This window comes from Chelon labrosus, assembly GCF_963514085.1.
Source record: "Chelon labrosus genome assembly, chromosome: 7".
Lineage (NCBI taxonomy): Eukaryota > Metazoa > Chordata > Actinopteri > Mugiliformes > Mugilidae > Chelon > Chelon labrosus.
The window spans coordinates 30,511,101-30,583,189 of record NC_140343.1 but is presented as its reverse complement, the minus strand read 5'-3'; the positions used below and the strand labels follow the sequence as shown (position 1 = coordinate 30,583,189).

Here is a 72,089-nt window from a genome sequence, read left to right as displayed (position 1 = left end):
TAAGGAATTTTCTGCTTTAGAGGCAGAAAGTGCATTATATATGGCCCTGAGAGTAGTTAATTCCTGTGTATGAGGATTTGTCTTGTCTACCTCCCTCTCAAGTTGTTTAATTGACTTGTCTAAGCTTAGCATTTCTAAATTAGTTTTATTAGTTATTGGACTGGTGTACTCGCAAACTTCAAAAAGTTGGGATCATTTAGCAATTTAGTACGGTGGCCGGGAGGTACAAACCAACATTACAAAATGTGAAACACTTTTACAAATGGCGAAACAAATTTACAAATATCAACCGGAAAGGGAATATACCAATGTACAGGAAGTGATAGCGGGAGCGGCCAGTACGAGTTGTTGTTGTCGTTGATGGAGTTCGTGGTGAACCAAGATGGACAGCGATCAAGTGATGTTTTGCCCGTTTTGTGGCACATGAGCCGCTTAACATGGTTTTGTTCTTCGTGATCGCTCACAATTTTCTGTCATGTGTGCTCATTCCATGAGACTGAGGACTGACTGCGGCTTGGAGAACAGGACCATGGCCGCAATTCAGTGCACCCTACGCTGAATTTGTCACCCACAGCTTCATTATTTCAAAGTGGAAAATATGTGAATAACAAATAAAGCAAAGTAATGAGTATTTATTACATTTTTGCATTATAGAGAACAAAACCTCTTGAAATACTTGTTTGTTTTTTCATGATTCATAAACAGACCACAGTTTGAGAATCGTGGATCTAAAACAACTGAGAAAACACATGTTCACATACTTTAAGATTATAACAACCTTTTTAACAAAAGCAGCGTCCCTTAGCAAAAAGTAGTTTATTCAAGTGTACTACAAGTATACTTATTTTATACTAAAGTTGAGGTAGTATACTTGAAGTTTACTTTTTATATACTATATTTCATATACTTAATAATAGTATAGTGAAGTATACTTGGCTTATACTGAAAAGTACAAAGAAAAGTCTATATATACTAAGACTTTCACTTATACTTTAAGACTAAGATAAGATAAGATAAGACATGTTTATTAATCCCAAGTATGGTAAATTTCCTTGTCACAGTAGCACGGAATTTGGCAAATATATATACAGAAGACAATGACGACTTTGACATGGTTAAAAAAAGAGTTACCAAAATGACAAAATACAAATTTGAAACATATATACAAAATAACAATGCTCTGAAAAATATATAGAGAACAAAAACTAGAAATATAAAGACATTCTGTAAATACAGTTTGCCAACGGTGAAATAAACTCTACAAATAAATAACTGCTTAAACTATGAGATGGTGAGGTAGTGGTTTTGTGCAAAAAGGCAGTGCAAAAGAGCAGATTTATTTGTGCAAAAAGTTACTATTAACTCAGGCTGGTGTTGTACAGCCTGGTGGCAGCTGGGATGAATGATCTGTGGTAGCATTCCTTCTTGCAGCGTGGATGCAGCAGTCTGCTGCTGAAGGAGCTGCTGAGGTCTGAAACAGTCTGATGCAGTGGGTGAGAGGGGTTGTAATAATAATAATAATAATACATTTTATTTCTAAGCGCCTTTCAGAACACCGAAGGTCACCGTACAGGTAAAACAGGGTTTAAAATACATTACAGACATCAAAAGCATTTAACAAACTATAATACACTAAAAGATACGATAAAAAGATAAAAGATTTGGTTTAAAAATTAAAAATCTGGAGAGAGTGACAGTCAAGGAGGGTATGATTGGAGAAAAAGGTGGGTTTTGAGATGAGATTTGAAAATTGCCAAAGTGTCAATGTTGCGGATGATGGGTGGAAGGGAATTCCAGAGGCGGGGGGCGGAACGGCTGAAGGCTCTGGACCCCATGGTGGTCATGCGGGCAGGAAGGATGGTGAGGCTGATGGATGAAGATGATCTAAGAGTCCGGCTGGGTGTGTTGACGTGGAGAAGTTCTGTCAGATAAGGAGGGGCGAAGTTGTGGAGGGCTTTGAATGTTAAGAGCAGAATTTTATAGGTGATGCGGTGGGTGATGGGAAGCCAGTGAAGCTGCTGGAGAATAGGGGTGATGTGATGAGAAGAAGGGGTCCTGGTGATAATCCGGGCAGCAGCATTTTGCACAAGCTGTAGTTTACGGAGGGACTTGAGGGGGAGACCAGTGAGAAGTGAGTTGCAAGTGTAGTTGTCCATGATTGATGTCAGCTTGGCTAACATCCTCCTCTCACCCACCTCCTCGATGGAGTCCACAGAGCAGTCCAGGACATAGCCGGCCCGTCTGAGCAGTTTGTTGAGTCTCTTCCTGTCCCTCTCTGAGCTCCCACTGCTCCAGCAGACCACTGCATACAGGATGGCAGAAGCCACCACAGAGTCATAGAAAGTCCTGAGCAGTGACCTGCACACTCCAAAGGACCTCAGTCGTCTAAGCAGGTGGAGACGACTTTGGCCCTTCTTGTACAGGGCGTTTGTGTTGTGTGTCCAGTCCAGTTTATTGTTTGGGTGAACACCCAGGTACTTATATTCCTCCACGACCTCAATGTCCAAGCCCTGGATGTTCACCGGTGCAGTCAGATGTGGTTTCCTGCTTAAGTCAGTCACCACCTCCTTTGTCTTGCTGGCGTTGATGTGCAGGTGGTTTAGAGCACACCAGTGCACAAAGTTGGCGATGACCTCCAGGTACTCCAGATCGTTTCCCTGAGATACACGCCCGACAATGGCTGTATCGTCAGAGAATTTCTGGAGGTGGCAGCTGTCCGTGTTGTGTGTAAAGTCCGATGTGTACAGGGTGAAGAGGAAGGGAGAGAGCACAGTACCCTGCGGCGCCCCCGTGCTGCAGACTACCACATCAGACACACAGTCGCAAAGCCTCACATACTGCGGCCTGTTGGAGAGGTAGTCGGTGGTCCATGCAGCCAGGCTACTGTTAACTCCAGCTCCCTCCAGCTTCCCCCTGAGCACTGACGGTTGGATGGTGTTGAAAGCACTGGAGAAGTCGAAGAACATGACTCTCACAGTGCTACCGGTGTCGTCTAGGTGGGAAAAGCATCTGTGCAGCAGGTAGATGACAGCGTCTTCCACACCTATGGCTGGACGATAGGCAAACAGCAGCGGGTCCATGTTGTCGTTCACCAGATGACGGAGGTGGCCCAGGATGATCCTCTACCTGGTCTTCATCAGATGAGTCCAGACCTCTCTGGTGTTGTTCCCCTGAAGGCGCTCCTCCACCTTCCTCCTGTAGCTGTCCTTGCCCCTCCTTATCTCTCTCTTTAGCTCCTTCTGCACCCTCTTCAGCTCCTCTTTGTTCCCAGTTTTAAAAACCCTCTTTTTCTCCTTCAGCAGGGTTTTTAATTCCGGGGTCACCCAGGGTTTGTTGTTGGAGAAGCATCGTACCTTCTTCATAGGTACAGTGTTCTCCACGCAGAAATTTATGTAGTCTGTGATGCAGGTTGTCAGACTGTTGATGTCCTCCCCGTGTGGCCTGCAGAGCACATCCCAGTCTGTGGTGTCAAAACAATCCCTCAGTGCCATACTGGCCTCCTCAGTCCATCTCCTCACATACCTTTTGGTGGGTGGTTGTTTGTTTACGTCGTTATCGCGATGACGTGATACCTCCCTCGGGAGGTAGTATGGCCGCATGCTAACAGCTAGCAGTTCAATGTCCCTGTTACAGAGCTGTTCCTTTACCCTGATGTGTCCTGGGTTACACCATCGGTTGTTTACAAACATCGCAATGCCCCCTCCTTTCTTCTTACCGCTCTCCTTTGCCTTCCTGTCCGCTCTCACGGTATGAAATCCGTCCAATGAGACGTGCGAATCCGGTGTTAGTTCGTTCAGCCACGTCTCCGTGAAGCACATGATGCTACACTGCCGGTACTCCCTTAGCAGCCTGGTTAGCGCAGTCAGCTCCTCCATCTTATTGGGGAGAGATCTCACGTTCCCCATAATAACAGACGGTACGCATGGTTCATATCGTCTGTTCTTCTCCCGACGCTTCACACCAGCTCTGCAGCCCCGTCTCCTTCTCCTTAATTCCACGGGGATCTCCGGTCGTTGTCCTGGGAGCACCCTCGTGTTGCACAGTGCTGGTTCAGACCTCAGCAGCTCCTTCAGCAGCAGACTGCTGCATCCACGCTGCAAGAAGGAACGCTACCGCAGGTCCTTCATTCCAACTGCCATCAGGCTGTACAACACCAGCCTGAGTCAATAAGAACTGTCATTTTGCACAAACAAATCTGCCTTTTTGCACTGCCTTTTTGCACAAACCACTACCTCACCAACTTATAGTTTTTCCTAAAGTTTTTAGCAATCTATTTATTTGTAAATGTATTATTCCACCACCACAGTGTATATACAGAATGTCTTTATATTTGTTGTTATTTTTTTGTATATATTTTTACAATCAGTACTTGTGTTTTTTTTATTCGTCACTGTTTTGTTTATTTTGACAAATTCTGTGCTACTGTGACAAGTTAATTTCCAAAACGTGGGATCAATAAACATGTCTTATCTTATCTTATCTAACAGCTGATCCTGTGTGTAAACAATGGAGCCCTGGCTGAAGGGGTCTCCGGATGTATACTTTTTACTTCTTTCTGCCACAAAGTACTAATACTTAGTATATCTTAGTCCAAGTACAGAATAAGATCAAGTCATTGACTTGTGTATATATTTAATTTAGCAGAATAAAAATGTTTTTCCACTACACAATTTGTTTGTGGTATTACCCCTGTTCGAAACATGTTCAAGATCATACAGTGCTGGACTTTAAAAGTTTACAGTAAATGGTATGTGTGCTCACTAGCATTATCTTTATGTACCTTAAAAACATATACAACAACAGAAACATTTGACTTGACTTTATTAATCAAGTTCGAGTCCCTTTCATAAGAGTTTGGCAATGGTGTTATGTACAGAGCGTCATCTGTTTCAACAAGAACACATTTAGTTTTAATCATGTCAGGCCAGACAGTATTAACAGTTTTTTTTTTTTTTTATCCTCATATATAAAGTACTTTGTACTGTGAATCTTTACATACAGGCCTGTCTGATTTAGGTAGTACCTCAACTAAAACACAACATAGTTTGGCACATGCACAAAAGGCAGAAATTTGATGTCAACACATTTGTTTAAAAATAACCAAGTCATTAATTAAACTAAATGTATCATCTTTCAAGCATACAGCACTGTTGTATCTCTTCTTTAGTCTGAAATGTCCACATCCAGTTTGCTTGTGGTAGGGTTCTCAGTGTTGAGTTCATCATCATCTTCTTCACTGTTGGAAGTGTTACTCCAGTGTTCTTCTGTGTTGATTTGGTTGTCTTTATTATCATTCTACATTGGAACCAAGGAAAGAGAATGAAAAATGTAGTTAATAAAACGATGACTGAAATTGTGCATGTGGTTTGCTGTAGCTTTTGCCTTGTACTGACAATGTTGTCATTAGTCTACACTTGGGTTAGGCTAGAGGATAGGTCAAAATGTACCACAATTAAGCTAAATTGTCCGTTAGATGGTATAAATGCACTCAACTATTACAGCAAACCTCTAACTACATGTGTGCACTGTTGACACTTTTTCAGGGTGTCACTGGAAGCCCTCTGATGAATATTATATAAATCAGTGACGTGGCATATGACATGTGGTAATGATTATACCTACTTGGGGAGCTGACAGCACAGTTTAGGGAAGATTCTTAAAATTCAATCAAGCAGGATAAGAAAGTTACCCAGATACATGGCGGGATGTATCCTGGCAACAGAAGATGTCCTGACATATTTCAAGATTGGAAGTCTGTAATAATTGGACAAACTGTGTCATTGTGTATTTACCTGTTGAAAGGCAGTATCCAAAAGCCTAGGTGTGGAGGAGCTCCTACTGTTGAATCATCTCTAACTTCTCTGTGGGAAACAATAGGCCGACTCATGTCATCTTGTGTGTTGTCCTGTAGTTCTGTCCTGTCCTGGAAAGATGGGGTGTTCAAATATGAATGTCAATAATTACTCAAGTCATTTCATTCCCCATGGGTATACTGAGTGCATTTTTAACATAGAATCATCCCAACATTTTTTGGGAAGATGCCTCCAAATGAGACTGTACATAGTGCATGGGTAGCAATTACCTTTGAAAACAAAACCAGATTCAACATTTCGCCTTAAATTACTATAAATATTTGTACTATATATATATATATATATATATATATATATTCAACACTAGGCTACAAATTGATGAGTTCAATCAAAGTTGCTCAACTAAATGTATTATAAATTAATGCAACTAGGAATTTATATAGTCCCCAAATAAACTAAAAATAAAACATTGCATTTTAGTCTGACATTTTCAAGTGATGATGATTTTTCTTACATATCAAACCAGTTCAACATGAATATGCAACTGGAAACGGTCATTTAATATAAAGCTAGACACATGATAATCTTGGAGCTAACTTCACATCACCAGCAGCCTGTGGAAAGTAATGGAATGGAATATTCTACCAACTGTGTTGAACATAAAGCTCTGCTGCACAGTAATTACCTGTTACTTACTTTTACTTTTCATCTGTACTTGGTAGTCCTTGGAATCTCTGCTGTGTAATCCTCCAAATATCTTTAATAAGGTCTACGACGTTTCTCCATGTTAGCTCTAATGAGCTAATTCAAAAGACTTCTCCAGCTCTCGCTGTCACAGTGTCGCGCACATAAACTGTACAGTCGCGCTTTGCACTTCCGGTCCATGTTCCCGCCTCCCTACCTGGCAGCCAAAACTGGCGTCCACCATCGTTGCAGGTAACGATCTTGTTCTCCAAAGAAGATCCAACGATTATGTTCTCCACAAGGAAAGAAGGAGAAAACAACATGGAGGTGAAGTGGAACATTAAAGGCAGAGAAAAGTCAGACAGTCCAGCCTTTTTCCCAGCAAAGGTTTTAATGTTTGGTGGTAAGTTGTTGCATTTTATTTCTTCCCAGTTACCTTGATAGCATTGATTTAATCTGTCACTTTGTCATAGCCCAGTTGTTTACACGTGACGTCACCGCCGGCATGCTGCCCATTGTTGTTAAATCAAAAGTACGCAAACAACAGCAATTTTTTACCAGTGCCCACTGCTGGTAGTGGTGAGGTAGAGTGGGTATACAGGGAAAATGTTGAACTCTTGCTTAGTGTAAAAATGCACAAATTAGTTCTTGCAATTAATGTTTGTCTGCTGTTCTGCAGCTTTCTGTCATCCTTGAAGAGGATGGTGATTTGTATGTTTTATTTTCATGAGCCCTTTGTACTTAAAAAAAAAATAAATAACTATGTGGTTATTTTTTGTTTGCTTCAATAAACATACACACACACACACACAAACATATATAAAATGGCAGTTTTATCATACACACAATAAGTCAGGGATATTGTTATTTACTAGAGTGCTTTTCCTATTTGGTCTAAATTTTAATGAAATAAGTAAAAGTTCCCTTTGATATTACTATCGGGTGGGCGACGGGGGCTCCTCTGGCCCTGGCGGGCCCCGTGCCCCGATCCTCCTCCCGGTTTGGGTCTCTCGGCCGATGTGCTGCTGCTGTGGTTGGGCTGGGTTGCTTTGGGGGGTGTTGAGGTATGGGGCTGACGGGGGCAGAGGCCCACTGGGGCGGTTCACGGCCCTCTAGCTGCAGTCGGTGTGGGCTCTGGTCGTGGGGGTGGCCGCTCCTGTCCCGTGCCGGCCTCCGGGAACGGGGGAACCTTAATGCCGGTAGCGGCTCGTCTTCTGGGGGAGGTTCATCTGACCCCAGACACACATTCCTGGGACCCCTCCCCTCCTCCAGCTTAACTCATTCACACATGTAGGGCTTTGGGGGCATGCACACCATGGGGGGCGCAGCAAGGGGGGGCATCTAAGTGCCCTCGTTTGCTGCGCCTTGGGATGACATGCTTCTCAGTTTTTATCACACTTAGTCATTAAACATATGAAACACTGACAGCACACAATCACTCATGGGGGGTGGGCTATGCAGTGTCTGGTGGGCGGGGCCCTTCAGGAGGATGGGACCGCTTGTGTGGCCTCACCTCCAGCGCAGTGTGGCCAATTTTAATCGCAAACAACACACATCTTACAAATACTCATAGGTGGGGGTGGGGGGGGGGATTGGGTCGTCTCGTTCACCTGTTCCCTGGGTGCGCCAGGGTGGGGGTGGGGGGGCTGGCGGCTTTCCCATGGGCCTGCGGTACCTGCCGGCTGTATCGCTGGGGATCTGCTGGGACCTCGTTCTGGTAGGGTGGAAGGGGGTGGTGGCGGGGCTCCCTGGGCGTGTCGCTTGGGTGCTGGTCCATCCTGGGCGGCCGTCTGGGGCGGCCTGGTCCTTGTGGGCGTCGGCTGGGCCTCGTGTCTGGTGGGGGTGGGGGGTGCTGCCCTCGGGCTCGTGGGGCCGTGGACCCTGCTCCGTGCCTGTCCCGGGTGGCCAGTTGCCTGGCGAGGTCGACGGCTGCCTTTCTTGGGCCGCCGGGGCCTGCTCGCCGCAGCTCTGGGGGGGGGTTCTGGCGGGGGGCCTCCTATGCCACCATCTGGATGGAGGCATGTCCCTCTGTGGTGTGGTGGTGCGGACACGCACCCTGGGGTTGCTGCTGGTGGTCGGGGTCCTGGGGCTTCCTGTCCATCCTCTGCTCTCCTTGGGGGAACGGTTGCACCATCACAGCCATCTTTAAACACTCTTCACCCTCATTCTGCATGGTGACACAGTCACTGCATCCTCTGGTGAACATTTAAACCGTGTATAGGCCTACAAACCGTGAACATTAAGGACTACTGTGGTTTAGTTATCTGCTGTGTTATACAAACATGTATGTGTAGACTTAAACACGAGTGTATGAAACTTTTGTGCCATGGTTGCTGTCTACTCCAATGTAATCTTTCTCTTTTGTGTGCCTTTCAGTATTGTCAGCTTGCTCTCCGGCCGAGGCCGGGTGATGTTCTTTGTTGTGTTTCTCAACAGGTGTAGCAGTTGCTGCTTGGCGTATCCCTCTTTTTCTCTCCACCCCCCCCCCCTTTCTCTCAACTCCTGTCCACTCTATCTTCTCTTCACTTTCTCTCTCCTTGTCAGGTTCAGCAATATTATGTAAAGGTCCATCCACCAACATGTATAAACAATAAAATAAAATTAAATAAGTTTAACTTAGATTATCAAGAGGAGCCTTATCATCCATAAAGCTCCCCTTGGCAAATCAAAATCTGCTCAGCACAACACAATGAACAGATCATTATTCTGCTTGCTTCGATGCTGGGCAGGACAAAAAAAAAAAAAAAAAAAACTAATAATGAATGAGAAGAAACACCATTTTCATTAGTTTAATATTTATTACCCCAAAAATTTAGACAATAACAAGGATAGCCCCAAATAACAAAAATTGACAGTTTCAGTGGCGGGTGTTTCCACCATTTGCCGCAATGACAGCTTGACAGTGACGTCTCATGCTCCTCACTAGCCTCATGATGTTGTTCTGAGGCAATGCGTTCCACTCTTCCACAAGTGCTACAACGCAGTTCTGCCAGGTCACGCGGGGGTGGGGTATGATCATCCAGTCTCTGCTTCAGCTGGTCCCAGACATGCTCTATGGATGGATGTGGTGGAGCATTATCATCCATGAACAGAAAGTTGGGGGTGTGCTGGCGAAATTGGGGGATGATGATGGGTTCTATAATGTCTCTGAGGTAAGAATGTGCAGTGACTGAGCCATCTACAATAACCAAATCTGTTTTGCGCTGACTGGTGATGCCTGCCCAGACTGTTGCACCTCCTCCACCAAAGCGAACCCTGGGGACCATGTTGACCTCGGCGTATCACTCACCTCGCCTTCTCCAGCAACGCTGACGACCATCATTTCTGTGCAAGGTGACCCGACACGCATCAGTGAACAGGACGGTAGACCACTGCTGCATTGTCCAGGTCACATGATCTTGTGCCCACTGCAAACGTTCACGGCGGTGTCTTGGTGTCAGTGGAATCACCTGCAACGGTCGTCTGGCATTCAAGCCAAAGCGGTGGAGTCGGTTGCGAATGGTTTGTCTGGAAACCCTAGTACCCCTCACATCTCGTAAACGGGCCTGCAGCTGTGTGGCAGTTGCATAATGATGTCTGAGTGCATAGGTCCTTAGGTACTGGTCATCGTTGCGGTCTGTCACTCGTGGGGCTCCACTCCTGGGTCTGTCACAAACTCTGCCAGTAGTTCTGTGTCTTGATGCAAGTCTGCTGATGACACTTTGAGACGCACCAAGTACATGAGCAACATCTGACTGCCTGCCACCAACCCGAAGGCGCGCTATGGCCAGGTGGCGCTGCTCGTCCGTTAAGTGACGTTGTGTGTTCATGGCTGTTTGAATGATGAACTTGGAATGACTTACTGACAATACCAGCTTTTTATACCCACAGAATGTTGAAATTGATGCCACATTGAAAAGGGTTATCTTTTAGTATTTTTTGGTATTGGCCACACTGTACACAGTAAGACCATTACGTGGAACACACAAAATGAGGTGTGTCTATCACCCCAATACAATTGCATCCCTATCCCAAAACTCTCTGAAGTGAAACAAACACCGTATCTATGACATCCACTGAGTCTCTCACAATATCTCTAACTTATTGTGAATAGTGTATATGGTTAAGTGTGTGGTCCTATGTTGCCCTCTGGTAGTGTCGATGAAAATTGTGGCCCCCTCCATCATTTAAGTTGCCCATCCCTGGTCTAGCAGATTGGGGTGTGATGTATGTGCATTGCCTCTATAGCAGTTTTTGCTGATTGCATTTAAGTTCAGAAATGTACCTGATAAACCATCCTACACGCCTCTTTAACAACTGTGTTAATTGTGGATGGTGAATAAAAATAACACTGAAGTAATGTTTAGTGTTTTTTCACTCACAGTCCATGCCCAGGCCAAGTTCCCTGACACCACCATGCAAGATGTGAGACCAATCAGAAGAAAGAAATGCAACAATATAAGCTATGCCAAGCAAGTAGCTGAAAAGAAGTCGTAAAAGTAACCTTTTTGTTTCTGTCAAGGTATTTATTATTTTTGGTTCCAAAGATGTGCACTTTTCTTTTATCTTTTTTTTTTTTTTTTGACAAGGGCTTCAGTTCTCAGTTGGAGACACTGATTTGTTTAAATTTTTACACGTAAATGTGAACTTTTTCATTTTTCAGCAAAGAAGGACTTGATTTCATAGAAGCTCTGTTGCGGCTGGAATGCAGGGTGGACCCAAAATGCAGAGATATCAGTTGGCAAGGTTTAACAAGTGTTTATTTTCCAGTTCTTCAACACAAGGCAAAAAACTACAAACTCAAAATAGTCGCTCAAAGTAACAAAGCAAGGCAGGCGGCGACCGGAGGCTAGCAGACATCAGGGAACTGAAGCAGTAGAGAATGGAATCATCCGACAGTGGCGTCGAGGGTGAACTGGCTTTTATGGGGTGGTGATTGTGAGATGGAACTCAGGTGAGCTCTGCAGATCCTAAGGAGAAAGTGGGTCAGCCACGCCTCCGAGCCACCACCTGCACTGCTGGAGAAAAAGTAAAGGGAAAAACTGAACATGGCCACAAAGCAAGAACACAAGACAAAAAACCTCAAACCATAACAGTACCCCCCCACTAAGGGACGCCACCTGGCGTCCTACCAGGCTTGTCAGGGAACCTAGCATAAAAGTCAGATAACAAGACAGGGTCCAAAAGCATGGAACGTGAAACCCAAGAGCGCTCCTCGGGGCCGTACCCCTCCCAATCCACTAGAAACTGGTAACCGCGGCCTCGCCTGCGAACATCCAGAACGCGGTTGACTGTGAAGGCTGGGTGGCCATCGATGAGGCGGGGAGGAGGAGGCGGGTCCGGTGGGGGATTCAGGGGACTGTCAACCACTGGTTTCAACAGAGACACATGAAAAACTGGATGAACCTTGAGTGCTGCAGGGAGTTTCAGTCGTACTGCACTCGGATTAATAATGCGTTCAATGATATAGGGGCCGATGTATCTTGGAGACATCTTGCGGGACTCGGTCTGGAGAGGGAGGTCCCGAGCGGACAGCCAGACCTGCTGACCCACTTTGTATTCTGGGGCAGGAGTGCGGTGTCGATTGGCGACCTGCTGGTTCCGGGCAGCTGTCCGTACTAAAGCCGCACGGGCCTCCTGCCAGACCCGACGAGCTCGGCGGTAGTGGAACTGGACTGAAGGAACAGCAACCTCCATCTCCTGACTGGGGAATAGGGGGGGTTGAAAACCGTTAGAAACCATGAAAGGAGACATACCCGTAGCAGAGCTGACCAGGGAGTTGTGGGAGTACTCCACCCAGGGCAAGTATGTAGACCAGGAGGTTGGGAGACGTGCTGCCACACACCGCAGTGATGATTCCAGGCTCTGATTTGCCCGTTCCGTCTGGCCATTAGATTGGGGATGATATCCGGAGGTTAAGCTGGTCGTCACCCCTAAGGCTCGGCAGAAACCCCTCCACACCTGAGAAGTGAACTGTGGACCCCTGTCTGAAACAATGTCCTGGGGGATACCATGTAGGCGAAAAACATGTTGAACCAGGAGATCAGAGGTTTCCAAGGCCGAGGGGAGCTTGGAGAGTGCGACAAAGTGAACAGATTTCGAAAAACGGTCAGTGATAGTCAGAATAGTGGTGTTACCTTCAGAGGGAGGAAGGCCGGTGACAAAATCCACAGCAATGTGGGACCAGGGGCGATGTGGAATGGGTAAGGGTTGAAGGAGACCTGCTGGGGCGCGGTGGGAGGGCTTATTCCTGGCACAGACGGAACAGGCAGTAACAAACTCCCTCGTGTCTGAGGTAATGGTTGGCCACCAGAAGCGCTGCTGCAACAAGAAAAGAGTCCGGTGTATTCCAGGGTGACAGGCCACCTTAGATGCATGCCCCCACTGGAGCACAGGAGTTCTCATAGACTGGGGAACATACAGTCGTCCAGGGGGACACCCGTCTGGTGCCGTTTCCTCCTGCTGGGCCTCTTGGACCCTCTGTTCAATTTCCCACCTGGCTGCCCCGACCACACAGGATGACGGTAGGATGGTTTCTTCTGTGGCCTCCTCTTCTCCTGATGTGAACTGCCTAGAGAGGGCATCTGGCTTGACGTTTCGTGATCCTGGGCGGTAGGTGAGGGTGAAGTTGAACCTTCCTAAGTAGAGGGCCCACCTGGCTTGGCGTGAGTTGAGTCGGCGAGCTGAACGGAGGTAGGCCAGGTTTTTGTGATCTGTCCAGACAATGAATGGCTGGACCGCCCCCTCCAACCAGTGCCGCCATTCCTGAAGGGCCAGGACCACCGCAAGTAACTCTCGGTTCCCCACGTCATAGTTCCTCTCAGCTGGAGTCAGGCGTCGGGAGAAGAAGGCACAAGGGTGAAGTTTGTGGTCAGCAGGCGAGCGCTGGGAGAGGACGGCCCCGACCCCTGAGTCGGAGGCATCAACCTCCACAATAAACTGGAGGCCTGGATCAGGATGAATAAGAACAGGAGCTGCAGTGAACTTAGTTTTTAGCTTATCAAAAGCAGCCTGAGCATCGGGTGATCATACAAAAGGTCTCTTTAATGAAGTTAACTGGGTGAGAGGGGCAGCAAGGCGACTATAGTTACGGATAAACCTTCTATAAAAGTTGGCAAATCCCAGAAATCTTTGTAATTGTTTCCGAGTGGTGGGAGCAGGCCACTGTTCCACTGCTCTGATCTTTTCAGGGTCTGGTTTGAGCTGCCCCTTCTCGACCACATAACCCAAAAAACTAATGGAGGCGGTATGGAAATCACATTTTTCTGCCTTTACAAACAACTTATTCTCCAGCAGTCTCTTCAACACCTGCCTGACATGGTCAACATGTTCTGCATAGCCACGAGAAAAAATTAAAATGTCATCAAGGAAAACAAAAACAAACCTGTTCAGCATGTCTCTGAGCACATCATTGACTAGAGCCTGAAAAACAGCAGGAGCATTTGTTAAACCAAAAGGCATAACTAAATATTCAAAGTGTCCCAAGTGCGTGTTGAAAGCAGTTTTCCATTCATCTCCCTCTTTAATCCTGATTAAGTGGTAAGCGTTTCTCAAGTCCAGTTTAGAGAAAATGACTGCATCGTGGAGTGGTGTGAAGGCCGAGTCTATCAGCGGGAGAGGGTACTTGTTTTTGACGGTGATGGCGTTTAGTTTGGTGTAGTCTATACAAGGTCGCAGAGTTTTGTCTTTTTTATCAACAAAAAAAGAACCCCGCACCAACTGGGGAAGAAGAGGGACGAATGAGGCCCGCTGTAAGTGAATCATTGATGTATTTTTCCATAGACTCCTTTTCTGGTTTGGATAGGTTGTACAGTCTTTGTGTGGGCAGAGATGCACCAGGGAGCAGATCAATAGCGCAGTCATATGGCCGGTGTGGTGGAAGAGTGAGAGCTCGGTCTTTACTGAAAGCCTCTTTTAGATCATGATATTCACTGGGAATGTTTGTTAAATCTATGTTCTCAGGTGGAGTAGGCACAATGGTGGAGTGTTTGGAGATGGCTGAGAGAAGACAGTGTTGGTGGCAGTGATCACTCCAACTATATATGGAAGCTGTTGACCAGTCTATGTGTGGGTTGTGAGTTTGAAGCCAGGGCAGACCAAGAACAACAGGGGTTAAGGGGGATGATATGACATATAGTTCTGCAAGTTCATGGTGGTTTCCTGATAAGGTTAGTTTGATTGGCTGGGTTTTGTGTGTGACGCTATCAATGGGTCTGCCATCAATAGCCAGAACTCTTTTGGGTTGGTCTAGCCGGTAAATTGGGAGATCATGTTCTTGTACCAAACCAATGTCTATGAAGTTGTCATCTGCTCCCGAGTCAATTAATACGTGTACGGGAAGAGTCTGCTGTGTCCAGTGTATCATACCTGATAATCGGATGCGGTTAGTGGAGGAAGCTGTGGAGATTTGGCTCACCAGGGTCCTCCTAGCTGCTGGTGAGCCTGTCCTTTTGGTGCCTCAGGACACTGTACCCGATAATGTCCCTCCCGGCCGCAGTAGATGCAGAGTTTGTTCGTGAAGCGACGCCGTCTCTCCTCTAGGGACAACTTAGCCCTCCCCAACTGCATGGGTTCCTCCACCATCGGGGAACCAGGGGAGCTGGTGTCTGCTCTGGTGTTGCAGAATGGGGGGCCAGTGGTGGAGGGGAATGACAATATTTGTTTGGCTGGAGCGGGGGCGTGGGAACGAAACCTCTGTCCCTGAAATCTTTCCCTACGTCTCTCCCTTATCCTGTTGTCCAATCTGATGGTTAAGTTTATCAACGATTCCAAGCTATCAGACTCATCTTTGCGGGCCAACTCATCCTTTAATTCCTCTGATAACCCTTTAACAAATATCCCCTGTAGTGCTGTATCATTCCATCCACTTTCTGCGGCTAAAATGCGAAACTCGAGTGCAAATTGAGAAGCTGACTGGGATCCCTGCCTCAAGTCAAGCATACGGCTAACAGCCTCTTTCCCTTTAACAGGATGGTCAAAAAGCTTTCTCATTTCCTGGGTGAATGCTTGATAAGATTGAGTAAGTTCTGGAGAGTGAGTAGATAAAGCTAGCGCCCAAGCAGAGGCTTGGTCGGACAGGAGGCTCATGATAAAAGCTATTTTAGCCTGATCAGTGGCATAGGAACCTGGTTGTTGATGGAAAACTAATGAACACTGATGCAAGAACTGTGAGCATGTCCCTGGGTGACCGGAATACCTGTTGGGTGTGGGGATGTAAGGTTCACGGGCCATGGGCATGGGTGCCACAGCTGATCCTGGTTCAGGTGACGGTGTGAGCGGAGGGGGAGGGGCTGCACGAGGGAGAGCACTGAGTTGATCCGCAATGGCGTCCATCCTCCCTCTTAGCTCAGTAATTCCCGTGGCTAACTGTTGCAAGTGGTCCACCACTTGTCGTAGAGTGGAGTCATGCTCACTCACCAGAACGCTCTGTGTTGTGAGCGCTTGCATGAGGCGATCTTTCTCCGCTGGGTCCATTTTGGTCGGATGATTCTGTTGCGGCTGGAATGCAGGGTGGACCCAAAATGCAGAGATATCAGTTGGCAAGGTTTAACAAGTGTTTATTTTCCAGTTCTTCAACACAAGGCAAAAAACTACAAACTCAAAATAGTCGCTCAAAGTAACAAAGCAAGGCAGGCGGCGACCGGAGGCTAGCAGACATCAGGGAACTGAAGCAGTAGAGAATGGAATCATCCGACAGTGGCGTCGAGGGTGAACTGGCTTTTATGGGGTGGTGATTGTGAGATGGAACTCAGGTGAGCTCTGCAGATCCTAAGGAGAAAGTGGGTCAGCCACGCCTCCGAGCCACCACCTGCACTGCTGGAGAAAAAGTAAAGGGAAAAACTGAACATGGCCACACAAGACAAAAAACCTCAAACCATAACAAGCTCTTTGTTTTTGCACATCTTTAATGATTTAAGCAGGTATTTTTAAATACACTGTATGGTATGTTTTAAAGTGTTCTATAAATATATCAAACTTGTTCTCAACATTCTGTCTTGTGATTTTGTAAATACAATGCAGTCTAGTGTACACACAGTATGGGTTAATTTTAAGAATACTTTAAGAAGTATATTTCAAGTATATAAATAGTATGCTACAAGTGATATGCTAAGCAAACTTACAACTATACTTGTAGTATAACGACAAGTAAACCAGTAAAATAGCAAAAAATTGTGTTTTTCAGTTTTAATAATTTTAAGTTCATACTTACCCTTAGCAAAAAGTAGTATACTTGAAGTTCATTGTATTAAGTATGCTTGAGTATAAGTATAAGTATAGCAAGTATACTACAGACCATATACTTGTAGTGTACTAGAAAGTATACTAATTTAATGAGAGATGCAAACGCTATTATATTCTTTGCGTGTCGATTGTAATGAGTGTCTTGTGTAATTACTCCGAATATCGCAGTAACGGCAGAGGATTCTATAAATATCTGTAAAACATCTGATAAAGTTTTAAATATTGCACGCCAGAAGTTTTTTAGTTTTGAGCAAAACCAGAACATATTCAATTCAATTCAATTCAATTTTATTTATATAGCGTCAATAACAATACAAATCGTCTCAAGACGCTTTACAAAAACCCGGCCTGAAACCCCCAGAGCAAGCCTGAAGGCAACGGTGGCAAGGAAAAACTCCCTTTTAACAGGAAGAAACCTTGAGCAGAACCCAGCTCATATGGGGGGACCCATCTGCCTATGGACACACACAGCAGTAAACATTCTACATAGTAATAGCACAGAATTGCATGACTAGTAGTAGATAGGAAATTAGAGGGCAAGAGCAAGAGAGAAGAAAGAAGGAGGACATGTGTTTTGTGCATCGTCCCCCAGCAGCCTAGGCCTATAGCAGCATAACTAAGGGATGGTTTAGTCCAGCCCTAACTATAAGCTTGATCAAAAAGGAAAGTCTTAAGCCTGACCTTAAAAATAGAGAGAGTGTCTGCCTCCCGAACCCAAACTGGGAGCTGGTTCCACAGGAGAGGAGCCTGATAGCTGAAAGCTCTGCCTCCCATTCTACTTTTTGAAATTCTAGGAACCACAAGTAGGCCTGCACTTTCAGACCGAAGTGATCTGTTGGGATGATATGGTACAATAAGGTCTTTAAGATACGATGGAGCTAGGCCTTTAAGGGCCTTGTATGTAAGGAGGAGGATTTTAAATTCTATTCTAGACTTTAAAGGGAGCCAGTGAAGAGAAGCTAAAACTGGACACAACATATGTGAGAGGGTAGCTGGAGGGAGCTAGTCTCACTTTAGACCAGTGGAGGCGATGCAGAATCTTGAATTGAATAACTGTGTGCCGCAGACAAATTGAAGAGGTATGTATTCTATCTAAAGCCTTTCCCCAAGTTTCTTCAGGAAGTTCTAATCCCAAATCATCCTCCCATTGCTTTTTTAATGATGTCAAGGGTTCCAGATTATATGTACTTAGTAGGGAATAGACTTTCCCAATAGTCCCCTTGGAACCTTGATTAAGTCTCAGAATGGTATGAGGGAATGGGGTGGCTGCGATGGGAAATGAGTAAATGATGCTGTTATAAAGCTGCGAAGTTGTAAGAATCTAAAGAACTGAGACCTGGGAATGTCAAATTTTAACCTTAACTGATCAAAAGATGCAAATTTAGTATCAACAAACAAGTTTTCTATTGTGGTAATTCCTCTATTGGTCCATTCATTGAAAGCTGTATCTACGGTTGATGGCATAAATTGATGGTTTTTAGCTATAGGAGCACAGATGGGTAGATCTCTAAGAAAAAAAGCTCGTCTGAACTGTACCCAAATTTTTAAGGAGTGCTTTACAATCAGATTTGAGGTGAATTTAGATATAGGCTCCAAAAGAGGAAGTTTTGAGCAAAGTAGTGAATGTAAGGAAGTTTGAGGACAACATAATTTTTCCATTTGCAACCATTCTGGTGAAGTGTTATTAGATGGAAACTCCTTCCAGTACAACATTGATCTGATATTAGAAGCCCAATAATAATACTGAAAATTCGGGAGTGATAAACCCCCATACTGACGGTGTTGTTGTAAGATTCCTTTTCTTATTCGAGGGTTTTTCTTATTCCATATAAACCTAGATATTAATGTGTCCACGGACAAGAAAAAGGACTTGGATAAATATAGGAGAATACACTGAAAGATATACAAAAATTTGGGTAATACATTCATTTTAATTGTGTTAATGCGTCCTCCTAATGACAAGGGCAGTAAACTCCATCGTTCCAGATCTTGTTTAAGGCGAGTTAATAAAGGTGAGAAATTAGCTGTGAACATGTCTTTAAAGGTGTGTGTTATCCAGACTCCTAAGTATTTAATTTTTTGTGGGCTGACTTTAAATGGAAATAGGTCAAAGTTAAGTTTCTTAGCTGTCGCATTTACTGGCAGAATTTCGCTCTTTTGTAAATTAATTTTATACCCAGATATTTTGCTGAATTCCTCAAGTAAGTTCAGGGTGGTGGGCAGACTGCTTAAAGGGTCAGACAGATACAAATGCGTATCGTCAGCATATAGGGACACTTTATTTTCTGAGCCATACCTCTGAATTCCCTTTATACTGGTTTCACCACGTATCGCCAAGGCCAATGGTTCTATTTAAATAGCAAATAGGAGAGGAGATAATGGACAGCCCTGTCGGATTCCGCGATGAAGGGAAAAGTAAGGGGAAAGATTGTTGTTTGTTCGGACAGCTGCTAATGGGGAGGAATAAAGAACTCAGATCAAAGAGACAAAACGTTCACCAAAACCAAATTGTTTGAGAGTGTAAACGAGATAATCCCACTCCACCCGATCAAAAGCCTTCTCTGCATCAAGCGATAATAATATTTCTGGAATGTCGGGTGGAGTGGGACCATGAAGGATGTTTAACAGGCGTCTTACATTAAAAAAAGAATGGCGGCCTTTAATAAAACCCGTTTGGTCATCTGCCACAATCGAGGGCAGAACCGTCTCTAAACGACGGGCTAGCATTTTAGCGAGAATTTTACTATCCACATTCAAAAGTGAGATAGGGCGAAATGAGCTGCATTCGAGGGGATTTTTATCTTTTTTAGGGATAAGAGAAATCACTGCTTGTTGCATGGTTGAAGGTAAAGAACCAGTACTAAGTGAATCTTCAAATACAGAAAGCAAGATGGGAGAGATCTGGTCTGCAAATTTTTTGAAAAATTCACTTGGAAAGCCATCTGGCCCTGGAGATTTTCCATTTTGCAAAGACTTTATTGCATTAATGAGCTCCTCTATAGAGAACGACTTGTCTAGATCTACTGCGATTGTGTCATCAATTTTTGGAATTTGTATTTTCCTAAAAAAAGAGTCAAATAAAGTATGGTTACTAAGGGATTCACTATCATACAACTTTGAGTAGAATCTATGAAAGCATGTGTTAATTTTAGAATGGTCTATTTGTCTTGTGCCCGATTCATCATTTATTTCTGCTATTGTCCTATTTACGGATTTCTGATGGAGCTGTTGAGCCAAAATCTTTCCCGTCTTCTCACCATGTTCATATGTTTTACTTGGCAATTTGTTTATTAAATTTTCTGTATGTCTGATTGACAGCAGATTAAATTCAGTTTGCAGGGTTAATCGCAATTTAAATAAATCACTGGAAGGAGTAACAGCAAGTGTTGCATCTAAACTGAGAATATCATTTGTTAACTGTTCAATTCTCTTATTGCGCTGTTTTCTTTGTTGCACACTATACGATATTATTTGTCCCCTAAGGTATGCCTTCATTGACTCCCACACAGTTGAAGGGGACATACCTGGGGTCTGGTTGTCTTGAAGAAAGAGAGTTATTTCAGATGAAATATATTTAATGAAGTCTTCATCTGAAAGTAATAAGGTATTAAGACGCCAGGGGTGATAATTCGCCTTTGGCTAAGCCCCGCCCCCCTTAGTTACTGTTGCTACGTCCGACATTCTCTTCTGGGCTTTGGTTTTCTGGTTATCTATAAGGCTCTGGTATCAACATGGCTTATGCTGTGACAGCTCTTCCTGCTGAACTTTTGTCAAACTTTTATAAAGCAGCAAATAAAGTGTCTGATAGAAGTAGGCAAAAGGGGCTGCAATATGTGTTCGAAGGCTATATTCAGGACATACAAGTGAAACGCAATGAACAACAAGGCATCCAAATAGAGGCAAAAGCATACCGGTCACAGTCAAAAAATGAACCACCGCATATCCTATTAATCGAGACGGAGGCTGGGACTGACAATATCAAGGAGCAACACTGTTCATGCAAAGCTGGGTACGTCTCTATTCACTTCTATAATCGTTATTACGAAGCAAACGGACTAACGTTACGCACGTATAACGTTGTATTTCTTCAGCGTGTGCTAGCGTATCAACAACTATGCAACTTAAGCTGTAACGGTGATGTTTTGGTTAGCTCCACAGGGTTTTGCGCGCACATCATTGGGGGTTTTGAGGGGTTGAGCTGACTGTGAGGACGTCCACACAGTTTAATCCAAAGACGACACTTGTCAGGATTTGACTTCGGTTTTGGGAAGGGGAAAAAATGGACACCCCCTTCCAACCTTTCTGGGAAACGTGTATCTGTGTTACAAATGCCCCAGGCACAACGTTTAACCATATTTTTGATAAACTACGACAGTATAGCCTGCCGAGACCGAAAATATGAGACGCCTGCGTTAAAGTCAATGGAGCGCTGTGAAAAAGTGTCGGACCCCTATGGGAGCTCTCTTGGCTGCGCTGTGATTGGTCAATCTACATTCTAGGGTGTGGCTTAGCCAAAGGCGAATTGGTGTGGGAGATTGGTAAACAAAGTGTCATCAACAGGGGGGCGTGGTCAGAAATAACTGTAGCTTGGTATTCACATCTGCTCATCAATGAAATAAGCTTTTTATCCAGAAAAAAATAATCTATGTGGGAGTATGTTCCATGGACTGGTGAAAAGAAAGAGTAGCCTCGAGCTGTAGGGTTTTTAAAGCGCCATGCATCAGCTAAACCATTTGCATTAAGAAAAAGTTGTATTTGAGAAGCTGCGCTGGATATGGACACAGTCCTAGACGAGCTGCGGTCCAAAATGGGTGATAATGCACAGTTCATATCTCCTCCGAGGATGAGACAATGTGTGTCCAAATTGGGGATATGAGTGAAAAAGTTTACAAAGAAAGAGCTGTCATCCCAGTGTGGTGCATAGACATTCGCTAGAACGACCGGTGTGTTGTACACCCTCCCCACTATAATTAGGTAACGCCCTGAGGAGTCTGTTTCAACTTTTGACATAACAAATGGGATTTTCTTGTTTACAAGGATAGCCACGCCTCTAGATTTGGAATGAAAATTGGAATGGTAAGATTGCCCGATCCATCCCCCCCTTAATCGAAAGTGATCAAATGTTCGAAGATGCGTCTCCTGAAGAAAAGCGATTCCCACTTGTAGTTTACTCAAATGATCTAGTACTTTTTTCCGTTTGACCGGGTGATTTAAAGATTTTACATTCCAGCTTACAAAGGTCAAATCGCAGTTAACTGATCTATTTGGAGAGTCTTTACCAACCATAGATGTATTTAAGATAGAGAGTGGTTAATGATGCATTTGTTTTACCTGTATATTCTAAAGTGTTGGAAGGACACTTAGGTATTAGAAAATAGAGAATAGTAATAAGCCAATGAAAAAAAAAAGACTGCTGTCAAACTCTGGTACAGTAAATTTGCCACCCTCACCTATCAGAACAAGGTGAATCCCAAACCCCTCGCAAAAACATCTACACATTCAAGTGCTTGGGTAACTAGCTATTGCTCTCAAAAGAACCAGCTCTGCCCAACAAACATAACATTATATTAGGCACTCTTAAAAACAACAAAATCAATTATTTCAAAATCCAGAGTTAAAGTTTCAAAAACATTTTCTTCTTTTTTTTCCTCCTCTATGTTTAAATGGTAATGTGAACACCAACCTTATTAACATTTAAAACTAAGCTATTCTCACTCACTTCAGATCGTGCTCAGTCACTTGATGACTCCTGTGGGATTTTCGTTTTCACATAGGTCATGGCTTCCTCTGGGTTTTGAAACCGTTTGTCAGATCCGTTGTGCGTAATCCGGAGCTGTGCCGGGTAGAGAAGACCGTATTTAACACCGGCTCGTCCACGGAGTAGTCCTCTCACCTGGTTGAAGGCGGACCTAGCCTGTACGACGCTGGGGGGATAGTCCGGGAATATGGAGACGTCTGTCCCTTGGAAACGGAACGGTCCGGTCTCCCTGGCCGTAGAACTTCGACGCAGTCCTGGTAGTAGTGGATTTTCGCCACGATAATGCGGGGCTTTCCGTCCTGGCCCCTCGCTCGTAGACCCCTGTGCGACCTGTCGATTAGCACGTCCTTGTTCAACACCCCTCTCAGTAGTTTGGAGATGGCCAGTGGTGTACTTGAGCCCGGAGTTTCAGGGATGTTTAGTATTCTGATGTTCGAGCGCCTCATTCTCCCTTCCATATCGGTGCATTTCTCCCGCAGATTGTTGACTTCGGTCTCGAGTTTTCCCACCTTCGTCAGCAGCGCAGTCACGTCGTCGGAGCACGATGAGAGCCCCTGCTCCATCTGTGACACAGTGGTCTTCATCGCCTCCATGTCGGAGCGGATAGCCGAGGTGTGGTTTGCTAGCTCCGTTTTTACCGCCAGAAGCTCGGATTTAATGGCGTCAAAATCCTCAGCCAGAGCGGTCTTTATTTCCGACCTGAGCAGCATGGCAATGTCAGTCTTCAAGGATGTTAGGATTTCTGCCTTCATGTCTGCGATATCCATCTGGTCGTCGGGCCGACGAGTGTCGGGCGCGTGTGGCGCCGCAGTTGAGCTTGAGGCTTTAGGCCCAGTCGTGGTGGCTCCGCCGGTGAACTTGTATTTCCTCAAATTGCTGGCCATTGCCTCAATGATGTCCCTGATAAAGTCGTATAATGAAAAGTGGTTAACTGGTACAGCGTTACTGCGTTTCTGTGTCAGGATCTCCGTTAACATATTTTAGTATTTAGTGCTCTAATGCTTGCAGCACCGCGTTGCCGTACCGATACGCTGAGCGGTTGCCAAGGCAACCATGAGACTGACGAGTTTGTCAATAAAGTTGGGAGGAGGAGCTGAATGACGTACCTACCTGACGCACGCAAAATACCTGCGGGTCAGTTCTGATAGATATAAAATATTATCTTGCCTGATACAGTTATGGTCCTTGAATTTGACATGTGTGGTTTAGGATGTTGAGTCGAATGAATGATCATTTATTTAATGCACAGTAGTATGTGGTGGCACAGGCCAGACGGTAATATATATATACATATTAGCATGATTTAAAGAGCTACTTCTATGCACTAGGCCCTCTGCTTGTTTGTATTTGTGTTTTGTTTGTTGAATTTCTCATGTGGTCATTTTGTGGCAACAACTTAAATAAAATATTGGTTGTCTCTATGTTTGTGTATGCCAGTTCACCTTAGTGAACTGGCATACACAAACATAGAGACATATTAGTGTATGTGGGCCATTTATGGCAATAAATACATTTTCTGGTAAAGCATGATGAGTAAGGGGGGGCCCCACACAAAGAGTAGCCTAGGGGCCCATGACCACCTTAATCCTCCTCTGCCTGAGGCGCATAAATGTAGCAGGACTATTGCAACGTCCTTGTGGCATGCGATTGTACTCATACAATCCAACTGGTTATGCGAATGCAGTGTACTCCATGTATTCAATAGGCACTTATACATTATAGTACCCGGAAGTGAGATCCATGGTGGAGAAAAAGGCGTTACCACCCAAAGCAGCCATATCATCAGCTGGATGAGGAAGTGGGTGGCCTTTGATGGTTCAAACATTGAGCCAGCGAAAATCATCAGATTCTCATATCACCTGACTTCTCCCAAACAGGCACCAATGGCAATGCAAAATCTCTACTGGATAACATTCATCTCATGAGGCACCGGTCTGAGTTTCTCGTACTGATAGGCTGTATGGGAATCCAAAAAGTTTCTCATCTACCACCCAAATAGATACATCTGAATATTTCCAAAAAGGGTTTTGAAAAAAAAAAAAAAAAAAAGGCAACAGGACAGTTTTTTGAGAAGACGTTTCACCATTTTTAATATTCAGACATATCTGAATATTAAAAATGAAATTGCAATGAAATGAAATATGTCCAGGCGGCACAGTGGCGAGGTGATTAGCACTGATGCCTCACAGTGAGAAGGTCACCAGTTTGAATCCGTGGGCCGGCTGGCCTTTCTGTGTGGAGTTTGCATGTTCTCCCTGCGTCTGCGTGGGTTCTCTCCGGGTACTCCGGCTTCCTCCCACCATCCAAAGACATGCTTGTTAGGTTAATTGGTGATTCTAAATTGGCCGTAGGCGTGCGTGTGAGTGTGAATGGTTGTCTGTCTCTGTGTTAGCCCTGCGATGGACTGGCGACTTGCATCGTAGATGGGTATCTCATATAGCGAGATGAATGACATTACTAAAGCAAGAAACTCACTAACAATTCAAAAAGTCTCCTTTCAACCACTGCTGCACTGTAGCTGCACACCAGCACCACATACGTCAAATCCAGCAGAAACATGAATGTAGACACAATAAAATGGCCAAAATATACATAAAAGATGTAAATATAATTCATTTTACTCGCCACAACTTAAGAAACAAATTGTCAGCCAAGGGTAGCGCTCATAGTGGCTGACCTGAATGTGACAGACACAGCCTTTCCCCAGCAGGGTCAGGCTCGCTAGCTAGATGGCCTTTCTGCCCCTGACAGTCCACCACTGCTGTCTATGGAGAAGATGCTCTGTCATCTGTCTATCAGTGGCGGGCCGTGTATTTTCCACCTAGGCATTCAACCACCTCCAACCTTCTTCAAAATATCTCTTAATACGGTCGTTATGACTTCTATAGAAACAATCAACATCATACGTGTAGATTATAATTTGGGTGCTGGCGTACACAGTCTGGCCTTAGTCTTTGGTCAGAAAAACTGCAGCTATTTCAGAGGTTTCTTTTACCCTTCTTTATTGGTTTCACACAGGAACAGTGTACAGGATGTGTTCATTGTGGTTTCCTGAAGTATATAAATAAACAATAAATATAATAATATGTTTTAGAAATAAATTCTTACGATTGTGAACTAAACAGACACATGACACTACAAAAGCGATACAAAGAAAGAACATCTAAGATCAGAATAATACTCTGAAATGGCCGCACGGGGGCGCCTCAGACCTCATCATTATATATATGTTTAGAACACATATATAAACTATGGTGAACATATTAACCAGTCTGTGGTGACATATCTAATGTAAACAACTCTGTGTGCGAAAATACGTATCAGAACATAGCGGCCGGTCCAGATCCACGCTACGTACATCGGAAAACAGCATAAACAATAAACACTAAATGTGCACTTACTTGGCACTCACACACAACAGACACGAGGTGGCGATATGGATAATTATGACTTTGCTCCGCTTATCACTGTCATAACCGTAGGCAAGGTGTGCAACGTTCTGCAGGTGTGCTATTAGCTTAGCTTCCTTTGGGGCCGTTCCGTAGTGTTGTCCTTGTGATCCCTCGGGACTACTCGGGTCCTTCCGGTGACGTTCGGCTCAGTTCGGCAAAGTTTACACAGCCTCCCCCAAATTCACCTGGTGAATTTGTAGTACCACAAAAGGTCCTTGCTGTGCTGTAAGACCAGTCTCAGTCCTCTGGCATTGCTGGCAGGGGGATGAGTTTAGTCACTGGCCGTGTGTATGTAGACCCTTTAATGTTTACCTCAGCTGTGCGTATCCGGCCGTCATCGCTGGGGATTACTTTGGTGGCTCATCCAACTGGCCACAGTGCTCTTGGCAGCTGTGGGTCAATGATCATGACCACCTGATGTGGAGTGAGGTCTACAGTAGAACTATGCCACTTCCAACGATGTTGAAGGTTGGGGAGATAGTTCTTGGTGAACTGGAGCCAGAATTGATCTGCCAGCACCTGGCTGTGTTTCCAGCGGCGACGTCCGAGCAGGTCACTGTTGTGATACACAGCTTGTGGTACTGATGCATCCTGCTGCCCCATGAGGAGGAGATTTGGTGTTATGGGATCGAGACCAAGGGGCTTTGAGTTGAGAATTCCCTCAGCTTCTACCAGGACCGTCATGAGGACTTCCTCAGGGAGTACTTGGTCTTTTAGGTGGGGCTGAACGATTAATTGCATTTGCATTAATATCGCGATGTGATAAAACGTGATTTTCTAATCGCGATTTGCGCGATTACAAAGTGGTCACGTGACGTGAGCGACGCGGATGTTAATCCTCTGACCTGGACGATGTCTCAGAGCAGCGCGCGCACCCGTGGCGGTCGGCTTGTTTACCTGTAATTTGCTACTGCTCGTTTTTTGCAACATGGCTGAATATTTGTCCGACTTTGAGGTTGTGGACGAACCATAGCAGTAGCAAATTACTGGTAAACAAGCCGACAGTAGCGGGTGCGGGCGGCGCTCAGAGGTCAGAAGACATTATCCGGGATGATGTTAACACGTAACCCTGGACTCAACGGGGAATAGCACTAGCGTATCATAACAAAGTATTGGCAAAATGAACGAGTTTCGCTGCAGATAATGTTATTTAGAGGCTGCGTTTCGATGCCCTGACCACTCCCGCTATATGGATATATGCTGATCTAATTATCTCCTGAACAAGTGCAAATGAAACAAAAGTGATATTGGTGAGTAAACGATGATATTTTATGCTAGAAATAAGGTCCAGGTTGTAAAAAACGGTAGTTTCCCTTTAAATGCACAGTGGCAAAGCCACAGATGTTTCTGTAATGAGCAGTTAAATAAAAATGTAATTTATTTCAAGTGATACATCTTTTTATTTAATTTTAACAAATCTAAAATAACATTTTACACTAAATGTATCTAATATTGTATTGTTCATATTTAAATCATTCATTATGTTTTGTTGGGAAAAAAAGAGGATAAAATAAAAAATAAATAAAAAATCGCATATTAAATCGCAATCGCAATATTGGGGGAAAAAAATCGCAATTAGATTATTTTCCCAAATCGTTCAGCCCTACTTTTAGGACTACTTGCAGAGAAGCTTTAACAGATTTGATCTCTCTCTCCCAAACACCGCCGGAATGAGGTGCAAGTGTACACTGTAAACCCTTGATGTAAATTTACAGTGAAATCTGAACAGTATTTTACTGTATTATTGTTATAAAGTATCATACTGTAAACTGCAATGCAATCTGGGAGAAAAAAATGTGATTACAGCAAATTACAGCACTTTCAGAGAATGACATTTTTTACAGGATTATACTGTAAACTGTAAACAGCTGAGCATCATGGGAAGGTGAAAGGAAAGTGCGGGAACTAAAATTTGAAAATCTACCGACATAGCAAGACCTTTTTATTATCTGGCTAAAGGTTGTTTTTGCAGCTTGCATTTTATTTTTGTTGATTTTAACTTTGGTGCAAGTCTGCCAGCCAGTCTCTATCACCACAAAGGCAGACACAGGACAACCTGCTCAGCGTTTTGTCACAGATGTCCGGAGCTGTCTGACGTCCTCCACTGAGTAAGTTAACATTAATTCACCATTTTTTTCTGATTTAGGAGGAGGATTTAAGGATTTCTCCAGCTGAATTTTCTGCCATTTGGAACAGTGTTAGAACAAAGCTGTTGAAAAGTTTCGTTTTTGCAAGCTAGCTAAAATTAGAACATGTCAGCATTTTGTCTCAATTTATATCAACATTAAAACAAGACTGTTGCTTTTGCTGGAAGTTAACGTGTAACGTAGCAAGTTTAACCTATAGTGCTTTGTGTGCCTGTTTCCACATGGATTAAATGAGCCACGAAAAGTTTCTATTTGCAATGTTCTAGTTAGCTAAAATTAGCGAATCTCAGCATTGTGTATCGTTTTACATTAACGAACACTGATGATTTTGCTGGTAGATATTTTAACTACTAATTTGGAAAGGTAGTAAGTCTAACTTAGTCCTTATTGTTTTATTTACAGTTCTGACTGTTACCTATCTTATAGTACAACTGTTGTATTATCCTGGTCAAACATTAGAAGAGATTGATTCCATTATTTTTGTGATTTCTGTTAACTGTTTCTAACTTGTAATCTTTTTCTTAGGTCCAATGACGCAGACAAACCAACGTTGGATGTTGAGCATAGGAGGAACGTCCTTTGTGCTTGGGCTTGCTGTAGTCTTCTCTTCCTATGACAACTTCAACCGTCGGCACCAACATGATGCAGCGTGAATGCTGGAATTTATTCAGAGGTAGCTTCTTTTTCACATACACTGTACCACAGAGCTTTACTTGATTGACTTTTCTTCACACAACATTATTGTCCAATAACCAGTAGTGATAGCCAGTGGTGCCTCTGACACAAGAACAGCAACTACAAACATAACTAACGCCTCTAGTAATATTGTTAAGGCCGATACTCCTTCTTTTTAACGTGGTTCAACGTTCTGCATCACTACATTGTACTAAACATGCTCTTATTTGATATGTCGCATTCATAGACCGATATCACCTGAAAGAAAAATATTTTTGTCTTTCTATATTGTTTTTCAGAAGCTGCATTGACATCAATCCCGAGAGAGGCACAAAAGCAAGCTGTGAGAAGGTATAAGACAGGAGCGGCAAGATGGTCCAAAAGAAGCCAACCTCAGTGAATCAGTTATATATTTGAAAAGGAACTGCATAATGAATATTGTCCTACTGTCATTCTTTATCGTTATTATTATTATTATTATTAGTAGTAGTAGTAGTTGTAGTGGTAGTAGTATTATATAATTATCATTAAATACAGGATACATACTGTAGATTCAAATACAGTTTAAATACTCTAAATATACAGTAATTCACTGAAAAAATATGTTTATATAAGTTTAACAGTATATATTTTTTTATTACAGTATATATTTTCATCTGTCTTTTTCGACTGTATTTTTGTTTTTTTGCACTGTTATTGGTGACGGCTTTAACTCATTGTACATGTGTATCGTGACAATAAAGGCATTCTATTCTAAGTGGTGGATTAAATCTGAAGCTGATGCTCTGCTCAGCAAGCTGATCCTTTAGTGCGGTGAAGGCTTCTTGCAGCTCTCTGTCTCCTCCCCGGAAATTAGTGCCTTGGTCACAGAGAATCTCAAACGGCTTTCCTCTTCTTGCCACAAAGCGCCATAAGTCAAGCAAAAAGGAGTCAGTGTCCATGCTGCACAGAAGATCCAAATGCACACACCTAGTGGTGAGGCATTTAAAGATAATACCCCACCTCTTCTCATGTCTGCGGCCTATTTGCGGCACTCTGTGCAATTATGCTGATGTTTCTTGACAGCTTTTTTTTTTTTTTAATACTTTATTGTGTTCATTTCAGTTCATCATTTGAAAATAATTAAATCAATCATTTCCTTAACATAAACACATTTTTTTTGTATGTGCATACATGTACAGCCCCCAGATAAATAAATAAATACATAAATCAGAAATAAAAACAAATCCATACATATACAAATCATAATATAATCATATATATATACACATATACACACACTCCCACACACACACACACACACATGTACGCAAACATAGCCTACACACATGTTCCCACATACATGCGTAGATACGTTACTTATACACACACGCATACCTTCACACCAAAGCATACACATAAACCAAAAAGAGAAGAAAAAAAACAAAAACAAAAAAAAACCTTTAATACTATTATCTTAGTGTTGGCTTATCTTACAGAGGTATTCTTTCCTTTCTTTCAATCACTTTTATCCATTATTAAACAGTCATTATTAAACAGTCAGGATTCCATCCAACTTACTTAAATGGAAGAGAGCCCATTTTTTCTCAAATCATTTTTCATTTTTGGCGATCTTATGGGTTACCTTTTCCATCCTATACACATCCTCTACCGTTGCTAACCATTTATTTACATTGGGGGGTTCAACCTTTTTCCAGCTTCTTGTAATTTGTTTAAGTGCTGTGATTCTCAAAATCCAGAAAAGATAACACTGTCCTTTTTCCAAAGATGGGGGTTGTATACCCAGCAGTATGTTATGACTCTCTATCGACACCTCTTTCCTTAAAATTTGTTTCATCATGTTCAATACTTCTATCCAATAATTTTGTATTTTTTTTACATGTATAAAATATATGGATTAAGTCAGCGTTGGTTGTCCCACATTCCCTCCAGCAACTGGAGCTAGTTTGGGTGTACTTATGTGTTGTTGAGGGCGTTCTAAAGTATCTTATATTAATCTTCCAGGCATATTCCTGCCAAAAGGGGGATCTTGTGTATTTGGTAATATCGGAGCACTGTTTCCAGTCATTATCCAGTATAATCGTTTTCAAATCATTTTCCCATTTCTGTTTCAAGCAATTTAGGTCTTTAGTTTCATTCTCTTGCAATAATTCGTAAATTTGACCAATTACATTTTTTATTTTTCCACTTTGGTAAGTCTTTATCATGTATTCCAGTAGTGGATGGAGGTTGTTAAGCGTTGTTAAATGGACTTTTTCACTTAAGTAGCTTCTGACTTGTAAGTATCGGTAGAAATGGTTTCTTGGTAGTTTATATACATCTGCTATATTGTCAAAAGACTCCATTCCATCCAACCGGAACATTTGGTGAAATCTTCTAAGTCCTTTATTTCCCCAGGTTCTGAAGGCACTATCTAATTTGTTTGGAATAAAATATGGGTCCCTTTGTATTTCTCTTAAACAAGTCAATTCATTGTCTTTAATTTTAGTTATTTTGCATATTCTTCTCCATATCTTAGCCATGTTGTTCGCTATATAATTTTTAGTTTTTATCTGACTCGTAAAGATCAATGTATTAAGTGGATCCACCAACCTCGTCTCCATCATCTTCCATTTCGGACCTTGCTCTTTGTTCAACATGATTAAAATTGGTTTTACCTGTGCTGCATAATAATAGTTACGAAGGTTGGGTAAGGCAAGTCCCCCTTTGATTTTCTTTCGTTGCAGGATTTTGAGTTTAACTCTCGGTTTCTTTTCATCCCATATAAACTTTCGCAATAGATTGTCCCAAATTTTAAAACATATAGTAGGGATGTACAGTGGAAGATTCTGGAATAAGAATAAGAAACGTTGCAGAATGTTCATTTTAGTTATACTTATTTTTTCAGATAGAGTAAGAGGTAAAATTTTCCACCTGCTGATCTCTTGTTTTATTGAGTTCTCCAATTTTTTGTAGTTACAATGATCTAGGTGGTCTAGATTATTTGGTATCGTCACACCCAAGTATCTCACTTTGTTTTGACCCCATTTGAAATCAAACTGTTTTTTGAAGGATTTTTCGAGTTGACCTCCTATTTCCATAGCTTCTGTTTTATCTGTATTTAACTTATAACCTGATAAGACACTAAAATTTGCAATTTCATCCAATAGTGCCGGGAGGGAGTTATGAGCATCTGTAAGATATAAAATAATATCATCCGCATATAGCGCTATTTTATGTTCTTCTTCCATTATAGGGAGACCTCTTATAACCATATTTTTTCTAATACTCTCTGCTAATGGTTCAATATATAAAGCAAATAATTGGGGTGATAAGGGGTCTCCTTGTTTTGTCCCTCTTCTTAGTTTAAATATTTCAGATAGTGTCCCATTGACTCTTATTCTTGCATTTGGTTCCTTATACATTCCCGCTATTAAATTAATAAAGGTTTGGTGAAATCCAAATTTCTTAGCTGTTTCAATTAGGAAGGGCCATGCAACTCGATCGAAAGCTTTTTCTGCGTCTAATAATAATGTCAGCATTTGCTTCTCTGTTCTTAATGCATAATCTATGATATTTAAAGTTCGCCGAACATTATCACCAAGTAAGCGACCCTTGACAAAACCTGTCTGGTCTAAATTAATTATCTTGGGTAGTATATGTGAGAGTCTATTAGCTATGATTGCTGTAAAAATCTTCTGATCCGCGTTTAAAAGTGATATTGGTCTAGATGATGAGCACAAATCCGGGTCCTTCCCTTCTTTGTGTGTAACGGCAATCATTGCTGAGTTCCATGTACCCGGCCAGATCCTGTTTCTAGTACCTCATTAAAGACTCTACATAAGATGGGTGACAGTAGGTTCCTAAATTCTTTGTAGAAGTCATTTTCCAGATTTACTTTTACCAATGACATCTAAAATTTCCATCTCAGCTATCGGGTGTATTATGCCTTTGTTTCAGTTACTAGGGGGAGATTTAAGGGTTCCAAAAAGTTTTTAATTTCCTGTACATTTACTTCCACTTCTGGTGTGTACAATTTTTGATAGTAATCCTTGAAACATGCAGCTATTTTTGATTTGCCCCTATGGTATATAAGATTTTTGTTCTTAATAGTTACTATTGTGGATTTTTCTTGATATTTCTTTAGCTTAAAAGCTAATTTCTTCAATGCTTTGGGGCTGTTATCATAATATCTTTCTCTAAGTAAAATAAGCATTTTCTCCACTTCAGTTGTTTCTATTGTTTCAAGTAATTTTTATAGCCGCAATTAGTTGTATCTGCACCTCTTTAGTCCTCCTAATTTCATATTCTTTTTGCAACTCCTTAATCTTATCTTCCAACCCCTTCTTTTCACTTTCCATTTTCTTCTTTTTCCCGCATGAATATGCTATTATTTGTCCCCGTATGGTTGCTTTTGCAGCTTCCCATAATACTGTGTGACTTATCTCCCCATTATCATTAATCTCATAGAAAAAATTAATATTTCTGCTCATCTTCTCATTGAAAACCGAGTCTTCAAGTAATGAGTTATTCATTCTCCAAATTTGTTCTCCTCTGTCTCTATACATATTTATATCAATTATAACTGGTGCATGATCTGATACAGATATGGGTAATAATTCGCATTTGGAGACTTTTGCTATATCATTTTTAAACATAAAAACATAGTCCAATCTTGAAAAGACATTATGTGCATCTGAGTAAAAAGTAAAGGCTCTCTCTTGTGGGTGTAAACAGCGCCAAACATCTAATAATCCAATCTCGATATGAGCTTTCCTCAATAGAGTTGCCGCTTGCTCTGATTTGTGTTTTAGTCTACTTTGTGTATCTTCTCTCTGATTCATTACCAGGTTGAAATCTCCCGCCGTTATCATTGTACCCTTTGCCTCCATCGTTATCAGTGACAATAATCTATTTATCAAAGCTACTTCTTTTCCTGGTGGATTGTAAACATTAATCAAAGTTAGAACTTGGTAATCTATTTCCCCAATTACTGCCACATATCTTCCTTCCTTATCTCTGATACATTTTTCTTTTTGAAACATAATATTATTTTTAATGAGTATTGCTACCCCTCTTTTGGCTGTTGTATGAGAAGAATAATACACTTGAGCTCCAGCTAACTTCTCCAGTTTGACATGCTCTACTGTACTCAGATGAGTTTCCTGAAGGAAAAGGATTTCTCCTCCTTCTTTCTTGAGATTTTGGAGTACCCGTTTCCTTTTTATCGGATTATTTAATCCATTTGTATTAAGAGAAATTAATCTAACCTTCCCCATGATATTCCATTTGTAAGAAACTATTTCCCCTCCCTCTGTAGTTATATTCAGAGCCACTAAACATATACTTAGTAATAGCATAATGCATACAAGAATAAACAACCAAAGAAAAAAACAAAAAATAAACCCAGAGCCCCAATTGTGAACTTCCAATTACCACAACCTCTTCATGGTTGCAAAATGCCTTCCACCTTTTGTTGTGGAAGAAAGGGGTCTTACTGGATAACCCCTGCCGCGGTACTGTTTCTGCGGTAACAGGGCTAGGACAGGCCCCTATTTGTGTGGCAAACAGCATATGAAATGTCACATGATCCCTCCCAGATATTTTTTTTTCTTTTAATCCTTTTTACCCTTCCATTGTTTTAATATATGGTACCCTCGTTGCTAATACACCCCCCCCCCCCCCCCCCCCCCACACACACACACACACATACACACACCCATACAGCATGTAGTGCATAGCAAAGGTCAAAACAAAGAGATAGACCTACTCAAGCTTCACCCTCTATAAACTCATGTCATTCAAGGTGAAAAATAAAAGAAAAAAGGATCCAGTTCTATCCAGTCCATATCCAGTTCTATAAAAATCATTCCTACTCACTCCTTTCTAATATCCATTATATTACTAGAATTAAAACAGAAAATTATAAACAGCTAAGAAAACTAAGAGTAGTCAGGGCAATCCCTCGAGTTAGGCCTACTATATGTAAAACATTGCAAACTAAGGGGGGGGGGGGGGGGGGGGGGGATGTAAAATTAATCATATATCTTTGCCTTATTGCTGGGGGGTAGTCAAAACCTATTCACCATTATTCAGGACATTAGGCCTACTACTCGTCCTCCTTCTGGAGGGGAGTGGGGTTCACGTTCACCTCATTCGTGTCTGCATAGTATAGCCTCCGATCCATCTTTAAGATTTGGCCCCGCTGTCGAAGCATGTTCTCCGCTCCTTCTGGCGTTTCGTAGACCACGGGACCCCTGTTTTTTGACAGCTTGATGTCCAGTATGTCCTCCTTATTTCTGCAAATACACGGTCTGGACCTGCAGGAAGCAACCGGTTGTCATAGTCCTGTATGAGCAACTTTGTGACAGGGTGGTTTGGTGCCAGAATGATAGGATGGATGGTATCCTCTGTAGTGGATCCTGTCGTCCCTCGCTATCTCCCCCAGATGCTGGACAGACCCACGCTAATGAATGCTGAGGATGTCATCTGAGCCAAAAAGACAGATTTACACTTCTGTGGAATTTCACACTCTTGTTTCTGATCTAATTAGCCCTGAATCGAAAGAACGTCAACACGATGTCAGGAACTACAAAGAATGAATTGGCTCTCATACTTCAGATGAACAATATCAAGAAGCCTTAATGTTATATTCATTATGTTTTAAGTCTGTGATTCATTAATTCTTCCTTTTCAGAGACACACACATGCAAACATACCGGACACTTTCTTCCTCCCCCTCTCCCAGAGTGACCAGGGGAGTGAAAAAAGATAAGCAGGTCGTAAATACCCCTCTCCCAGAGCAAGACTCTGATGTACATTCCTCTGTAAAAAGAACCTAAGTTTGATAATATGACTATCAAAATTGTAATAACCTGGTAAGTTATATATTGTTTTTCAGGAAGTGCTTAGGATCACAATGAGACGATTTTGATCCTTGTACAATAAAGCTAACCCAAATTCACATAATTTGTCACAGTAAGGATGGATCAACAGTGCCCTCAAGCGGCAATTCTTAAAAACATTTTCTTTCTTTTAATCATTGTTGAAATTAAAGCATGTAGAACCTTAGATATGTTATTATACTAATAGTAGCTATTAGTTGAAGCTATAACTGTTGAAATTGTTATTTTAGAAACCCAAACCTTTTATCATTAGCAAATTATCCTGAAGAACCTGATGTTATTTATTCACTGATGCTTTTGAGCTATTTGGATTTTGTCATTCAGATACGTCATCTTGTCATCAGAATAACTGTCATCAGGTAGATGGGCTATAACCTCCGGTATGTTGCTGGACCACTGTCTCATTTGCACATTTGCACATGCTTGTTTGGTTATTGGTTGTAAATTCATTACATTTCATTGCAATCAAATTTAACTTTTTTTTTTAAATATTCACTTTTAATATTCACTTATTCACTTATCTTACAATTTTTGTAAATATTGTGTATAGAACTTTGTTCTTTTTTAGTTCTCTATTTTTTATTGTTGATTTTAGCTTTTTGTTATATTTATGTATGGTGTTGAGTTCCTGTACATTGCTGCTGCAACAGAGAAATTTCCCAGTTTATGATTAATAAAGAAACTATCTATCTGTCTATCTATCTATCTGTCTGTCTGTCTGTCTGTCTGTCTATCTATCTATATCAAAGCCTCCACTGGCAAGGAGAGCTCTCATATTGTCAATGAGCTGTCTGGCTTGATCCTGAGACTGCAGAGACTGGAGACAGTTGTCTACATAAAATGCTTGCAGCACAGATTGGACTACGTCTTCATTGCCCTCACTGTGTTCTTGCACATGCCGCTGCAAAGCATAGGTTGCACAGCATGGGCTGCAGGTAGTCCCAAATAGCAAAACACGCCATTCATAGACATCTGGGCTGTGTTCTCTGTCACCATCGCGCCACAGGAAGCGGAGGAGTGGCTGGTCTTCAGGGAGGAGACGTACTTGATCAAACATACTGCTGATATCTCCACTGATGGCCACAGTGTGTTCTCTACATTTCAGTAGCACACCAAGCAGTGGTGCACTTAATGTAGGACCAGGAAGCAGGCTGCTATTAAGACAGGCTTGTTGATATTTGAATGAGCAGTTGAATACAACTCTGGCTTTACCGTTATGATACACAAGATGGTGAGGGAGGAACCATGACTCCTTTGAACTGTTCACCTCATCAGCGTTGATCTTGACAACATATCCAGCTTTCTCCAATTTGTGTATCTCCTCGTTATACACTGCGGATTGTGCAGGGTTGGTAGCAAGGTGGCATTCTGTTGCTCTGAGGAGAGCCATCATGCCCGTGGGTGGAACATGGAGAGTGGGTGCATTTGGTTTACGCAACAATGGAGTAGCATAGCGGGACACACCGTGAACTGTGACTCTGATGGTCTTCTCCTCCAGTTGTTCCATAGCTGCTTTATCATCACGAGAGCGGATCACCTCCTTACTGTTCCTGAATGGCAATGTGTCTAGTTGCCAGAGTCTTTCAACATTTTGATGTAACTCTTCAGAAGAGGAGAGGAATGAAGCATGAAGACAGCTGTTCTCACCTGATGAATGCTGCAGGAAGGTGGCAGGTCCTTGCACAGCCCATACCAGAGCCATGCACACAGCTACAGGTCCACCGATTGGGCCAGACCGAACTGGAAATACTGGTGTTATCAGGTGAGGGTTGTCAGAACCGATGAGCAGCAAAGGCTTGATTTTATTGTAGGAGTGAAATGGAATGTCTCTCAAGTGTTGGTAGTTTCGTTTTAGGTTTTCAGCCGCACATGATTGTTCAGCAAGATTCAGCTCTGCTGCTGTGAAGGCATGTTGAAGGTCATGTTTCATCCCTTGCTTCCTCAGGGGTGACACTGTAGCTCCCTTTAACTGCACCTTGTCCTGCCTAATTGTCCTCAGGGACAAGATTTCTTCTTTTCCTTTAAGACCAAGGTGTTGCACAGCGGCTGGTAGTATGATTGTTCTTTCAGATCCGTTATCCAGAACAGCATAAGTACTGAGTCTTTTCTTCCCATTGTGCAGGTGTACTGGGACAACCTTCAGCATCACTCGACCTGAATGGCTAAGTGGGTTCATGTAAATCATGCTGGGGGATGTATTCACAATCAGGACAGTCTCTGTTTGTGCCACATCATGGAGCACAGATAGGTGTTGTTCTCCCCAATTTGAACAGGGCTTCTTTAAAGTGCAGTTGTCAGGTGTGTGTCCTCTCCCACACCTCCAGCATCTTTTCCTATCCTTTATCCAGTCAGCCCTTGCATTGTTTCCGAGCTTAGCAAAGTCACTGCAGGCGTTGAGGTAATGTTCTTGGTTGTTACAGCAAGGGCAATAGGGCTTAAACCTGTCATGCTTCTTAGACTGTAGTGGGGTGCTTGATGCAGGAGCTGGATTAGGTTGCTGAGCCCCCTGGTGGTTACCAAGTAGAATAGTTGCAGATTTCACACTTGGTGGCTTCGCTGATCTAAGCTCCCGGCTGTCAGCATGTGTGGGTTCTGGTGGACATGCACTTAGTCGACGGAATACCTGTAGCATTTGGACTTTCCTCTCGAGCCACTCTGCCAGATCTGGGAGAGTATATGTTCTGTCACTGCCACTCTGGATAATTCCCCCAGTGAAGCAGTACTCAGCGAAGGCATCGCTAAAGTTAGCAGGTAGTTTAGTGAGCAATGTGTCAAAGTGAGAACCACACAGCAGCTCTGAAGATGAGGGTCCTTTCATTGTGCTTAACATGCCCACTAGTGTTCCAACTGATGCTGCAAAATCTTCAATACCTTGATAGTCTCCGCTCTTCACTGGTGGAGCATTCAGGATGGCATTGAGTTCTCCCTGCACTAGCTGTCTGGGCTGACCATACCTTAGCATGAGGGCTTGCATAGCTGTAGTGTATGGTGTTGCACTGTTAATGAACCGCTTGGCTATTTGGAGTGCAGCAGGGAACCTGAGGTGGTCGAGAAGGACTTAGACTTCACTTAGGTGTCTGTGGGGTCCAAGAACGCTGTCCAAGTCCTTTTTAAGCAGCAGGAAGTCACTTTCCCTCCCTGAGGAAAAACAGTCAGTTTGGGCTTGGGAATGCTGAATGATGAACCAATAACCCTCTCTAAAACACCTGGAGTATTGGGGTTATCTGGTGGCCACACAGGCGCAAAAGGCTGCTGAGGGTGGCAGCGTTGGCCAGGAGGAGCAGGACATTGTACAGGATACGATATGGATATGGTTGAGGAGGAGGCTGCCAATACCGTGGTGCACTGTATGCTGATTGTGATGGGGGAGGTGCAGTCTGGATTGGCAAGGAAGGATCTGCGGGGGGCGCTAGTGAGCACCGTATGGAGTAGTCGTGTTTTTCCAGGGCTCCTCTCCACGTTTGAAATAATTCGGTCATTTACTTAATATTTCACCTAATTTCCCGGTTTTGCCTCATAAATACTTTCATCTAAGCGCCTCAGGATGACAAAACCAAAAACTGAAAGAGGGAAGCAGCAAGAGAAAGCCTCAACTGAGGCCGATGGCCAGCCATGTTCGGAGCTAGCGGAGCTAGCTGCTGCAGCCCCGGTGTTAGCCAACGAGTCTGATCTGGAGTCTGAATCGAGCATCCTCGCAGCGATACGATGTATGAGTAAGACGATGAATGACCGTTTTAATGACTTGGAGGCATCTTTAGCATCCACCCAGGCAACGCTGGCGAGTCTCGTTAACCGAATACAGGACGTGGAAAATGCTAGCTCGGAGTATGACCGCCGCCTCTCGCTCATTGAGCAGAAATGTACGAAAATGCAGTCAGAGAATGAAACACTTCGTCTGAAAATAACCGACCTGGATGCTCGCTCCCGGCTGCAGAATATTAAAATCATTGGCTTGCCTGAGAAAATCGAGAACAGACATCCAACTGAGTTTCTGGCCAAGTTCATCCCTGAGCTGCTGGGCGCTGATAACTTTCCCAAACCATTGGAAGTGGACCGGGCTCATCGGCTGGGAAGATGGCTCTCCGAGGACAACGTGCGCCCGCGCGTAATGATAGCACGGATTCATCATTTCCAACTGAAGGAGAAAATACTACAACTGGCCCGCCAGCAGTTTCCTCTGCGCTACAACAGCAAAGCGGATCACTTCTTTCCTGATTACCCAGCGGAGGTGATGAAGCAACGGCAGGCATTTGATACCGTTCGCAAGCGACTCCGACATGCAGGTGTGAGGAGCAGTTTCATCTACCCGGCACGGCTGCGGGTCTCCAGTGGCACCATGGACAGAGTTTTTTCGTCCCCGCAGGATGCTGAGGCTTTTGCAGAGGCTCTGTCTTGAATACTATCTGCCAATATGGCATATTTCGGTGTGTGACTTTTATGTTGTTTGTACACCAACTGGGACATTTATATGACAGCTTGTAAGGTATGTATGTTAACATATATATTTATCGCTGTTGATTTTCACAAGCACTTGTCCTCATTAGTGGAGAGGGCGCGGGGTCCCTGTGTTAACTTAGTGGCCGGTTAGTTGTTCCTGTATGGTCCGGCAGCCCCTAAGAGAGTATGTAGGGTTTGTAGTCTCACTTTGTTTGGGAAAGTGGGAGGGGGGAGGAGGGTGATGTTCTTGTTCGTTTTCATGTGTTCCTCTTGTCTTTCTCATTATTTTATTAGGGCATTATGTTTGTACGCTGCTACTATGCAAAATCCGTATGCATCTTGATATACTTTCGCCAGGTGGTTGCATCACTTTTACTAGTTGGAATGTGCGTGGGCTGGTTCATGTTCTCAAGCGAGCTAAGGTTTTCTCTCATTTAAAATCTCTGTCTGCTGATGTAGTGTATTTGCAAGAAACGCATATCAGACCCACAAAGGAAAAGTTACTTAGATGTAGCTGGGCCAATCAGATTTTTCAGTCCACGTTTTCCAGTAAAGCCCGGGGAGTGGCAACGCTGATTCGCAAGACTATTCCTTTTAGGCATGTTTCTACTGTGAGTGATCCAAATGGCCAGTATATTCTGGTAACTGGCTACATTTACTCATTTCATGTTACGCTCCTTAATGTATGCGGTCCAAATTTTGATGACCCAGCTTTCTTCCGTAAGTTATTTAACTCACTGCCTGATCTCTCAGATACACATTTAATTGTAGGTGGTGACTTCAACTGTGTGCTTGATAGCCGTTTGGATAGGTCAGCCCAGTCAAATTAGTCGTCTACCTCCTCCATGGTTTTAAATGACTTAATGTCTTCCATGAATCTAGTTGATATTTGGAGGCTTGGATATCCTACAGATAGAGACTATTCTTTTTTCTCACAAATGCACAAGTCCTTTTCTAGAATAGATTATTTTTTAATTGACTCTAAATTGATATCCAACGTGATTGCCTCAAAATATCATAATATTCTCATTTCTGACCACTCTCCAATTTCATTGGTCCTTGATCTTAATCATAAAAAACAGCAGTTTACCTGGAGTCTCCACCCATCATTGTTTTCCGATGCATCATTCTGTCAATATATATCTACTAAGATCTCAGAATTCCTGGAGAGTAATGACAATTCTGAAGTCACAGACTCCACTTTATGGGAAACTTTTAAAGTTGTGATTCGGGGTCACATAATATCTTTTGAATCTTCTCTGAAAAAGGAAAGGCGAAAGCGACTGTCAGAAATTGAAACTGAACTATCACAATTGGAACTTGCCTACAGGACTTCCTCCAGCCCTTCCACCTTACAAAATATTCTTAAACTTAAATATGAATATAACACTATCCTATCCAGTCAAATGTGCAATCAATTGTTTAAGATCAGGCAGAAACACTTCGAGTTGGGGGATAAGCCCCATAAATTACTGGCCCAACAGTTAAGAGGCTTGCAAGCTAGTAGAGCCATTCACACGATTAAATCAAAGACTGGAGAACTAGTTATTGATCCTGAAAGTATAAACGATCATTTTAGGGAATATTATGAAGAGTTATACATGTCAAAAGCAAAGGGGAATGTTTCTGACTGGCTGGAGCGTCTAAGACTCCCTAAATTAAGTGAGGCTGCTCGTGAAGCTTTGAATTCTGACATTACCACGCAAGAGATTCTGGATGCTATAAAATCATTTCCCAACGGCAAGGCCGCTGGCCCAGATGGTTTCAGAATTTAATTGTATGAAAAATTTTCTCTGAAGATTGCTCCCCTTCTTTTGAGGATGTTCAATCATTCATTTAGAACCCAGAAATTTCCGCCCACATTGTATGAAGCCAATATTTCATTGTTATTAAAAGAAGGTAGGGATGAAACTGAACCTTCATCTTTTCGTCCTATCGCACTACTGAACTCAGACATTAAAATTTTTACCAAGTTATTAGCAAATAGGTTAAATAAATACATATCATCCATCATTCACATTGATCAAACTGGCTTTGTCCCAAATACATTTTCCTTTTTTAATGTCAGAAGATTGATGAATATAATGTATCATAGGTATAGTAAGGGCTCAAGGGTAGCTGCCCTCTGCCTAGATGCGGAAAAGGCATTCGATCAAGTGGAATGGGCATATGTGGTAAAGGCCTTGGAGGAGTTTAGATTTGGTAGTCAATTTGTATCGTGGATTACAATGCTATATGCTCATCCATCTTCCTCCATTCTCACAAATCAAGAAAGATCATTGCCGTTCCGATTACACTGTTGGACATGCCAGGGCTGCCCCCTCAGCCCATTGCTCTTTGCCATTGCTATTGAGACTCTTGCCATTAGTATTAGGAATCACCCTTCTATTGAACCCATCCGGTTGGGTAATGTGGATCACCATGTTTCCCTATACGCGGACGATGTTGTTCTTTTCATATCACAACCAGAGAAATCAGTTCCTGTATTGCTGGATCTTATTAGAACATTTGGTGAAGTTTCGGGATACACAATTAACTGGCAGAAGAGTGAATTCATGTCACTGGGCGCGGATCTCAACACTGAATTTTTGCATAATCTCCTGTTCAAAATTACAAACAGGCTGAAGTATCTTGGTGTAGTTTTGCCGAAAGACCCTAAATTAATTTTTAAGCTGAACTTTCTCGAGAAAGTGGAGAAACTGAGGAGGGACATTGAAAAATGGAGGACTCTTCCTCCTTCTATGGTGGGTCGAATAAATGCCATCAAGATGGTTTCCCTGCCGAGGTTCTTGCATCTTTTTCAAAATGTACCTATTTTTTTGGCACGATCTTTTTTCAAATCTTTGGATTTGATAGTTCTTCCTTTTATTTGGGGCTTTAAAGCTCACAGAATTTCAAAAACTCATTTACATAAACCAGGGAAAACGGGTGGGTTAGGAGTGCCGAATTTCCTGCATTACTACTACTGGGCAGCGAATGCTAGAGCCCTTGTCTATTGGCAGGAAGGATATAATATGGAGGTATCTGCCGAGACTCCCCCCTGGGTTGCCATTGAAATGAGTGATGTCAAAAACAGTTCTCTTCCAGCACTTCTTTTCTCAACACCCAGACCTCCTGCAACTGTTAAGATGGATAATATGGTCATTTTCAATTGCTTAAAAATATGGCAGCAAATTAGGAAGGACTGCAGACTACCAGACACTCTATCCATGCCCCAGTATATCGCAATCATGCATTCTCTCCATCCCTTTCGGACGGGTCTTTTAACAGTTGGAGTCTAAAGGGTGTGGTCACTTTGAAAGATCTGTATATTAATAAACAGTTTGCCACATTTGCTCAGTTGCAAAACAAGTTTTCTCTTCCCACAACACATTTTTTTTCCGATATTTGCAGATTAGGAATTATGTCCGTCAATGGACTTTGAGTCTCTTCCGGAAGATAAAATGATTTATAAGCTTTTGTTGGGTCCACCTGAATCTAGAAAATTGGTCTCTGGCTTTGTAAATATATTCTCTGAATGAACGGTTTATGCTACACACTCTTTGAAAAACTCCTGGGAGGAGAAGCTGGGAATGCAGATTGGAGATGATGTTTGGAAGGAGGGCCTTGGTAGGATCAGATCTTGTTCTATTAACACCAGGCACCAGTTAATCCAATTTAAGGTGATGCACAGGCTTCATTACTCCAAGACCAAACTGCACAGAATCTTTCCCACCATTTCATTGCTATGTGACCGATGTAAATCTGCAGAGGGCTCTCTGACTCACCTCTTTTGGACATGTCCGAAACTGAATAATTTTTGGTGTAACATATTTAAGTGGTTTTCTGACATGTACAGCTGTGTGTTTGAACCTGACCCAATGATTGCATTATTTGGGGTTTCTCCTTCTCTACTTAAACATAGAGTTTCGATGCAAAACACAATTATGTATGGAATGGTAATTGCAAAGAAAATGATTTTAAAACTCTGGAAGTCAGATACTGTGCCTCAGTTTAAGATCTGGTTAAGTGAGCTCATTGGTATATTGCATATGGAGAAGGTTCGATATGGCATGATGGACAATTTTCGTATATATGGCAGCCATTTCTGGCTCACCTTGACAAATATAACACTGATCTTGACCAGCAAGGGAGTTCATAGAGTGCCATCCACCTTTACCATCTCTGTTTAGTACTTGTGTTGAGATTCTAGTGTCAGTGATGCAGCAGTGTACTTAATTATTGTTCTTAAATATGCCCTGTCTTTTTGTGTGTGTGTGTGTGTGTTCTATTTTGCTTGTTGTTTCTACTCTGTCTTTTTTCTGTGTCTGTTTTATGTAACTTGTTGTATACAAAATTCTAATAAAAATATATATATATTTTTTTTTGAAAAAAGGAAGGATCTGCGGAGACTACAGGTAGCACCAGTGAAGTAGCGGCAGTTGGTCGTATCATGTTGACTGGAGGCACAGCTTGTGCAGACAGGGCCGATGATACAGGGAGCTACCTGGTCAGCATCTGAAGCTTGATCCACATCATCAGCTAGTGGTGGAGAAGAAGCTTGGTCCACAGCAGCTGTTTGTGTAACAGAGGGTACGGTGTGCATTGTTGAAGCAGCAGCTGTTTCCTGATCGTGAGAGAGGGGCACCATATGAGCTAGAATGTGTGTTGCAGACGGATCCTGGTGGGACTGGGATGCATGTGGATCCTATCTAGATAGGGAAGGCTCCCGTATGGATGCATATCTGCAGCATATTCATATGAGCGATATGTGGGGTGAGTATAGCCAACCTGAGGGTGAGGAGTTAGTCTTACATTGTCCATTTCAGTCTCCAGCTCTCTCATTTGGTGTCTCATAGTCTGCCAGCGTGCCTCTAGGTGCTGAAGTCTCTCATCAGGGCTCTCATAGGACTGGTATGTGGGCACAGAATGGGGAAGGAATCCTCCCATGTTGGGTGGTGCTACAAATGTTGATGTCGTCGGTGACACTGTCCTTGTTATAGTGTGATGAAGGGTTTGGAACGGGTAACAGAGCTCGTAGTCCTCCAGATGTCCGGGAATGTGTCGCACCCTGCTGGGACGGGGACTCAGTGGTGGCTGCTCATCGTAATACCCTCTACTTGTAGCCATGGCGCAGCTTGTGTACATCCGGCTCGAAGAACCACTTGTAGATTATAATTTGGATGCTGGCGTACACAGTCTGGCCTTAGTCTTCGGTCAGAAAAACTGCAGCTATTTCAGAGGTTTTTTTAACCTTCTTTATTGGTTTCACACAGGAACAGTGTACAGGATGCGTTCGTTGTGGTTTCCTGAAGTATACAAATAATAAATATATTAATATGTTTTAGAAATAAATTCTCATGATTGTGAACTAAACAGACACATGATACTACAAAAGGATACTACAAAAGCGATACAAAGAAAGAACATCTGAGATCAGAATAATACTCTGAAATGGCCGCACGGGGGCGCCTCAGACCGGATCATTACAATGTTCCGTTCAAATCAACGCACTATATATGTTTAGAACATATATATAAACTAAGGTGAACATATTAACCAGTCTGTGGTAATATATCTAATGTAAACAACTCTGTGTGCGAAAGTACGTATCAGAACATAGCGGCCGGTCCAGATCCACACTATGTACATCGGAAAACAGCATAAACAATAAACACTAAATGTACACTCACGCACAACAGACACAAGGTGGCGACATGGATAATTATGACTTTGCTCTGCTTAACACTGTCATAACCGTAGGCAAGTGTGCAACGTTCTGCAGGTGTGCTATTAGCTTAGCTGCCTTTGGGGCCGTTCCATAGTGTTGTCCTCGTGATCCCCACGGGACTACTCGGGTCCTTCCGGTGACGTTCGGCTCCTCCCAAACACGGCAGAGCAGGGACGTTTACACAATACGGATACGCAATAAAACCCAGCGTTGCATCATAGACGGGTATCTCATATAGCGAGATTCACCCACTGCTGCACTGCAGCTGCGCACCAGCACCACATACACCAATCCAGCAGAAACATGAATGTAGACACAATAAAATGGCAAAAATATACATAAAAGATGTAAACATAATTCATTTTACTCACCTCAACTTAAGAAACAAATTGTCAGCCAAGGGTAGCGCTCATAGCGGCTGACCTGAATGTGACGGACACAGCCTTTCCCAAGCAGGGTCAGGCTCGCTAGCTAGATGGCCTTTCTGGCCCTGACAGTTGTTGGGACCTGAACCTGGTGGCGAGCTGTGGAAGCTCACCATGCATAACCAAGTTAACCACATGTTTGTCTTTGTCTTGGAAACAAAGGCAAGCACCAGAACTCCTCCAGGTGTGAAAACTGACCCAGCAGTTATCACTGGCTGACAGTGGCATGTGGCATCAGGTCATATAAAATGCTCTGTTTGGCCTGTGTTCTCTCTCTTCCACCTCTCTTACTCTCCCCCACTCTTCTCCTCTCCTGGACCTCCAGCTGCTCAGCTGCAGCTGGCTGCTAGGTAGTCTGCTAACAAAGAGCAGCTACCCCAGGCCTGTCCTCCTTACAGCAGCAAAGCGAGATCCTGCTTGAAGAATCTGCACCAGGTCTTCTTTTAGCCAAGAGGGTTTGCAGGCTAAACCCCCAACCAACAGGAGCCACATGCCTAGTTAGCACTGAGCTGCTAACAGGCCACTTCAAAGGACTTCAAATAGCAGCCGGTTTCCCTCCAATGTCTGCCATCAGGAACACACACAAAGAGTTCCAGCTTTTCTCAGCACGGCCCTTCCATCAGGAACAGCCAGCTAAAGGAGCAATAAGTCAGGAATTGACTTTTCCACCAAAGCTGGTAGTATGACCTGGGCATAGTCAAGCTAAGCTAAGAATTGAACTGTTAAACTTTGATTTGATGTGATATTTGTTTTTATTGAGTTGTTGTGATCGTTCGGCTGTAAGGTTAGAGTATTGTTAAGTTGATGTTAGTTTAGATTATGCAACACATAGACTCAGGATCTCTTGCATGCTAAACTAGCCATCCTTCCTCTAACCTGGCATCTCATAAAACTCTTATCACATTCCACACAGGCACTCAGCCAGCACATGGCACATGAGTGTCCCTACTCAGCAGCCATCTTGTTTTCTCTTTGTTCAAAGCATAGACATATATAGATAGACGCGTCATTGAGCGCTGCCGTCTACTAGAGCGGTGTGCCTACAGGGCGGCCATCTTGGAACAGGGCCACTCGCTCCTACAGTGCATTACATCTATGGAGGAATGGGTTTTCTACACAATAAAAGTGATCATAAACCGCTCAGTTGAAGTCCGGCATCTTTTCTTTACAATCTTCTGTCAGAAGCTAGTCTGCTGATAACATTAAGTGAAATTTGTATTTGGGTAGTAAAACCATATTTTTATCATAGCTACATGTGTGACGTTTTTTGACGGATCAATACGTTTGGAAATCGGTCCAAAATTCAGCGAATAATTCTACTTTGAGATTGAGGAGTACCTCTTTCCTTCGTACATACATGCACTGCTGCCTCTGCTAGCCCTGTACCAAGATGGCGGCGCTTTAGGCACGTCCCTCCACAGTCAATGACGCGTCTATCTATATATGTCTGTGGTTCAAAGCCTCAAGGCCCCCAGCAGCCATTTTGACCCCCCCCCCCCCCCACACACACACACACACACACGCCACTGTATAAAGTACACTGTAGTTAGATCATATGTTTTTTACTTTTATTCTTGTTAATAAATGTCTTTTAAACATACCTGTTGTCTGTTTAATGTTGCACAAGAATGAATTTTGCCAACCTCTACACTGTCAAGAACTCTAAATTCCTTCACCTTAACTAGTTGTTAATGTGGTAATTTTGTTTATAGTTATTAAAGGTGCAGTAGGAAAGCCTTATAAAACTAACTTTCTGTCATATTTGCTGAAACTGACCCTATGTTCAAGTATAATTGCATGAAGCAGGTCATTTTAAAAAAAATTCAGCTCCTCTGGCCCCACCTAGAGCCTGTAGCGCGATTTGCAAGACATCCAACGCTCCATATTCAGATGCACCAATCAAGCCCAGGGGTGTATCTAACGGAGTGTCAATCACTGCTCATGCACACGCATTTCATAACCACATCAACAGGTAGCGGTCATATATCTACCACATAGCAAATTGATAAATCTAAACTGTGGAATAAAACGCCACAATGAATGCTTCTAACTGTTACTGATAGCAAACATCACCGATGTAGGCTACTTTCAGAAACATCCTAACCTTGGTTTTGTCCTAAAGTTGACTATTGCTAAATATTTTGACCTAAAGTATAACGTTGTACTTTAGGTCAAATTATTTAGCAATAACGAAGGGTATTATAAAAACTATTTTGTTGTTCTTACGTCGGTGTGTTCCATGCTAGTTTGTTTACTCGTTCTCTCTCGGTTCTCTGCTCGTGCACAGTATGCAGAGCCAATATGCACGCGCTCTATTGTGCACAGCTCTCCCTTGTGGGGGGAGGGGCTTGGGAGACCGTTTTGGGCTTTAGCGGAAAGGGGGGAGGGACTGAGAAGTTGTCGATGTTCAAATTTTTTGGCTAAGTCCTGGATCTTCGCAATCCTGCCTACGGGACCTTTAAGTTAATTATTAATCAGAAATCCAAATTGACAATTTAGTATATTTTATGAGACTGATTTGATTAATTGGCTATCTTTTCTCTTCTCAGAAGGGATCTAGTAATTTAGATCCAATTATTTAATGATAAATAATTATTTTTGATAATTATTAATTATTTATGATAGCCAATCCCCAATATTGAGTGCCTTAGTGCACAGGCCCAACACAATCCACGACTGCTATCTATTATATAGTGGAGATGGTGGTTAGGATTATCCATGATTGATAAGATAAGGATGCCTACAGCTCATCCCCCCTCCCCCCACTTGGTCGCTCTGATCACAACCTGGTCCACCTCATACTTGTCTACAAACCTGTAGTTAAACAACAGCCCCCAACTACAAGGACTGTGAGAAGATGGACAGAGGAGGCTAGTGAGAAGCTGAGGGAATGCTTTGAATCCACTGACTGGGAGGTGCTGTGTGGAGCACATGACGTGGAGGACATAGATAGTCTGACCCACTGCATCACTGACTATATCAACTTCTGCGTGGAGAACACCGTGCCCACCAAGACAGTGCGGTGTTAACATGGATCTGGGGCATCTTAGCTAGCCTGGATACCAGACTCTCTGACTTCGCAGAGAGTCTGGCCTAGCTCCATTGGCAAACGTTTATTTCCTGGTGGGAGGGCACAGTTTGAGGTTTAAAATCATCGGAGTTCCTTTAACCAATCACTAACGTTTGGTAATGACGTATGTTATGCGCCGGAGCCTTCAGGCTCTGCTGCCTCGTACTTCTGCTTTCAAGAAGGCAACAAGTAAACAAATCGCTACTCTACCATCCCCCATTGAAATTAAGGACGCGAAATTGGAATAAAAGTGCTGTAATGCCAGGAAGCATATCCACAACGGAGCGAATGGCTTCGAGTATATCCGTCTCCGTTCGTGTAAACATTTCAAACTCGGCGCGCAACTGAAACGTAATCGCTCTCAGACCCGCCCTCTGTTCGCTGATTGGTTCGCCAACCAGTTGGCCGGAGTAAACGTTAGCGGATCAAGCTATTCCAGACGGAGTACTGTAGGGAATGCAAATGAGCGGAAGTACGTAGGCAGGCGGAGCCAGGCTACATCTTAGCAGAAGTTGCATATGAGTTTCTAAATCTAAATCTAAATCTTGGGGTCTGCCATCCAGGTCTGCCTTTGTCATCAGAGACAGATGTAACAACAGATAATATTTCAGAAGAAAGGATTGTCCCAAAAGTTTTTTTTGTTTCCTCTCCTTTTGCATGTTGAGTTCTCCTTAAATTTCTCAGTGGGACTGCCTAAGACACCAGAAAGATGCCAGCGAGAAAAATTCAGTGAATGAAATGGTTCCTCTATAGTTTCTCTGTTCAGGGATTGCCAATAAAAAATACTTTACCATTCCACTAAATAGATAGCTTAGTTTTATGACATAAATCACTTTCCTGCATAAAATTAGACTTTCATCTGAAGTACTCCATTATACCTGATTTTGTGGGGTTTTGCCGCAGACTATCCTGATGGCAGTAACTCCAGTGAATACCTGGCCCAGCCAACTACGTACCTACCTGAGAACTTCACCTATGTCCAGAACCTCCCCTGCCCAGAACGATTACCTTCTATGAGTGAGTAGACTGGTGCACCAGTAAAATGTTTAGTGATGGTGGGGTTTAGTGATCAGTGAATCGTTCACTCTTTCTGGTTTTCTTTGTTGTTCTGTGCAGTGAGGTTTTTTGTTACTGATTCTTGACATTGATATGTGGATGAAATAACCTCCCAGTTAAATATACTTTACACAGAGGGCCTTATGGAAGTGAACATGACAGAGATCCCTATGGAAGAGATAGAACACAAGTTCTCCAAGTTTTTCGACATTGAATTTGGAGGCCATTGGAAACCAAAGGACTGCAGAGCTCGTTGGAAGGTGGGTATACACAAATAAGTGTAATTACTGTATGTCCTACAAAATAAATTTCCTAAGCATAATATGAAGATACAGATTGCGCAATTCAGGATTGTTTCTTCCAAGGGAAAAACTGATTTAGTGCCAAATTGCAACATACAGTTCTGCCTAAAAGTATTTTTATTTCCAATAACTTCTGATCAACCATGTATGGTGCCTTGGAGGAATTTTAGCCCATTCTTCAGTACAGAGTACGTCCCGCTTCAGTTCTGAGATGTTGGTGGATTACCTCACATAAACACCTTGCTTCAGGTTTTACCGTAACATTTCTTTTTGGATTATAGTCAGGACTTTGTTGTTTAGTAGGATTCGAAAGTATTTGTGGATTCCAAACTCTTTATAGATGGTTTTGTAACCTTTCCAGTCTGATGAGCTGATGAATAATGATTTTTCTGATGTCCTCAGAAAGCTCCTTTGTCCGTGCCATGATATAATTCCACAAACACGTAATTCATTTGTAATCCTAGATTTGAACTTACTTTTGCACCTCATAGATAGTTTGTAATGTTGGCTAATGTTGGCTAATTTTCACATATCAAGGCTTAAATTTTCAGTTTCATTTGTTTGATTGGATTCTCTTTGTCTTCTTTCAGGACTTGTGTGAAAATCCACTGATTATGCAGAAACTTAAAAAAATTGTGGATGTTCAAATATAAGTACATCTCAAGACACTTTGTTTACAGTGCTATGGTCAAAATTTTACAGTATTTTAGAAAGAAACACAACAAGCAATTAGCAACACTGGGGAGGAAAAACTGTCTTTTAACAGAAGAAACCACTGAAACAACCAGACAGTGAACAGGGGCAGCTGTGGTAGGTAGAGCGGGTTGTCCACGAACCAGAGGGTTAGCAGTTCGATCCCCGAAATGTGCTACATGCCGAAGTGTCCTTGAGCAAGACACTGAACCCCCAGTTGCTCCCACTGGTGTGTGAATGTGTGTGCTTGTGTGAGCGAATGGGTAGATGCATCTGTGACTGTAAAAGCGGTTCGAGTACCAATAGGGAGAAAAGTGCCATATAAAAGCAAGGCCATTTACCATTTACAACCTGGAGAAAGAATAGAGCATTGATAGACAACAGATCTAGACATACATATGTGTTGATTCTGACTCTTAATATCTGTAGGTGGCCATCCTGATTCCATTTAGAAACCGTCACGAACACCTTCCCATCCTCTTCCAACACCTCATTCCGATGCTACAGAGACAGCGTCTGCAGTTTGCCTTTTATGTCATCGAACAGGTGCAGTATTACATGTTTTTTTTTTTATTATTCAGTCATTTTGGGTAATGGCTGTTTTATAGATTTATAGATATATCTAAAAGGATTGGCAGAAAGTTCATCCTATTATGTTTTCAGGAAGAAATTAAGCTTCTTTAATTCTAACACATTTAATTCTATCATTCATTATATTTGAGTATGTTGGTGCAGTTTTCCATTTCCTTTAAGTTAAGTCTGTTTATCCTACTGGGTTAGTGGTTATAGCCCTGTAACATGCCACGTCCTGAATTGTCCTTGAGTAAGACACTGAACCCCCAGTTGCACCCAGTGCTTGGAATTGTTGTGTGCTTGTGTGAGCGAATGGGTAGATGTGTCACTGTGACTGTGAAGCACTTTGAGTACCAATAAGTGAAACGTGATGTATAAAAACCAAGACCATTTAAGAGAGATGAATCTTCTTGATAGCTGGTTGACAAATGATACCATATTCTCTTCGACACTGCTTCTTATTGCCATCAGAGAATCTAAGTAAATCAATTTTTAACAAAGTCAGAAAAGTTAGACTAGTGCATTTAATATAGTAACTTGTATTCTAAAAGACCATGTCCCACGCAGACTAAAGAGCTATGAATCTGTTTTAAGGCTCACCAGCACTGACACTTTTTATAATCTCCTGGCCTGTATCATCCCGTAAAGCAGATTTCGACTGTTTCATAGTTGCTATGCATGTCAGTTGACTCGGTTGATCATATACACTGCCTGGCCAAAAAAAAATTCGCCACCTGGATTTAACTAACCAAAGAGGTGAGCCTCCTATTGGATAATTACTGCATGGGTGATTATCTTTCAGCTGACAACAAGTTATTTAAGCCCAACTGATGCAATGAGTAGCTTCTGATTTCTCAAACTACCATGTCTAAAGACACATCCCATGGTCGTGGAAAAGTCTGTTTGAGAAGGGTCAAATCATTGCCAGGCATCAAGCAGAGAAAACATCTAAGGAGATTGCAGACTACTAAAATTAGGTTAAGAACTGTCCAACGCATAATTTCAAACTGGAAGGATAGTGGGGAACCAGGTAGAAATGTGGTCGGAAAAAAATCCTGATTAATCGTGATCTGTGATCACTTCAACGTTTGGTGAAATCAATCAAAGAAAAACAACTATAGAACTCAGGGCTATGTTTAATAGTAAAAGTAAGAGCATTTCCTCACATATAATGTGAAGGTAACTCAAGGGATTGGGACTGAACAGCTGTGTAGCCTTAAGAAAACCACTAATCGCTTAGGCTAACTGGAAAAAAAGGCTTCAGTTTGCTAGGGAGCATAAAGAGAAGAAGGTCATGTGGTCTGATGAGTCCAGATTTACCCTGTTCCAGAATGATGGGCACATAAGAAGAAGGTTAAGAAGAGAGGCAGATGAAGTGAAGCACCCATCATGCCTAGAGCCTACTGTACAAGCCTGTAGGGGCAGTGCTATGATCTGGGGTTGCTGCAGTTGGTCAGGTCTAGGTTCAACAACATTATGTGCCCAAAGGATGAGGTCAGCTGACTACCTGAATATACTGAATGACCAGGTTATTTCATCAGTGGACTTTATCTTCCCTGATGGCACGCGCATATTCTAAGATGACAATGCCAGGATTCATGGGGCTCAAATTGTGAAAGAGTGGTCCCGTAAGACATCATTTTCACACATGGATTGGCCACCACAGAGTCCAGACCTTAACCCCATTGAGAATTTTTGGGACGTGCTGGAGAAGGCTTTGCGCAGTGGTCAGACTCTCCCATCATCAGTACAAGATCTTGGTGAAAAATGAATGCAACACTGGATGGAAATAAATCATGTGACATTGCAGAAGCTTATTGAAACAATGCTACAGAGAATGTCTGCTGTAATCAAAGCTATAGGTGGTCCAATGAAATATTAGAGTGTGTGACCTTTTTTTTTGGTTGTGACTTTCCTTTTGGTCAGGCAGTGTATGTACAAACCCTGATAATACCAGCACCAGGCTCACTGCATATGTAACTATGTTTAGAGTGGGACCCAGCCCTTCAATAGAGCCATGCTTTTTAATGTTGGATTCCTGGAGGCCATGAAGGACTTGGACTGGGACTGCCTCATTTTCCACGATGTTGACCATATCCCAGAGAATGACCGGAACTACTACGGGTGTGGTCAGATGCCACGCCACTTTGCTGCCAAGCTGGACAAATACATGTACATGTGAGTGTCAGAAATCAATTGAAATTGAAATTAACTTCCAGATTAACTGTAGATGTGTTGAAACAGGATTCTATTCCCACGACACTTCTGTGGCAATGATAAATTAACTTGAGGTTTGACTTGGATGCAATTTATAATATCACTGATGGACAGAGTGAATGACTAGATCATGCGGATCTCTCCTTAACTCGTGTTTATTGTTGTTTCCAGTCTTCCATACAACGAGTTCTTTGGTGGGGTCAGCGGACTCACTGTGGAGCAGTTCCGCAAGATCAATGGCTTTCCCAATGCTTTCTGGGGCTGGGGAGGAGAGGATGATGACTTGTGGAACAGGTGAGTCTACTGGGTTAGTACTGATGCCTCACAGCAAGAAGGTCCCGGGTTCAAATCCATGGGCCGACTGGGCCTTTCTGTGTGGAGTTTGCATGTTCTCCCTGTGTCTGCGTGGGTTCTCTCCAGGTACTCCGGCTTCCTCCCACTGTCCAAAGACATGCTCATTAGGTTCATTGGTGATTCTAAATTGGCCGTAGGTGTGCATGTGAGTGGTTGTCTGTCTCTCTGTGTGAGCCCTGCGATAGGCTGGCGACCTGTCCAGGGTGTACCCCACCTCTCACCCAATGACAGCTGGGATAGGCTTCAGCACCCCCCGTGACTCTTCACAGGAACAAGCGGTTACAGAAGATGAATGAATTAAATTGCCTTACCTTTGTCTGTACAGTTGCTTTCAGAAATATTCAACCCCAACAAGATTTTAAAGATTTATGAATTAAAGATTTTTCAAAGAGCAAGCTTCTGCTTTGGATGACTTTATCAGTTGAGTGATACATAAAACACAGAAAATGCATGATGTAGTATTTCTGTGCAAAAGTAGATTTTGTTAAGATAACCATGTCACAATTATTCAATCCCTATCATTCATTAATACACAGGATTAGATGTTACAATCCCTTGTGCCAAGATCCCAGTCAAAACACATTTAGAGGCCCTGTCCAACTAAGAAACCCTAACAAACCTACAGTCATGAGATATGACGATTAAACCTACAATCTAAATGAACTAAGTAAATGCTGGTGTCTTGTATGTCCCACTCAGCAGCTAAACAAACAAAGAAATATCGCTACCAACCAACATGAAGACATCAGATACCTGGACTGGTCAACAGCATTATGCAGCATGTCATTGGGGTTTTCAAGTGGGCACCTCCCTTCACCGATGTTTTGTTAAGTTAGGCCCACGACACCTCAAGAAGGCTTAACAGTGAATTCCAGTGTCCTGGAGTCACCCCCCTCCACGATACCACTGCACAACCCCATTTTTCTCACCATTCAGTGACTATCAGCAACTAATCTTTCAATAATTTAGCCTAGCCCTTTTATGTAGCAGTCAGACGTACCTGATACGTTGAAGCGGACTGAATCATGACCCAAACAAACAAATCTACCGTGGTTCACCCTGTTGATGCGGACTGAACCACGAACCAAACAAACAAATCTACCGTGGTTCGCCACGTTGATGGGGACTGAACCACGAACCAAACAAACAAATCTACTGTGGTTCAGTCTGCATCAACGGGGAAAACCACGGTAGATTTGAACCAATTGACCAAATCTATCATGATTCGCAAACACTAAAGTCATGCAGCCAGCCTTACCTTTAGCGAGCTCCCCAGCTAACATGCTTCCTCCTTACCCAAAGCCACTTGCCTGCTCTCTCTGCTGCCCGGGACATGTTGCATACCGCAGTCCTCTGTTTTTTTCCGTGTATGCCCAGCTTGCTCAGAAGAGCAATCGCCGATTTTGCCACAAATCTGCATATTTAGCTCTCTTACGCTCGTTAGCCTCCTCAAATCTATCTTCCCACGGGACAGTAAGTTCTATAAAATAGACTACTTTCTCTGGCTCAGACCACAACAGCAGATCTGGCCATAGTCGGGTGCTAGGTGTCTCAGTTGGAATAACTAGCCACTCATTTAAGTCTGCCCTCATCTCCCAGGCTCCTCCTACTCTTAGCTGTCCCGTGTTATGCCTGATGCTTGCTAGTCTAGGCTTTTCTCCCTCCCGTACAAACTTGATGTGTCTATTCTCTTTGTTAACGGCCATGAAATTTACTTTCACCCATTTTTCCTCAATTGCAGCTGCTGAACATTTCAGTTCCTGGTTGTGACGCCAGGTATATCGTCCTTGGGAAAGACTAACCCTACAACCTATCAGAATATGGCTAAGCGTACATACATAAGTGCACAGTGGGCAGGCAGCATCCTCACCTACCCACTGGTTTAGGTTCTGGGGAGTTGGCAGCACATCATAAGTGGCCCCTATCATAAATCTAATCCTGCTGGCCTCCATGCTCCACAGCTCTCTCCACTTCAACTTCCTTTTCTTTACACTCTCCCAGTTCACCCATTGACCTTGCTTAGCCTGCGGCACTGCCTTCGTGCATCTTACTGCTTCTTATATATTCCTCTTATATATCTCCTATATAACGTTGTTGTGCTTAAAGCTTTCTGACAGTTATTGTGGCCTAAAGTGGTGTAGAAACATAATTAAGCCTTTGGGAACTCTATAATGATCCTTCATTTGCTTTAGCTTCGATGCATATATAAACCCCTTCCATGAAGGTATTCAAGGTGAGTTTGAATCATGGGAAAGACTAAAGAGATTTCACAAAAGCCGAGAGAGGAGATTATTTAATCACACCTTAAGGTCCTTGGATATAAGAAGATTTCCAAAAATGTAACATTGCAAAAACACGATTGGGCCAAGCTGCCTGGCTGTGGAACAAAGCCCAAAATTCATTAGCAACTTTGTCAGGACAACTACAGAAAACTCCAGTGGGACTGCAAGACACCTACAGGATGACTTAATGAATGCTGGTACAAGTGCAGTTTGTCCTGGGCAGACAATTTTGCTACGCAGAAAAAGATAAATCATTATTATTATCCTGCAACTTCGTTTGCATGGACCCCTAAAAATCGCAGCAAAATCAGTAGGGATCCTGCAACTTCACTGCATGGACCTCAAATAAAAATCGCAACAAAATCAATAGGGATCCTGCAACGTCGTTGCATGGACCCCTAACTAGATAATCGCTCGCGATCATAAAGGGATCCATGCCATGGCGAAGTCATCCCCGAGCGGGACGCAGAGGCATAAGTCACCAGTAGTGCCCCCTATTGCACCGTATTGCACGAAACTTGGTGGGCTTGTAAAGAGTCATCCACAGATTATTCTAATTTCAAATTTCTAGCAGTTGACTGTGGTGGTTAGTGAGATATGAAAATGTAGTCGTTGTAGCGCCCCCTACAGCTCGAATTTCTCGAAACTTGGCATGACTGTATGCAAGCATATTATAATGAAGGCTGCTAAGTTTCATAAGGATTGGGTGAATACTTAAAAGATTATAGGCGTTGAAGTCATAGAAAATATTTCAGTGTCATGTGTAGCGCCCCCTGTAGACGTAATGTCACGCAACTTGATGGGCGTCTACACAATATGTTACAGGTTGTGTATGCCCAATATCATGAATTTAGCTATTGCAGTTTTTGAGATATTGAAATGTTGCTTGTGTACCACCTCCTAGAGACCAAGGGCCAGAAAAGTTGGGGTGCTTGTACAGAATCATGTTATTATCAATGATATGTCTGTGAAGGTTCTCAGTCATCCAGGTGATGGTATATCCAATAAAGGTTCAAAAAAGGCAACTGGACTTGTAGAGTTTATTTTTGAGAAGACATTTCACCACTCATCGGAGTAGCTTCTTCAGTTCTAGGGAACTGGTGGGAAGTCTGAGGTTTAAATAAATGAAAAAACTTGCTGTTATGCTAATAACCAAAAACTGGTGCAGCTAATTTCCATTAACGACTGGGCACTAGGGATGTGCGATATTTCATCATTTACGATATATCGTCAAAAACATTCCCCACGGTAAGAATATGTCATCCCGCGATAAAAACGATAAATTCCCATTGATGATGTATATATGTGCGCAACACACTCGCAGCCTAACACGTATGGAATATTGACAAATTGACAATGGCGGAAGGCGGAGCAGATACGCTGGGCAGCGAGGAGGTCGTTCCTAAATGAGGCTCCACCTCCATTATCTGGTTTGGTTTTAACCCCTTAATGCCTGAATTGATTTTTCAATTATATAAAGAAATTAAATATTTGTATTTTTGCTTACCACTCCGGCCGGTCCTACGAGAAACTAGCGCTTGCAAAAGGTTCCTAGGAATTTTTTGAATGTGCACAAACCAACATTGGAGTATTACATGCGTTATTTCAGCTGCAGTCTGAACGGAAACAGTGCATCGTGAATTCGCAACACTAGGCATGAAGGGGTTAAAAAGTGTGATGCGGAGCAGCAAATTACAACATGCAAGGTTTGCAAACAAATAGTGCATAAAAAGGACAGTAACACCACTAATTTGTTCCACCACCTCAAACACAAGCACAAACCAGAATATGAAGAAAGACAGAAAATGCGCAAGGATGCAGAAGCAGCATCGACTTCATCCAAGGAGTCCGGTAAAAAAAAAAAAACTCAGACAAAACTTGCCGATGCATTATAGTCAAAAAGATTAGGCTGAATTGGTGTTTATTTATCGTCATTTTTATCGTTACCATGATAAATACCAGAAATTATCGGGATAAATTTTTTAGTCCATATCGCCCATCCCTACTGGGTACTTACCTGTTGTTCAGGGAGGGACTTTTTTTGTCCCCCTCCTCTTCCCTATGAATGGTGCTCTAACGACTCTTGTCCATCAGAGGCTCCAGTGTCAAGGTGTGAATGAGATTGAAACTTCTTGGGGACAGAAGTTAAAACTGTATTGTAAATAGATGCCAGATTAAATCTTAGTCCACCTCCTCTGTTTAGTGAAGGTTTTTTCAGTCTGACATAGATGGCATCCTTTACTCCTAACGTCCAAATCTTAGCCAGAGAAGACCGATGGTTTGAAAGAAACATCAGAACAACAGGTAAGTGCCCAGTCGTTAATGGAAATTAGCTGCACCAGTTTCTGGTTATTAGCATAACAGCATTTTTTTTCAGGAGGAGTTCCTATTTAAACCTCAGACTTCCCACCAGTCTCCTAGAACTGAAGAAGCTACTCCGATGAGTGGTGAAACGTCTTCTCAAAAAAACTCTACAAGTCCAGTTGCCTTTTTTGAACCTTTATTGGATATTATCAATGATATGACGTTTGATAAAGTTTGGGTGTATACAAAATATTAGCTTTGGAGTTATACTGTTGCACGGCATAAAAATTAATAGTTAATAACCCTGCTAAAGTTCTTTTGAGAACTTTTCATTGAAAAAGATAAATCATTATTATTATCCTGCAACTTCGTTTGCATGGACCCCTAAAAATCGCAGCAAAATCAGTATGGATCCTGCAACTTCATTGCATGGACCTACTCGGGCCCTGGGTAGTCAGGTCCCCTTCCCCCCCCCCCCACCACGCCCATGTTTAGATCAGCAGATGAATAGGACCATTCATTGTAAAGAGCTGTGTACCAACCTTTGTGTAACACAACTGATGGCGTCAAATACATAAAGAAGGCAAGAAATTCCACAAGTTCACTCAACAAGTTGTCATCCAAGTATTAATATACAATGTAGAATATAAAACAAATAAAGAAAAAACATTGAAATAGAAAGTTTGTCCAAACTTGAGTTGTACTACAGATTAGGCCTTACAAACATTTCTACTGTACTTAACAATATATCTTTGACAGTTGGAAAAGTTGTGAAACATTTTTCTCCAATAATTAGTAGTTAAAGAAGTTTGTTCAGGGGTCTACTCTTTGGCTGCCTGGCTACAGTGCTGAAAACAACCTTCAATTGTTCTTGGTTTTCTATAATTTTCTCTCGAATGATAAATAATATAGCCCTGCGATGGACTGGCGACCTGTCCAGGGTGTACCCCTGCCTCTCGCCCGATGACAGCTGGGATAGGCTCCAGCAGACCCCCACGACCCTTAACAGGAATAACCGGGTATAGAAAATGAATGAATGAATGAATGAATGATAAATAATATAATAATATGTTCCAGGCAAAGTTCTTATGAAGTAGTGGGACGTGACTTTCCTTCCAGCCTTCACCATGTCACCTTTCAAGTGTACAATTTTGAATTGGGGCAACACAGATTATTTTGCAGTGAATTTACAAGAACCATAAGCCGCTCCCTTTACTGTGATTTTTCCCTCCCACCAGCATTCATCCCCAGTGTCTTATAAATAATCTTACACAAACAAAAATAAGTGAAACGTTAACTTTTTTTGCTTCAGAATTACGGATATCTGGGTCTGGGTTCATCCTGTGCTGATGCCTGTATCATCAACCTGATCATAGGCTGAGATGGTTTGGTTGTTAGACTTCTGGGGGTAGATGGTTCTGACTGCCCTCTGCATGTAGACCCCTAAAATGGATATGATGACCAAAGAAGAAAACCTTCCTTATCATGTCAAAAGAAATGTATTGTATATAGTTATTGTATTTGAATGTTGATCTCTCTTAGTTAAGATTAACGATAGACTAGCAACATTCAGTTAGCTATTAAGTACTATTATTGATGTTCATTATCTGTTTCACTTATCTCTGTCTTGCTTTCTTTTCTCCTCTTCCTAGTTCTTTCTTTTTTCACTCTCACAGCGATAACTTCTTTTCATTTTGAATAGCGTGCCATTGTTTTGGGTCAAGGTGGCATGTTTATTGATTTAGTAATGGTAATTGTAATGCAGCCTAATTTCTCCGCAGGGTGTACTATGCTGATCTGAATGTCACACGACCAGAGGGAGAGATCGGCAAGTACAAGTCAATTCCTCATCACCACAGAGGGGAGGTGCAGTTTCTTGGGAGGTAAAGCTGCTTTTTTTCTCACATCTACAGAAAAGGTCCCTACTGTAAACTACAAAATTTCTAAATGTTTATATCTCACAAACCACCAGAGTAAACTGCTTGAAATTTGACAATAATAATCTGTGGATGACTCCTTACAAACCCACCAAGTTTCGTGCAATACGGTGTATAGGGGGCGCTACTGGTGACTTATGCCTCTGCGTCCCACTTGGGGATGACTTCGCCACGGTATGGACCCCTTTATGATCGCTTGCGATCATCTAGTTAGGGGTCCATGCAACGACGTTGCAGGATCCCTATTGATTTTGTTGCGATTTTTATTTGAGGTCCATGCAGTGAAGTTGCAGGATCCCTACTGATTTTGCTGCGATTTTTAGGGGTCCATGCAAACGAAGTTGCAGGATAATAATAATGATTTATCTTTTTCTGCGTAGCTAAAGTGTCTGCCCAGGACAAACTGCAAGGGCGAAAGGCATCAAACCATCCGGTTCATCCGTTAGTCGAGCTGTGACGTGTGCATCAGTGTAATCGGTGTACCAGGAAACTGCGATTAGAGACAAGCAGAGGTGGCAAGTAACGAAGTACAAATACTTTGTTACTGTACTTAAGTAGATTTTTCAGGTATCCATACTTTACTTGAGTATTTCTTTTTCTGACGACTTTTTACTTTTACTCCCTACATTTGTACACCAATATCTGTAGCCTACTTTCTACTCCTTACATTGGAAAAACAGGCTCGTTACTTTTACCAGAGTATTTTTTTACACAAGTATCCATACTTTTACTTAAGTACAGAATGTGAATACTTTTGCCACCTCTGGAGACAAGAGCCAATTAATAACATCACTCGCCACCAGGTGGTCAGGGGTGTGAATTGTAATCTGTCAAATTCACAGTTTTAAAAAAAATGGTCATATATATAAACTGTATATATATGTGTGTGTGTGTGTGTGTGTGTGTATATGGGGCATAACGGTATACACAAGTCATGGTTCGGTACGTACCGTCTTTGAAGCAGCAGCCTCAGACCTGGATGAACTGACTGACACTGTGGCATCTTACATCGGCTTTTGTGAGGAAATGTGTGTGCAGACCAAAACCTTCTGCACGTTCAACAACAACAAACCATGGTTCACTGCAGAACTGAGACGACTACGCCAGGACAAGGTGGAGGCCTACAGGAGTGGGGATCGGGACCTGTACAAGCAGGCCAGGAACAAGCTGACAAAGGAGATCAAGGCTGCAAAGAGGAACTACACTGAAAAGCTGAAGGACCGTTTTTCTGCCAACGACTCTTCTGTTTGGAAAGGCCTGCAGACCATTACCAACTACAGGAGACCATCCCCCCACCCTGTGGGGAGCCCCCACCTGGCTGAGGACCTCAGTGATTTCTACTCCAGGTTCGAAAGGACTTTCACACCTTGCACTTCCCCCACCATCTTCATCACAAAAGGACTAGCCGCACCCCAAACCACCCCCGTACCCAGCCCCCTGCCTGCACTGATGATCTGCGAACAGGATGTGCGTCAGCTCTTTCAGAGACAGAGGATTAGGAAGGCCCCAGGACCCGATGGAGTGTCTCTGTCCTGCCTGAAAGTCTGTGCTGACCAGCTGGCTCCCATCTTCACCCAGATCTTCAACAACTCCCTGGAGCTGTGTGAGGTCCCCTCCTGCCTCAAACGCTCCCCCATCATCCCGGTTCCCAAGAAGTCCCCTGTCACAGGATTAAACGACTACAGACCAGTTGCCCTGACGTATGTGGTCATGAAATCCTTTGAATGACTGGTGCTGGCCCATCTGAAGGACATCACGGATCCCCTGCTAGACTCCCTGCAGTTTGCCTACAGAGCAAACAGGTCAGTAGATGATGCAGTCAACATGGCTCTCCACTACATCCTGCACCACCTAGACTCTGCAGGGACCCCCCAGGGATGCGTTCTCTCCCCATTGCTTTTCTCCCTTCACACCACTGACTGCACCTCAAGTAACCCTTCTATGAAACTCCTGAAGTTTGCAGACGACACCACCGTCATTGGACTCATCCGGGACGGCGACGAGTCTGCATACAGAAGGGAAGTGGAACAGCTGGTCCACTGGTGCAGTCAGAACCACCTGGAGCTAAACCCGCTCAAAACTGTGGAGATGACAGTGGACTTCAGGAAGAGACCCCCATCAACCCCTCCTCTCACAATCTTCAACAGGACAGTCCCTACAGTCATTCAGGTTCCTAGGGTCCACAATTTCACAGGACCTGAAGTGGACCTCCCACATAGACTCTGTAAGGAAGAAGGCCCAGCAGAGGCTGTACTTTCTGCGTCAGCTCAGGAAGTTCAACCTGCCTCAGGAGCTGCTGATCATCTTTTACACTGCAATAGTCCAGTCTGTCCTGACCACGTCAATCACAGTCTGGTTTGGATCCGCCACCAGACATGACAGGGACAGACTGCAGAGAACAGTCAGGTCTGCGGAGAGAATCATTGGTACCGACCTTCCCCCCAACAAGGACCTGTACCGGTCCAGGGTCAGGAAGTGGGCCAGTAAAATCTCCACAGACCCCTCATACCCCGGTCACAACCTGTTTAGACTCCTCCCCTCAGACCTGCGTTACAGAGCACCCACCACAAGGACAGTTTCTTCCCCCGGGCTGTTGCTCTGTTGAACTCTGAGCAGTCACAGTGTGAGAGTCCATCCACATGAACAATAAACAATAACTGCACTACTGTATATAGTCACTGTACAAAACCCCGGCTCGTTGTATATATCTGCTCTTATTCTATATTTTTATGTGTATAGATTGAGATTTACTTTATTTTATCTTATTTTTATTTTTAATTTTCTTCACTTATTTAAGTTTGTGTGTTATGTACAAGAGAGTAAAGCTACCGGAGTCAAATTCCCTGTATGTGCACATACTTGGTCATTAAAGCTGATTCTGATTCTGACTTTGGTGGGGGGGTCACGGTTTTGGTACAGGTTCGGTACAATGGGAAAACGGCAACAAAAACTCACCATGTATAAAACTAGCTTTTTTTCATTTATTTTGAACAGACACCAATAGAATGAAAAACCTAAAAACCACCTCCTGTTATAAAAGTAAAAAATAGAATAAAACATAAAACAAATGCATTAGGAGGGTTCTCATACCATTCATTCATTTTTTATTCATTTGGAGGAAAAGAAAAGGCACAATTTCTTGTAGGGATAAGCTGAGGTAGTCAAGTAGCAACTGGCAACTTTGGTAACCTCATTATAAGAAACTAACGAAACTAACTTGTTTCACACCTCGCACCAGTGACAGACATATCGGGGTGATGTTCTCTTATGTGCGTTAGCACATTTGATGTGTTTCCAGCGATGTACCGCACTTCCAAGAAACATTGTTGGCAGACAGTCTTTGTGTGGTCCACCACTCACGCGCAATCGCCGTTATGTTGCACCAGGAAACCAAAGTATTCCCACACTGGTGATTTAAATGAAGCCGGCGGCTCTTCCAACTCCACACTTCTCTTACTACATCCTTCCATGCTCCACACCATTACTTTTCTTCTTCGTCTGTCTTTCTTCTTCTCTAGGCTAATTTCTGGCCAAATTCTGGGCCCTGTACACTCTTAATGTCAGTGGACCCCTATCCATGCCAGTGCACGAAGCGCGTGAGGAAAAAAATTGGGGCATTTATTTATAAATAAGCAAGCATAAATAGGGTTTTAAGCTAAAATCAGATCAGATTATACCGATGACTGGTTCTTTCATTCACCACCTGAATTGATGCATTTGGCCTACTTGTGCTCAAACACCTATCTAATTTTTCAATAAAATTGTTCTTCAGCTTGTAGAAAAAGAAATAAAGCTTTGCTAAAGCCTTACACGAGATGTAAGGATGTAATTTCCATCCCAGTAAATGCCCACTGACTCTGGACCACGACAACGTTAACGTTAATTGGATGCAGTTACACAACAAGTAAACTTGGTTCACCTTTCAGAAAGAAAGCAGTTAACAGTTGCTTCCCCTCATTCTGCCTTATTTATTTTTCTTTCCACTCTTTCTTTTTCTGGTACCCCAATTTGTGTTTTTTGGGCGGCATGATGACAGCTAGCCTCCAGGTCATTCAACCTGGGCTCATTGACGTACTTGTCGCTGGCCGCTGTCTATGGGAGGACTAAACCATTTTGCGTCTGCAAGAGGGGGCCCCCAGAATGTCCAATATGCTGAGAGGGCTGGGACACAAAGGTCATTCTCTCAGTTGATGTTATCAATATATTTGAAATACATTATGACACCAATTAATTGGAGGGCCCAATTCTTTCCAAAAAAATAACAAAATCAGGATTTTCATGGGCCCTCTCATCGGACCCTGGGTAGTCAGGTCCCCTTTTCCCACTACTACCATGCCCATGGGCTACTCACTCAGACGTATCCGCCGTTTGACTGTGTGCACCAAATTGTGACGCCGCGGAACGAATACATGTACCATTACACCCATAATATATGCAAATCTGAAGCTACATGCCAAATAGGGCCCACAACTCAGCCAAACTGCAACCAGAGCTGGCCCTAATCTGGTCCTATGGTGGGCCAAACCATTTTCAGAAGTGGTTGCTGATGTCATCCTTAATTCAACCTTAACTCAGCCACTTAATTTATGTGCCATATTTGATTGATTATATATATACATATATACACATATATATACATATATATATAAACAACTACAGTATTATAAGTAAATGTTTATTTTTTATAGTCATATCAACACAGTACACACACCTGCACATTTAACAAATTTTAAAACTGTACATTTATGATTCTACACATGTCCATAAACTGGACAAATTGGATTCTCCCCACTCTCAGCACGAGTTTAAGATATGGTGCTGTCCATTCCCTGCTTTCTCCTCATCCTCTCCAGTCTGCCATCATCTCTACCTGGAGAGAGATGTAACCATCTTTTGATGGTTGAGTCGATTTCCTGGTCTGTGGCCCCAGATGTTAGGCAGTTACGCCTTACAGCAGCTGAAACATACAGGCACAAAGCACAAATGATTGGAAATTAACATTTTTGTATCATTAGGTAATATGGCTACTGTAATATTCTGGTGTCAGATCCCAAGTGTTTCCCCTACATCTACTTTTTTGTACAAGAAATTTCAATGCATTTTTTTAATTTATGTACATGTAAAAACAAGGATTTACAGTGTTACACAAACTATGAGTATTATGTTTGCGTAGGACTCAATAACCACACCGTGTCGGTCTGCTCAAGTTGCCTTTACTCAACTGCCGCACACCTTACACTTTCCAACCTTACCGTAAATCACTGCTGTAAACCTTAAAGACACAGTAACCTGTCACTTGCAGTGCATAACATAACAGAGTCCAACTGGACACAATAAGAACACAAAACTAAACGTTATTCAGACATAACAATGAGTAGTCAGTATCAATATGTAATCAATAAAAATAACTCTTTAAGATTCCTAAAAAGAGTCTGTAGGTTTGTTAATTGCAGTTTGTAAACCCAACATTCAAACTGACCCGGTTTATGGTTGTTTACACAAACAATAGTTTCAATATAAGTTCCTAAACCTCAAACTTCCCACCAGTCCCCCAGAACTGAAGAAGCTCCTCAGATGAGTTGTGAAACGTCTTCTCAAAAAAAAAAAAAAAAAACTCTACAAGTCCACAGCTGCCTTTTTTAAACGCTATTTTTGGATTGAAGTACAATATATTTGCAAGCAGAAAAAAAAAAAAAAACGCCAATGGTCAGCTAGCAGAAGCTATGGCAGTAGCCCTAATGTTTAACTAGCCATAAAAAAAAAACGTGGAAAAGGAAAACGACCCCTACGACAAAACGTCCGCTATTTTAGGTTCGTTTATATCATTTATTCAAAATGAATTAGCAAGTTTAACAGCAAAACAGTGCAGTCCATCCTTTCCCGAGCTGCATTTTAGGCTAATGCTAATCGTTCGCTAACGCTAACCGTTAGCCACATAGCTAAACGTTAGCGGACCTTGTTAACATTCAGCCTAGAGTCTAGACAGAAATTGTCTTTGTATGCCAACTGCCAATGCATTGTCTCAAAAACAAACGTTATCGTAAACATAAATTTGATGCATTTCACTCACCACGTCTCTGTTGTCTGTCTCACCAGAGTGCATGGGCAGCAATCAGCTCTGGCCACAGTGACGTCGGTCACGTCACGCACCTGGACCGTTACTTACGTGGCCTACGTTGAGTGGCTGATGAATTTGAAAAAGTGGATAGCTGGTTGACCGTTGACAGTCTGCTGTTGCAACTTGCAAGATTTAACTTTTCGGATCAACTGGATATTGTGATATCTGTCCTCTTTCGACAATAACGCTATTGTTAAGGGTGATAGTGGATTTTGATTGACATCGATAATATATTCATTCATTCATTCATCTTCTGTACCCGCTTATTCCTGTTAAGGGTCGCGGGGGTCTGCTGGAGCCTATCCCAGCTTACATCGGGCGAGAGGCGGGGTACACCCTGGACAGGTCGCCAGTCTATCACAGGGCCAACATAGAGAGACAGAGAACCATTCACACTCACACGCACACCTACGGCCAATTTAGAATCATCAATTAACCTAATGAGCATGTCTTGGGATGGTGGGAGGAAGCCGGAATACCTGGAGAGCAGGGGTCGCGTTAACCGAATATTTTCCGTCATTGACCGTTTTTTTTAAAACGGCTTCTCAAAAATCTGAAGGCAAACTGTCATTTTGACAGATTGCAATTCACACCCCAGACCACTTGGTGGCAAGTGAGCACATTAACTGGCTCTTGTCTCTCTTGATTAGTAGTGTAAGAGTCAGTTAAGTTTCGTTTCTCTGCCGGCCAAGTGAGTGGCTGCCGACTCTCGGTTAAGCAGGGATCCACGAGCAGCGGTTATGAGTCGGTTAAGTTTCATTTCTCTGCGTATTGTGCATAAGTGAGTGAGTGTCTGAGTGCCTTAGTTTGCAAGTGGTCAAGTCGGGTAGTAAGTTTTGATTCTCTGCCGAGTGAGATGTAAGATGTTTGAATGGTGCAGTTTATTGATTATATATCAATCAAATGTGGTAGGACTCAACTGAGCCGGTTAAATAGACTCTAGATTCATGATTCTTGAGTCGTCTTTGATGGCTGGCCAAAGATTCGGCTCTTCCACCGCTACTGAATATTAATTGAAAATGAAAAATTAAATGCTATTGAATGTCATATTATCATTTAAAAAATAAAGTGACTGGTAAAAATGGATTATGACGGAATTTGTATGACCCTGTCAGTCAAAATGACGGACAATGAAAAAAGTCTAGCGCAACCTCTGCCGGAGAGAACCCATGCAGACACAGGGAGAACATGCAAACTCCACACAGAAATCGGCCCATGGATTCGAACCCAGGACCTTCTCGCTGTGAGGCATCAGTTCTAACCACCTTGCCACTGTGCTGCCCCACATCAATAATATATCATAAGAATATTTTATTTATTTATTTTTATCAAATCTGTGATGTTAAACAACAACTCACTCAAAAATATCGACATCATCCAGTGCCTCTGCCTCCTCCATGGTGCCACGATACCTTGGACAGCACAGGCTTAACTGAGGACACTGTGATGTATTTTTCTCCTGAGAGGCTGTCTGTGAAGACTGCCAGTGGCTTCATTGCTGTGTTGATGGACTTCAACACAGAAACATCTTGCCAGGTTCGGTTGAGGTAGCCATGTTTTCTGTCCTCAATTAGGACACATCCTATGGTTGGGAGCTACTCCAGCACCCTCTCTACCATCTTCTGCTTAGTGCCCTATCGTGTGGCTACATCCTGTGTGAAAGATAATATTTGTTATTTTTCATTAGTCTGTGAAGGTTCTCAGTGTTTTGCAGAGATCATGGTATATCCACCAGTTTTGGTTGTTTACAGAAACAACAACAGGTATTTCCACCAGTTTCTGGTTGTTTACAGAAACAAGTCAATCATATATATATATATATATATATATATATATATATATATATATATATATATATACACACACACTACCGGTCAAAAGTTTTAGAACACCACAGCTTTTCCATTTTTTTACTGAAAAGTTTAGTGTCTCATTGCACTCTGAAATGAGAGCATAGAACAAATAAGCAATTTGAGTTGAAAAAGAAATAATGGAATCAATTTATAGACCAAAATCTATTCTAAACTTTTGACTCATCAAAGTAGCCACCTTTGGCAGATATAACAGCTAAACACACTCGTGACATTCTTTCTACAATAGAAATCAAATATTCTTCAGAAGGTTATTCCAAAGTCTGTTGCAGAAATTCCCATAAATGTTTGGCACTTGTAGGTTGCTTGGCTTTCACTCTTCTGTCCAGTTCATCCCAAACCAGCTTGATGGGGTTTAAGTCTGGAGACTGTGCTGGCCACGCCATGTTTTCAAGCTTACCATCTTGTTCTTTTTTCCTGAGGTATCTTGCTGTAGGATGAACCTCTGACCAACTAGGCGGTGTTTCATGGCCCAGACGAGCCTCTTTGTCTTATTCTGACATCTTAGCAATGGCTTTCTTGCTGCAACTCGTCCTGTCAAACCTGCAGCTCAAAGTCTTCTCTTCACAGTTGAAACTGAGACTTGCTTACTACGACCACTATTAAGCTGTGCTTGAAGCTGTTGTCCTGTGAGCTGCCTATCATGCAAGCTGTTAACTCTCAGAAACATGTCCTCTGATTCAGTTGTGGCTTTGGGTCTGCCAGACCTCTTCCTGTCAGAGTTTCCCCCAGTTTCTGAGTTTCACTGCTTTCTGCAGTACAATACTGTTGACCTGATGCTCCTGATTGTCTGGTACCACAGTGTGTTCCAACACCTCACCTTTTTTTTAACCTCTGGCTGTTCAGTACTTACCTTTGTACCATTTCAAGCTATTCATTGGATTTGCACGACTTGAATTGCAATAAATAACTGGAAAAATTAGGGTGTTCTAAAACTTTTGACCGGTGACAATGAGGTACAACAACAATGCTACGGCAAGGGGGAGCCAGGACGACAGGTCAGCAGGGGGATGCCACCATCACCCCCCACAATCAGAGATTGGGTACCAAGCCCCAACAAATACCAACAGCCTCAGTACAAGAGCTGCTGACCTGAGAAGGAAGATCATGGCCCAATTAGAAACCTGGAACCCCCAACAAATACCGAAGCTGACTTGTAAAGTACCCTCAGAAGATCTGCTAGTGGATGTGAATGCTGCACTAAGAACAATCCCTACGGAAACCATCACTGAGACCAATAAGCTGATACACAGTACGGCAACAATAATCCTAGAAATGCTTGGACACAAGATGGGCTCAAAACATAATAGGCAGCATGCACCATGGAGGATATGGTTAGAGGCCAAGATAATTTCAACACCGAGAGAAGTTAGCCAGCTAGCAGAGCTACAGAAAGGCAACATGGTGAATAAAGGGGCACCCAGGAAGTACAACAGTGTCTCTCTACCTGAGGCACTCGAAACTGCCAAACAGAGACTAACAGCACTGGCCACCTGGTTGAAGAGATACACCAAAGAGGCAGAGGCCAGGAGAATAAACAAGTAGTTCTCCACTGAACCAGCCAAGGTGTATTCTCAGTGGCAGGGAAATAACAACCGGTCAGACCCACCAAGAGCTGAGGTGGAAGAATACTGGAAGGACATATGGGAAAGAGAGGCATCACACAACCCAGATGCCCAATGGCTAGTGGACATAAGAGCTGACCACAGCAACCTCCCAGAACAAGAACCAGTAACCATCTCAATGGCAGACATCCAAGTGTCAAAGATGAAAAGCTGGACAGCACCAGGCCCCGATATGACCCATGCCTACTGGCTGAAGAAGCTAACTGTACTCCATGAACGCCTAGCAGCACAGATGAACCAGCTGCTGAGGGATGGGTCCCACCCAGAGTGGCTAACCCAGGGCAGGACAGTCCTAATCCTGAAGGACCCTCAGAAGGGAACCATCACATTCAACTACTAACCTGTCTGTCCACAACATGGAAGGCCCTGTCAGGCTAAGATGAGTAAGCACGTAGTCCAATACATGAGCGGGGCTCAGAAGGGAATTGGTAGCAACACCAGAAGAGCCAAGCACAAGCTACTGGTCGATAGAGCAGTCTCCCGAGACTGTAAGAACAGACAGACCAACCTGTATACTGCCTGGACCGACTACAAGAAAGCTTACGACTCAATGCCCCACACATGGATACTGGAATGTCTGGAACTGTATAAGATCAACAGGAACCTAAGGGCCTTCATCCAGAACTCGACGGGAATGTGGAAGACAACCCTAGAGGCCGACTCAAAGACAATTGCCCAAGTCAACATCAAATGCAGCATATACCAAGGAGATGCGCTATCACCACTGCTATTCTGCATAAGCCTGAACCCCCTCAGTCAGATAATCGCAAAGAGTGGTTATGGGTACCAATTCCGAAGTGGAGCAACAATCAGCCACCTGCTCTACATGGATGAAATCAAGCTGTACGCCAGGAATGAGTAAGAAATCAACTCCATCCACACGACCATCTACAGCAACGACATAGGGATGTCATTCGGATTGGACAAGTGTTGCCGGATGGTCTCAAAGAGAGGTAAGATGATCAGAACTGAAGGGGTCGACCTACCAGAAGGCAACATAGGTGATATCCAAGACAGCTACAGGTACCTTGGTATCCCACAGGCTAATGAAAACCATGAGGAAGCCGCAAGGAAGTCAACCACAACCAAATAACTCCAGAGAGTAAGGCATGCCCTGAAAAGTCAGCTGAATGGCAAGAACAAGATCCAAGTCATCAACATGTACGCACTACCAGTCATCAGATACTCCGCTGGGATCATAAGCTGGCCAAAGGAAGAGATAAAAGCCACAGATATCAAGACAAGAAAGCTCATCTCCATGCACGGAGGGTTTCACCCCAAATCCAGTACCCTGAGACTGTACATTAAGCGGAAAGAGGGAGGCTGAGGACTAGTGAGCATCAAGGCCACTATCCAGGATGAAATATCAAAAATCCAAGAGTACATCAGAACAATGGCCACAAAGGATGAACTGCTAAGTGAGTGCCTCAGGCAACAGAAACCTGATGAAAGTGCAGAGGAAGAGGAGCAGACAACCTGGA

The 72,089-nt window shown here is 42.9% G+C and overlaps 2 protein-coding genes across 2 annotated transcripts; one reads left to right on the top strand and one right to left on the bottom strand.

Annotated features, from left to right (window-relative positions):
* Nucleotides 1-11,187: 11,187 nt before the first annotated feature.
* LOC311490210 (uncharacterized protein) lies at nucleotides 11,188-16,267 on the bottom strand. Its single transcript, XM_084547605.1, has 2 exons — nucleotides 15,673-16,267; nucleotides 11,188-11,494 (listed from the first exon to the last, which is right to left on the bottom strand). The coding sequence occupies exons 1-2, from the start codon at nucleotides 15,948-15,950 to the stop codon at nucleotides 11,365-11,367; spliced, it is 408 nt and encodes a 135-aa protein (XP_084403731.1). The 5' UTR covers nucleotides 15,951-16,267; the 3' UTR covers nucleotides 11,188-11,364.
* A 28,911-nt stretch (nucleotides 16,268-45,178) lies between these two features.
* On the top strand, nucleotides 45,179-61,867 carry LOC311490363 (beta-1,4-galactosyltransferase 6-like; the record flags this gene model as incomplete). The annotated part of the gene is made up of 7 exons (XM_084547807.1): nucleotides 45,179-45,266; nucleotides 50,180-50,293; nucleotides 50,468-50,592; nucleotides 51,757-51,873; nucleotides 53,891-54,078; nucleotides 54,289-54,411; nucleotides 60,839-61,867. 7 exons carry the CDS (start codon nucleotides 45,179-45,181, stop codon nucleotides 60,942-60,944), a joined length of 861 nt encoding a protein of 286 aa, XP_084403933.1. The 3' UTR covers nucleotides 60,945-61,867.
* Nucleotides 61,868-72,089: the final 10,222 nt, after the last annotated feature.

What these genes read in the sequence shown, in the direction of transcription:
- LOC311490210 (XM_084547605.1), bottom strand. Translation starts at nt 15,950, where the DNA reads ATGGACCCAGCGGAGAAAGATCGCCTCATGCAAGCGCTCACAACACAG. An exon ending in TACATCCCCACACCCAACAG is followed by an intron (nt 11,495 to 15,672) that starts GTATTCCGGTCA and finishes CTTTTTCTCCAG; the next exon opens with CAGTGCAGGTGGTGGCTCGG.